Source organism: Typopeltis vanoorti, chromosome 13 (assembly GCF_054136105.1).
Source record: "Typopeltis vanoorti isolate ZY-2024b chromosome 13, IOZ_Tvanoo_1.0, whole genome shotgun sequence".
Taxonomy (NCBI): Eukaryota; Metazoa; Arthropoda; class Arachnida; order Uropygi; family Thelyphonidae; genus Typopeltis; species Typopeltis vanoorti.
Genome location: NC_143561.1, coordinates 28,968,747 through 29,029,694, shown reverse-complemented (window position 1 = coordinate 29,029,694; position 60,948 = coordinate 28,968,747). Strand labels below are relative to the sequence as shown.

Below are 60,948 nucleotides of genomic sequence, written 5' to 3'. Positions count from 1 at the left end.
AAAATTGTAAAAAGATCTTTCACATTAGAAAGAGAAGTGAGAGTTATTTTATTATATTTCTTTTTCTATTTTTAAGATTTATCCCAAATTTCCCACATCATTGATCTCTCCAGTCCTCTTTCCAACTACGCAATATATTGATATATAAATGTTTTCATCATTTTGTTCCATCCACTTATTTGGTTGTAATTGTTTCAGATATTACTGTCAATGAACCAGACTCGCCTTCTTTAGTTCTGCATCTAGTTCTTCTTTGTGCCGAATATTCCAGGTAGCAATTCAGGTTTTTACATTTATTTGTTTTAACCAGTATCCGATCCTGGCTGTTTATACAAAAGGACTATGCGATAAGGCGAGTCTGGTGGTGGGATTGCCAATTTGGGCAGATCAGCACCATGAATGATAAATCCCCCATTCCAGATGTCATACTTATAACGCCAATGCTTTGGTCTTCAGAACCCCAGATGGTCCAAGCTGAATCACTTGGAATGGGGATGACAAATGGTTTTAAATGTCTATGTGTTGTGCGATACCAACACATTATTAATCCCCATTGTATATTTCTATATATAAAAACAGAATATATGAAATGGAATTAATTTCTTTCTAATTTAAAAGGCTAAAATTGTCGCAAAAGCCAGAAATTAATAAAAACGCTAAACGAAGACGCACTATTGGGTTTTACAAAATTGCTACCACTAAATAAAGCTTTTACGTGACGTAAATTGTCACAGACATCGTAACAGTTCTTGCAAATAAAAAAAAAAATATCGATGTAATGAAAAATTTCACACGGAGTAGTGGCTCTGCGAAAGGTGCGAAAACAATTATAAGAAGCAGCTAATTGTAAATCTGGTGACAATTTTAATGAAAAAATTGCTAAAATTGGTTCAATATTCAATTTTTATTATTTTATTTTATTTATTTTTTTTTTTCAAGAAGCTCGGATTTTTCATCTCGTGTCTAGACAAATCGGCCGAGAAAACACAAGCAATTTCTAGATAAAAATGCTGCTGGTAGACGGTAGATGGCGATACGTGTAGGTGATGGATAGTGTTTCCCAAAGTGAATAACTGTTCCGTGAAAAATTATCAAAATTAATACCAATATGAACCTGGGATGGAGTTTTTTTGGCGACTCTAACCAAAGTGTTCCGTTAAAAATTTCAAGATTTGTGAAGTGTTCCGTCGTAGAAAAAATTTGGGAAATGCTGGTGTAAATGGAGAGGATCATGTTGGAATGTCCCCTTACGACGAATCCTTGATCTTTTTTGGGATATCATATAATAATAATAATTTCCTTGCGTATGGTTGGATAGATAAAATTCTGACCAACCAGAGTCCAGAAATAACTTGCATTTTGTGAATGGCCTAAAAACGAATTTAGTTCTTATTTAGACATCCTTGATTATTATTATTTATTTATCGTGCATTTCTTATTTAGAATAATATTGAATATAAAAAAATTTGGTAATTATAATAAATTATGCAAGTAAATTAAATGTAGACTTTTTCTTTAATTTACAAGATTTAATTAAGATAACAAATAATACACCATTAATTTTTTTAAAAAATATTTAATAAGTGGTATCACAGGAAGTTGAAAATGAATTGAGGAAAAAATGGCGTTTTGCCTAGTGCTCATACATTTGATTCGCGATTCTGATTCTGATATTTGATATAAAATGTGATTTAATGAATTCAACAAATATTTTTACTGACAGTGAATAGTCCTACTGGTATAGTCAACCGGTTTGGTTCTTGAATAGGCTCATAAAAACTAATTCAGTAGGTAAGTTAACCTTTTTTCGAAGCAACGGCGATACGCTAGGCTTACTGCCATCAGCATCGCCATTGTTTCATTGCATCAGTTATTATTTTAGAAACTACCTATTATCACAATACTGTAGATAGAAATGGAAAGCCTGTCCTGTTCTGAAGAACAAAACGTGGATCCAACCACAAACCTGCCGTACGAGGAACTCACCTTCAAACAGCTCCTGGTTATTTTCAAGCATATTGGAAATCTGCTACACACAAAATGGCCAGGTAAGGTAGTAGTTCATGAAATCCAAGAGGTTGATACGGACGACGTTCAACTTCTTGAACTACTCCAAGACAACGCTACTGAAAAACCCACAACGGCTGAAGATCATTCCCGTACTCACCACACTGATTTTCAGGAGGTTCGCGCAAGCAAAAAGCGCAAAACTGCGACCTCCGAAACACCAATTATAGATGTCATGGAAGAAGATGGCTCTGCCCCAGACTCACCTACCTCCGCAAGGGAAAAGATCCCCCCGATTATCCTGCGTGAGAAGAACAAATGAATGACTCTAAAGGGCATAATGAACAACCTAAAGATCTCATATAACAATGCAAAGAATATCACAGATGGTGTAAAAATTCACCCTAAAACTGTCACAGACTATCGTAGGTTAACAGCAGAACTAAATTCCAGAGGAATTCAGTACCATACTTTCTCACTCGGTTCGGAAAAAAATCTCAAGGTTGTGATTAGAGGCGTGCCTGAGGATGTCTCCACCGATGAAATCATCACAGACCTGCACTCGAGTGATTTACCACCAATCAAGGTCAGCAGGATGACCAGGAGGGACAAAACTCCAATGCCATTAGTGCTGATCAAGATCAGTCAAACCTATAAACAAATATATGACTTTACAACCATCTGTAGATTGAAAATCTCGGTAGAACCGTTAAGGAAGACAGCTTCTACTGGGCAATGCCATAGATGTCAAAAGTTTGGGCATGCCCAGAAAATGTGTAGGGCCGAATTTAATGTTTGAAGTGTGGGGTTGGTCACCCAACCAACACCTGTTCTAAATCAAAATCTACCCCGGCTAAATGTGCCAATTGTGGCGGTCCTCACACATCCAACTACAGAGGATGTTTGTACAATCCAGGTAACAGGAAATCTGAAGAGGGACCATTCTCTCCTTCCATCAGCTCGCCTACATCTGCGGCTACTTCACAGCGTCCTAAAGTACAGAGTAAAAACTCAGAAGCCCATCTGTTGAAAACTGAGGTCCCTCCAAAAACGACTCTAAGCTGGCAGTCCAGGACATATGCGGATGTAACCCGCCCTAAACAGACATACCTAGAACAGTCAACATCACGCCCAAATTTGACAGCTATCATTACCGCGTCCCTGGCAAATATGCTATTAGATTTCAGCAGATCTAATCCTTCACAAAGTTCTACTAACAGATTTCTAAAAGATACTCAAGTCATCATTTCAGCGCTCACTAATGAACGGTAAAAAATTAAAACCAGAAGCCCTAGAGATAATAGCCTGGAATGCAAACGGCTTAAGAAATAAGATCCTAGAACTCCAAAAATTTTGCCCTCAGACATCGGCCAGATCTTCTACTAATAAATGAAACGTATCTAAGACCAGCAGACAATCCCAAAATCTATGGATATCAGTCGTATAGAACTGACAGATCAACCCACAGAGGTGGAGGCACGGCAATTTTCATCAAAAATTTTATCTCTCATCACTCCATAAACATTCCTACTACCTCCAATCTTGAGATCACTGGCATCGAGATTCTCACGAGCTTAGTAGGCAAATTAAAACTTTTTACAGCATACCATCCACTACAAAAAGCACTACTACCTTCTGATTTGAACGCCATATTTGACACTGGAGAGCCTACCATTGTGGCAGGTGATTTAAATGCCAAGCATGCTACCTGGAATAGCCACTCCACTAATAAAAATGGACAGATACTACAGAACTATGCTGATTTCAACAACCTTCACGTAATAGGCCCTGCTGATCCCACCCATTACAACACCTATGGTAGGGCCGATGTATTGGACATAGCCATACTGCAGCACATCAGACTCCAATACAATTTAATAACAATCAATGATTTATCATCAGATCATAATCCAATACGGTTAAAATTAGGAAATCTTGAAAAATTATCCCCACGCCCTCACTCATTTATTCCTTGGGAAAGGCTCTCCAAGATGCTTCCGAAATATATTGGACCTGTTCCCATCATTAAATCAAAAGAGGAAATTGACATAGCTGTCAAAAATCTAACAGAACAGATTACAGCAGTTACTACCCCTGCAACCACCCACAAGTCCAATCACCTGCCTGAAGATACTATGAATCTGATTATGGAAAAAAATAAGGCTAGAAAAAGATACCATAACACTAGGGTGCCACAAGATAAACGAATCTTAAATAGGTTAAATTCTGCAGTGAGAGATGCACTCGCAGCTCATGGAACTCAACTCTGGGAAGAAAAACTGACCTCCATCTCCGCTGACAGCCACTCTGTATGGAATCTTATCCGAAAGATCAAGAACAAAAATAAACCTCTTCCCCCTCTGCAAACAGATTCAGGTCTCATCCACACCGATGCTGATAAAGCTGAGGCAATAGCGAATCATCTTGAAAATCAATGCAAACCCGCATACGGTCACCTTGACATTAGTCTTATCTACAAGATACACCGTAATGTCAGATATTCACTCAAGTCTACTCCCACACATTCTACTCAAATCACACCCACCTCACCTGCTGAAATATATGCTATTATTCAGAAATTCAAAAATAAAAAGGCTCCTGGACCCGACGGCATCTCCAACAAAGTTATAAACTTCTACCTCGCAAAGCTATTGTTCATTTGGCAAACATAATCAACTCCATACTTCACTACAAGTATTTCCCTTCCTACTGGAAATTGGCGCACATTGTTCCAATTCATAAACCTGGAAAGGATCCCACTCTGCCACAGAATTACAGACCAATCAGTCTTATCTCTAATCTCGGAAAAATAGCTGAGAAGGTAATTCTTACTAGGCTTCAAGATTCTGTACTCCGGTTAAACATCCTGCCTGAGGAGCAGTTTGGTTTCAGACAGTTGGATAGTACCACACAACAAATACACAGATTGGTGGAACATATCATCACAGGTTTTAACTGGCGCCAATGCACTGGGGCTGTTTTCCTAGACTTAGACAGTGCATTTGACAAGGTTTGGCATTACGGTTTACTATACAAGCTTATATCATCCGGTATCCCAATCGGAATCATTCAACTCATCAAGACGTACCTCTGCGATAGGCGCATGCAAGTGAGACTAAGTGAAGTAGTGTCCTCACAGAAACACATCTTGGCTGGAGTTCTACAAGGGTCCTTACTAGCACCAATCCTATTCTCCTTATACCTGCATGATATACCACACAACCCATTATCTTCAATTAAAGCTCTTTACGCTGATGACACTGCGATATTGGCCAGATCATTAAAGCCTCACTTAGCCATCAAGAAACTGCAAGAAAACCAACTGCAAATAGAGCAATATTTTGCCAAATGGCGTCTCCAAGTGAATCCTCAGAAGAGCGTAGCCGTCTTATTCTCTAGAAGATCAGTGCTTCCCAAAGCAGATATTCTCCTCTTTAACACAAAAATTCAGTGGAAAACAGAGATCAAGTACCTTGGTGTAGTAATGGACAGTAAACTGATTTTCAACTCCCATATCAAGACTCTCTGTGCAAACACATCCAAAACCATAGCCCAGCTCTATCCGCTAATAAACAGAAACAGCAAACTGAGCACCAGAATCAAACTTCTCATTTACAAACTGATGGTTCGTCCAATACTCACCTATGCCTCACCGGCCTGGAGCCATACTTCAAACTCAAATATCATTAAATTACAACGCATTCAGAACAAGTCTTAGAATGATCCTGGGCGCTCCATGGTTCATCCGAACTGTCCAACTGCACCGCGACACGGAGGTCCTCTATATTTACACCTTCATGCGGACTATAGCAACCAAATTCTTTTCAAAGGCAACTGTGCATCCTAACAGACTGATCCAACTGGCCGCTGACTATGATGCAACGGACTATTCTAAGCACAAAAGACCTAAAGCCATCCTAAACCCCCTCACTGAGGATTAATCTCCTAGACCAATCAGGGCGAACAATATAGCTCATAAACTCTTTCTACTCGCAGTCTCTGTTAAGATAGCCGGGAATATGAAAAGCTTTTGCTTCACCCGTTAAGCCAGTAATGTTACTAGTTACTAGTGAAAATGAATTAAAGAGAGGGCGCTGGTGCGTAATGGCGGTTGCCTCACTGTAACCACGACAGATAGCGGGGAATATGAAAAGCATTTTGCTTCACCCTTAAAGAATAAATGTCAATTGTCAATTCTAATGGCGGTTGCCAAGTGTTTATATATGTGATCAGTGATTTAAATAGTTGTTATGATGAGAAACTTTGGTTTTGTAGTTTACCTGCTAGATTAACTAGCTGAGACGTGATTAAAATCATTAAATTTCGGATTATACTGTATTCAAGAACATCAGCAAAGGTACGTGGACGGTAATTGCAACGAGGGCGATTCGTTAGGCCTAACAGCCGATAGAATTGCCGTTGTTAGCATATCTATTCCAGATACATTTACTTGCGTTTATACGCAAACTGTCAATAATGAATGTGTCAGATTTGGACGCCCTCACAGATTCGCTGGATGAAGAGCCAGCGCTCATACTTGTAAATAAACTTCAAAGGAAATTTAAGCTCAAATGGCCATCAAACTTGATAGATCCTGATACAATTATAGACTCTCTAGATAAAGGATTGGCTTTCAGCTTCATAAAGAAACTCCTTAAGAAGTTCGAGCGTGAATGGCCCGGTTTCCTGAATCTTTACTCCTCACCTGAGACTGACGATGATCAAAATAAAGACACTCCTCAAATGGAGGAAAATTTAAATCCAGTCACCTCTGACTCTACTCATTCAGATCAAGGAGAGAGGCACGTGCGTAAAAAACGCAAAACTCTCGCCTCGGAGTCAGCAAACAAAAATGGCATGGATGAAGATGCCCCCAACATAGATTCCTCTGCCTCCACCAATGAAAAGGTGCCTCCAGTCATTCTTAGGGAAAAACAGAGATGGACAGCTCTAAGAACCACCATGGCCAACCTGCAAATAAATTACTCCACTGCCAAGAATACAGAGGAGGGCATCAAAATTCAGCCCACTACAGTGTCTGGCTATAGAAATCTAACCAAGGAGTTGGACACAAGAGGTATACAATACCATACCTTCACACTTACCTCTGAGAAAAGTCTTAAAGTGGTACTCCGAGGAGTATTTGAAGACATTGAAACAGCTGAAATAGCTGCTGACCTCAACATGAAAGATCTGCCTCCCATCAAAGTCAGTAGAATGTACAGATCTAACAAGACCCCTATGCCTCTAGTATTGGTAGAAATACACAACATCTATAAAGATATTTACAATTTGAAGACAATCTGTGGGCTTAAGATCTCACCAGAGCCACTTAGGAAGAGGGCCTCTTCCGGGCAATGCCATAGATGCCAAAAATTTGATCATGCCCAGAAGTTGTGCAAAGCCCAATAAGGATGTCTGAAATGTGGTGACACCCACCTCACATATACCTGCTCCAAGCCAAAAACCACCCCGGCTAAGTGTACTAATTGTGGTGGCCCCCACCCTGCAAATTACAGAGGGTGCATATGCCACCCAAAAAACAGACAAACTGAGTTAATCAGTCAGTCTACCTCACTGTCAGAAACGAAAGCCCCAGAAGCTCAAGTTAATCAGGCTCCTATCAGCTTGAACAAGATGACAGGTGTTCACCCACCATCGACTGACCCCCCTAAGAAAATAAATCTTCAACACCAAACAAGAACATATGCTGATGTGGCCTGCCCCCAAAAAGCAGTCCATGACCAGAATATGGCAAATCCACATTCAAATATAACAGCCATCATCACTTCTTCTCTTGTAAATATGTTACAGGATTTCAGTAATGCCAATCCATCACTGAGCACTACAAAAAGTTTCTTGCAGCAAACACAGCTCCTTTTATCTGCACTCTCCAAAGCATAGGAAAAAATTTACCCCAGATTCTCTAATGATTATCTCATGGAATGCCAACGGCCTTATAAATAAAATACTAGAAGTCCAAGAATTCAATGACAGATATAATCCGGATATATTATTAATTAATGAGACGTATCTAAGACCTGCTGACAGTCCTAAATTCAAAGGATATCAACTCTACAGGAATGACAGACTGGATTACAGAGGTGGTGGCACAGCCATCCTCATCAAACATCACATCAATCATCATGCTGTAGCCATTCCTACAACCACCAATCTCGAACTTACAGGTATCAATGTCATCACAAACTCTATCGGAAACATAAAAATATATTCTGCTTATAACCCACCATCAAAAACATTGCTGACCACAGATCTGGATGCTATCCTCGGCATTAAACTGCCGGTTATTATTGCTGGCGATTTTAACGTAAAACATCACGCCTGGAGCAGTAGATCTATAAATAGGAATGGCGCATCCTCTATAACTACACAGGCTCAAATTGTGCAATTGTGGCTGGTCCCTCAGTGCCAACTCACCACGGTCCTACTGGCTCATCTAACGTTTTGGATATAGCTGTCCTTCAGCATGTTAACCTACAGTACTCCCTGGAATCATTGAATGAATTATCTTCAGACCACAATCCTATTCTGCTCCAACTGGGTTATCAGAGGGATTTTCCCCATTCGCCTCACACCTTCATTCCCTGGTAAAAACTATCCAAAATGCTTCCAAACTACATTGATCCCATCCCTCATATTAATTCCAAGGAAGAAATTGATTCTGCAGTCAATAAACTTACTGATCAAATCAACACAGCCATAGCATCTATCACCTCAAATTCAGCTGCATTCAAGCCTAAACGATTACCAGATAACATAATGAACTTAATCAGCGAAAAAAATAAAGCAAGGAAAAGATGCCACAACACCAGAGCACCCCAAGACAAAAAATATCTCAACAACATGAACAGTGCAGTGAGAGAAGCACTCAAAGCCCATAGAAACAAACTATGGGAAGACAATTTAGCCTCCATATCACCTGGTGATCAATCCGTTTGGAAGTTCCTGAGAAACATCAAAAACAAAAACAAATCTCTTCCTCCTCTCAAATCTGACCTGAACATTGTTTACACAGATGCTGAAAAAGCCGAAGCTATAGCAAAAAATTTAGAAAAACAGTGTAGCCCTTCGTACAAAAATCTAAATTTCAATCATATTTACAAAGTCCACCGCCACGTCAGACACGTGTTAAAACGGCCTGATACCTGTACCAGCCAACTCACACCTACTTCCCCAGCTGAAATTTACGACATCATAAAGAATTTAAAGAATAAAAAAGCTCCAGGGCCTGACGGCATCTCCAACAAAGTTATTAAACTGCTACCCCAAAAGGCCATCGTATATCTCACAACAATAATAAATGCTATGTTGAGGTTTAAGTACTTCCCCTCTGCATGGAAGTTGGTAGACGTAGTTCCTATATACAAGCCGGGAAAGGATCCTCAGCAACCTCAAAGTTATCATCCCATAAGTCTGATTTCTAATTTGGGCAAAATAGCAGAAAAAGTTATCCTTTCCAGAATTCAACTTTCAGTAAAAAAATTAAACATCCTTCCTTCAGAACAGTTTGGTTTTCGCCAATTTCACAGCACCACCCAACAAATTCATAGACTAATAGAATTCATTATCACAAGTTATAATTGGCATCAATACACCTGAGCAGTTTTTCTTGATTTAGAGAAGGCGTTTGACAAGTTATGGCACTTTGGACTACTATACAAGTTGATTTTAGCTGGCATTCCATTAGATCTAGTTCAAATTATAAAGTCCTTTCTTAGTGACAGAAGAATGCAAGTCAAACTAAATGATATATTATCTACCCAACGACGCATCTTGGCAGGAGTTCCTCAAGGGTCCTTTCTGGCACCGATACTTTTCACGATTTACATGGCGGACATTCCGCACAATCCAATGTCATCCATCATTGCCCTATACGCAGACGATACAGCTATTCTAGCCAGATCTATTAAACCGCACCTTGTCACCAAGAAACTGCAAGAAAACCTGCAGAGATTAGAGCACTGGTTCTCGGAATGGAGACTGCAAGTAAACCCTTAGAAGAGTATTGCCATGCTCTTCACTAAAAACTCAATATTCCCCAAAGATGATATCTTCCTATTTAATACCAAGATTCCCTGGAAAGCAGAAGCCAAATATCTGGGTGTACTGCTGGACAGAAAACTAACCTTCAGTTCACATATAAAAGCCTCGTGTTCAAAAGCATCAAGAGTCATTGCACAACTTTACCGTCTTATCAGTAGGAATAGCAAGCTGGATACCAAAATAAAACTGCTCCTTTATCAACTGTTGATTCGACCCATTATTACTTACGCATCCCCAGCCTGGAGTCACACCTCAAGTACAAATATCCTCAAACTACAGAAAGTGCAAAACAAATGTCTCCGCATGATATTAAACGCACCATGGTACGTCAGAAATGTCCAACTTCACCGGGATACAAATATCCCCTACATCTACTCTCAGTGTCCTCTTCACATCCAAATGAATTAGTGCAACAAGCAGCCAATTATGATGAAACAGACTTCTCAAAATATAGGAGACCGAAGGCCATCCTACTTCCAAATGAAGATCTCTGAATCGCACCCACTCAGGCAGAGCTCTTAGCTCATAAACATTTCCTCACACAGTAATCCTTATCAGATAGCAGGGAATAAAAAAGCATTTTGCTTCGCCCTTATAGTCAGCAACGTCTTGCGTTCTTGCGAAAATGAATTAAAAATTTTGTTATTAAACCAATTTCAACAATATAAATATTAAATCACATTTATTTCGTAATAAGTATCTGTAATATAGAGTAAATACGTGGGCATTACTGTAGAGATCCTGATTGTGGAAGTCACGTTCGACTAGACGATCTTCTACCATCTTTAGATCAGTTGGAGGTCCTTCAGATTTTTTCATTCACATTGACACCGTCCACAAAACATAACATAAAGATAGTAGCACTGCACTGACTCTTCTAATAGAACAGCTTCGTTTCCAGTAGTCGGAATCGATACCTCTTAGCCCTGCAGGTACAATCTATAAATCCCAACCAGTATTTGATGAGTCATTAGTTTTTATAGATGTGCTCTAATTGCTATTGCTGCTGCTGTTGAGTTAACCTTTCAATAAAATCTAACAGTTTCTCGTTTATAAGAGCCTGAGAATGGCTTCCCAACAACTCAATCATATCCCCAGGCTGAACATTGTCAAGCTGTATCACCTGAGAAGCAGGAAATTTCATTTGCACTACCTCAAATCTCCAAAAATCATACACAATCTCAGGCCACACGTTACGCAACACTCACTCACTCATATAAGTTGGTATGTATGGCCTCTTTTTAAGTATCGATGTTGTTAGTGTTGTCTTTCAGGATTTTTATAGGACTCTCAACATTCTTTGAGAGTTGTCCATTTCCCGTAACATCTCCCAAATGTCTCCAGAAGGTAAAATGCTTTAAAATTTTCTATAACGCCCTAGTCCACCGGTTGCCAAAGGAAGATGGTATGTGGCGGAAGAAGATCCAATGATTGCCCACCCTACTTTTACATTCATTGGCATCCTTAATCTCTTCATATTTGCTGAATATCCTGAAGCGCTGTCCAACAACAGTATCAAGCTTTTTTGCTAATTGTTTTCATCACAGTAGCGATTTGCCGCAATTAAAAAATGATCTGTACACCAAACTTATGAATACATTTTGAGTTACCCTCCGTATTTTAAGTCATTTTAATGTCCCTTTCATCACCTTCAGTGTTTCAGAGTGACGGACGGCTTCAATTTTATCATTTCTGAAGTATTTCGGCAAAGAATGGGCTAAATGGTCCTTGGCTCAAGATCAATATTCTTGAGGCCATTGTTTTTTTTTAATAAAGACTAGTCTCGTCCATACTGACCACAAGACCGTTAAGGGAGGGGGGGGTCATCTTCCTCTACGAGTCAGTGCCCTCAGGGTAGATCCTTGCTGCTTCCCCATCAGAACTGGCATCTTCACTGATTATTTTAATATTAAATTCGAGTTCGAGCTTGGAATTAGCAAACGAGCCTTTGCTTATTAGGAAAGTTTTGTCTCCACATTCTTTTTCTTTTATCTCCTCAAATAAGTTCTTTGATTTATCACAAATAACATGGTGAGAGGGATATTTCTTTCTTTGAACTGGTCAATGGACAATGAGAATAATTTTCCCATTTTTAATCATAGAAACACGTGAGTATCTAGAGTTGTACCAGTTTTCCTTCTTGCAGTTTCCATTGTCGTTTTAATTTTATCAGCAAATTTTCCTGATCGTTGTTTAAGGGACGAAGGAAATTTTCAGCTCTCTACAAAGAATACAGAATAAGCCTTTATAATGAAACCGAACTATTATAAACGTTCAAGTTCACAATATGAGTTTTTAAAATAATTCAGTTAAGTAACAAGCCTCCAACAACATAGTAATCCGAACACATTCAGGCAATACTCCGCAAGGTAGCGCTGCGTAGTAGCTTTATTTAAAAATAACGCATAACCCTACTGATTCCAAGGTTGGAGCTAATGCTTTTCGTATTCCCCGCAATCTGATAGTGATAGAGTGAGGGAAGAAATTTATGAGCTGTTTGCTCGCCCTGAAGGGAAATGGAGATTATGCATCATTACTGAATAGTAATATGGTTTTTGGTCTTTTGTGCTTCAATAGATCCATTTCGTCGTAGTTTACTGAACCAGTTCATTGGGGTGTGTAGACGTTTTTAGGAAGAACTTTGTAGCTTTCGCGTTCCTCGAGATAATCTGCAGAGAAACAGGAGTGAATTTAGTTCTGTTCATTGATGAGTGCAGTGAAGATGGATCGAGTTTCGTGTAGGAATATTTTTTGTTGATGCCAATGAAGGGTTGAATTTGTTTAAATCTTGTAGCATATTTGCCAGAGAGGCAGTGATGATAGATGCTAAATTTGAATGTGCTGATTCTGCACATGTGGTGTCTTCTTTGAGCGTGGCAAGTCAGCAATGTCCTTGTCTCTTGATGAGAATTTAAACTCTTGGAAGTCTCAGGCTGTGGTAGATGACCATCTGCAGCTCTATACTGAATAATGGAGGGCTGTGGAGTCAGAGCTTCTGGGGATCTCATTCTAAATAAAGGGGTAGATTCTTTGCTTGGCTCAGCACGTCTATTCTTTGGGTGATGAGTGCATCCTCTATAGTTGGCAGGGTGCACGCCACCGCAGTTAGCATACCTGGGGGGAGGGGGCTTGGTGCAGGTGTTGGTGGGGTGGCTCTCACCGAATTGTAGCCATTTGTACTCCGCTCTACATAACTTCTGAGCGTGACCAAACCTCTGGCAACTGTGGCAGCATTGTCGAGCTGAGGTCCTTTTTCTCAGAGGTTCTGGAGTAACCCGGAGCCCACAGACTGATTTTAACTGCTTTTGTAAGCATTGTGGATCTCCACTAGGACTAGTGGCATCGGGCTCTTTTCAGCTTTAATCATTCTGCTGACCTTAATACGTGGCAGATCCTGGTAGCAGCGATCAGCAGTTATTTCATCTGTAGTTATATCCTCTGAAACCTCGGAGAACTACTTTCGGATTCTTCTTCGAGCTGAGGGAGAAGGTGTGGTATTGCATACGGGAGTCTAACGGTTTTGTCAATTTTCTGTAATCCATAACGGTGGAGGGCTGGATCTTAACTCCATCGTCAACATTCTTTGCTGAAGTGTATTGTATTTAAAATTTAGCCATGGCGGACCTTAAAGATGTTCATCCTTGTTTCTCAGGGAGAACGGTCGGGGGCACATTCTCTTTTGGGGGAAGGCAGAGGAATCGAAGATGGAGCTGTCTTCTTCCATTCCAATGTCTTTGGGTGACTCTGTATCAGTAATTTTGCGCTTCTTGCGCACGTGAATCTCTCTGCTGACAGGGGAGCGGAGACCATCAAATTTAGTTTCTCTTCCATTTGGGCAGTGTCTTCGCCCGCGTCTTTGATCTCGGGACAGAGAGTATATATTGAGGAAACTTGAGCTCAAACTTTTTAGAAGCTTTTTTAAATAATAAGCACCAGTCCTTTGTTGAGTGACTCTATGAAGGCATCTGGATCAACCTCGCTCATGGGGATAGCGCAATTAGTCGCAAGTGAAATCCCGCAGGTTCGGGGACCTACCAGCACAATCCTGTAGACTGGGTAAGTCTACTAGCAGAAATCAAGAAGTGTTGTAGTGTGTTTGTGTGTGGATGGGGGGGGGGTTGTCGTGACCTTACTTGGCTCAGCACAAATTACCTTCCTATGATTACTGATCCATGTTATTAATTTTTATTGAAATTAAAAATGATTCATTTTAATTTTAATAATAATTAAATAAAACCATGAATAATTTCGATGAAATTTAATAAGAAATTATTAAATATAATTCAATAAAAAAATTTGTAATAATTAATACATTAAAATATATTATTAATAAGTGCTGACAAATGGATTTTGTTTATTTTTCTGAAACAAACATTTATTTGGAAAACTTGTGATTCCAATAACTTTTGGCATTGATATGCTGTATTTGGACTTCATATTCTATTTAATCAACTGAAATTTGCATATTTTACCAACAGACTGATTCATCTCTTAAAGCAATCGTTTTTAATTACTAACTCTGTTTCTAAATAACTAAAACTTTGGAATTTGCTATTCATATACAGATTTCCTAGTTATGGTCAATATTTTTTTTATTTTGATATTTCCATAAATTCTTTTAATTCTGTCTTTGAATCTGCAATTAGAATCAAATCAGTTGCATATTTTAAGTTATTTATATTTACTCCGATGATTTTTTTTTTCAGTTTTATATCGGTTTTATGACCGGTTCCCGTGTTAGTCGATCTTTGATAAAACAAGTGAGTTTTTTCTCCCTGAAACTCGGATGTTTCGTCCCGTAGACTTATGAAATCGACCTAGAATCTACACTAGTTTCAAACAGTAAACATATTGTTAGGATTAGGGACAACGAGATGGTGCCACTTGTCAGCGTCCTCTCTTAAACATATGTATTGATACTCATCATGTATACTCATCATATACTCATCATGTATTGATCAATAACCATAATTATTGATAGTCTTGAGCCAGATATCTCTAATTGGCTACCGGTGAAGATGTAAGTTCTTCCTCCAATCTCCAAAAGTTAGATAGGGCGAAAATGGTCTCGCTTGCTCCTCCTAATAAGGGAATAAAGGCGTTAGCTGATGATTTCAATTTATTTTATGTTTGTTACAGTGTTTTCAAATACTATACTAAAAAGTCCTTTATTTTTTCATCTGTCAATAAGATCTGTATCCTCGAGTCTATTATTTGTCAATTTACAAAATCAAATGTCCGTTCATAATACATAAAACAATAGTATTATATTCTTTTACACAGTTGCAGGGGCGGCTGATGCATATGCACTGCAGAACTGTAGGACCCCCAATTTTTCTCGTTATACATATATATTTATTAATTTATTCATAATTACTTGTAATATTTAATTTTATAGTCAACAATTCTCTTATTTTGTATAAAAAATAATAAAAATCCATCTTGTAGCACTTAGTAGGGCAAAGGACGCTAGCAGCACTGTGTTTACCACAGTGTCATATGGCTTCGCGCGCAAGCATATGCACGCCATAGTGAGATGCGAGCTATTAGCGTAATGCGGCACTGTCTGTCGCGCAGTTCCACTGTTGTTTATATGCAGTATGCACTAGTAGTAGAGTGTCCGCAGTGCTTATCGTATTTACTCCGTCTCTTTAAATATTTGGACATTACAATTAAAGACATAACATTTGTTATAGATTTCATTTTAGAACATTATTGGTGTTATGATAATGGATTTTATTTTTAAGTAATTTTGAATTATACCAAACTGTATAATTTTTTCGATAATAAACAATATTTTTTCATGTTTAATTTTTTTTTAAAGTTTTATCATAATTTTGATATTTTATCCAAGCACATATACACTGTACTTACAGCGTGTATGCATATTTCGAAATTTGCAGCACCCCTACGATTTCAAGCCACGAGCTTCCACTGCACAGTTGTATTCTTCCTTCATCCCGTTTAACTCTGTGCTTCGGAATAACCTCTCCCATGCTGATTTCCTCAAAGAATTATAATCCCCCGATATTCAAGAAACACGCTAAGTTCTTCTTAACGTGTTGTTCATACATAGAATAAAAATAAAAGCAAATCCATCTCTTGAACAGAACTAATTCTTTTAAAGCTGAAAATGAGATCCGCTCTAGCCTGGCCTGTTCTGAATACCAAAAGGTAGTTTACGTGAATAATTCATATATATATATATATATATATATATATATATATATATATATATATATATATATATATATATATATATATATGAATGTCCGTTCATAACATATAAAACTATAAAACATTTATATTTTTAGCAATATTAATAGCCAACCCTCTTATCGCTTGGAAACAAGAAATGCATGGCGCCATCTATCGTTAGATAAATGAGACATTATTAATGTACTTTTCAATTAAACTTAAAAATAGTTATTATTATTATTATGCGATACCTTCAAGGAGTCCAAAGACTCATCGAGGGATTGTGTGCCAACAGCATCGAATGATTGAACCCCTTCGAACTACTAACCGTACTCAAATTTGCTTAACTTTTTGCGTGAGCCATTAGTAGTAGAGGCTCTACCAAGCGACGAACCTTTGCTTGTCGATTAACATTAAGTAATGAATATTGCTATTTTATTATATATTAATTAGTTATTAGTAATTAATAATAACTGATAACTTTTGGACAGAAACATCCAGGATGTTTCACTTATGCAAAAACGATAGATAGCGCTATTCATTTCCTGTTTTAGTTTATTAGAATATAGTATTTGAATGGTGTTATGGAATCATAACAGTAATGGGTAATGTTTTTTTTTTTCAATTTTTTTTCTGGACGTTCTTAATGTAAAGTTATGATAATCTAAAACGAATGAAAAACGGGAAACGACATTATTTTCTGTTTGCCTCGTGTAGTTTCATCTTTCTCATTAACAACAATTCGCTTTATACTGATCGGAATTTTTACAGTTCGTCATAAATCAGTTGTTATACAAATTAGAATGTCCTAACGGACTGGAACAGCTTGTAATAGTAGTACATAGACTAGTGATTATGTTGAAAAAAGAATGGCAAAACATATCCGATTCGTATTATCACAAACTCATGGAGAGTGTGCAATACCTCAATAGCACATAGCTAAAGGATTTCCCATACGTCATTGAAATGTATACAATTCAAGATTCGTTGAAATACAGTACTCTTTCAATAATAATTTCACCGAATGTATTTCTGGTTACTGCATAAAAGGAACAGACTAATTTACCAACAATCGGTACTATTACGATCATAATTTAAACCTTGAAACTTTTAAAGGTTCTTTTTTTGTGGCCGACAAAGTGAAAAACTGACAGATATGTTTTATAGTGATTTAAAAAAAAAAAAAAAAAAAAAAGTTTCTTCGAATACAAATTTAAATTTTGCACAGCAGATGGCGCCACACTTCCTTCAGTATCAGAATCGGGAAAAGGGATGTTCCCACACGGCTTGAAATTAAGTACCCTAGAAGAATTTAATCTAGTTCAAAATATCGTTCACTGCTGCCATAATTCATTTTGCATCGATATTTCTAAGAATGTATTTTACTTTATGCAGTCAATTTGTTCATTGGCCAATATGAAAGACAATAATACAATATTTCAGAGTTGCGTAGCTTTTATTTCTTTAATAATAAATAATTAACATTTACTATTAAAAAGATTTTATATTTAATAAGCAATCATTTATTTAATAATAAATAAAAAAATACCATTATCAATTACGTTACTGTGCTGATGCCATCGGTTTCAGAAACAGAAAGAAAGATTATGTGTGTATGTGAACAACAGAATCCGTACGTTTTATTTTTTATTTTTCAAAATTATAATTTTATTCTATTTGAAACATATTTGGATAAAATAACATTAAGACTATCGTTTTTCAAAAGATACTCATTAGAATACTATCGCTTGTTATAATAATAATAATAATAAATTATAATTCAGGAAGACATTATAATATAAATATTTAAAATTTTTAAATACAATATTAAATAGTAAAATTTTTAAAATGCTATTGAACAGACTTGGATGGAACTGATACAGAAGTTTATTTTCTTTAAAAATAGTTGTTTTCGTTTTTTCATTGTATCAAAAATTAAGTGCAAATAAAAACGTTTTAGATTGTCAAGAACCACTTAATAAGAGAATAAAATACTGAGCTGATATCAAATCAATGTTCTTAAAGTTCTTAAAAGAACCGGGCGATGGACTGAGTCCTTGACTCTTTATCCCGTCATCTGAATGAAGTAAATCTGTATGGATGGAGTGTTGTTGAGCTAAAAAGCTCTAGTCATGTCATGGCTGGGTAATGGCAATAGCCGAGCCTCAGTTAAAACTTCATTGGCTACAGCATTGCCATTTGTTACCCTGGAAGTCCTAAAAAGGACTATTCTCCTATACGTTCATCCAAATCAATGTTTTTGCTATATGAATCTATTATATAATATTACTACATTTAAATTTTTACTTTATGATTCAGTTATAAAATACTTTTAAATTTGAAAGCAATTTACTAAGTTTTTTTTTTATTTAATTGGATATAAAAGTTACGTCAACTTTTAATAGAAAATAATTCATAAGCGAAAGCTAAAAAAAATGGAAATAAAATTATAAACTGTTGGCGATGTTAAGCCTAATTCAACATAATCTCGCATTACAAAATTAGTCCGGAAAACACAACGAAACGGCAATTGCATGAAAAACTGAAATCGTAGTTTGATTCTAGGAATACAGATATTATATTTACATTTGAAAGTTGTTATCTGTCAGTTTAGGAATACTAATTGCCCTTTGTGGACATTGATTTTTTAAATTGGCAAAACTTACTTTTCAGAAGTTTTAAGAAAAAGCTAAAAAATCAAAACAAAACTTTGTTGTAGACCTTTTATGATAACAAATATCATTCAAGAAAAGACATGACAGAACAGAAACGAGACGTAAAAAATCTTCGATCTTTAAATATTCAACACGCACACATAAATAAAATAAAGAAAGAAAGAAAGAAAGGTAGGAAAGAAGAAAGAGTCCTCGCATTTATGTATAAATAAACAATGCGCGTGTGCCTGCGCAAAGAGAACAAGAGAGCGTATCGTCTGCTAATGTGTTTCAATGAAGGACGTGTATTAAGCCGCGCTTGGTCGTCTAATATCACCTTTTAAACTACTAGGTGTTGGAATTTATACATATGATTTTAACAATATCTCATGCGACGAATAATATCTCTTTCTACCTTATTTGTTACATTACAAAGCCCTAAAAAAGTCTAGTTAATCTGATTTTATAATGATTTAAGTTAAGGTACTGGAACTCAACACCTCATTTTATTATATAATATATTGTATATTATTATGATACCATGACACCTACATAGAGTCCGAGGACATATTGAAGGGGCCACCCTACATTCAGACGAACGACAATCAAACTACAAAAATCATTTCTTAAATTAGAATTGGCTTCTAATATAAGAAATTGAATAACATCGTAATTTACGATGTTTACGATGTTATTCAATGCAAATAATAGAAAAAAAAACTATAAATAAATTTGTTTACCATTTAATTTAATTTTACATGCGCAGCATATATAATGTGAAGTAAATATGGCGTGAACAAAATAATCTTCCATTTTTTAACGTATTTCATCTTTGTTATTGTTTCTTTCTGTAACTCGTTATCATTCACCTGTTTATAATTTAATCAAATTTTTTTATCTATAAAGCGCCATATACATGTCATGTCACCCTGCCATCAGAAAAAAGAAAAGAAAAAAAAAAAAAAAAAACGGAGCTTATTTCATTCTATGCTGAAACGCAATTTTTTTTTTATTTTTAAAAACCACTTTATTATGTCTTGCATACATATAATAATTACATTATAAAATTACAGAAATTACAAAATTTTAAAAATTACATACATATAATAATAATAATAGTATTTTTTTTAATTCAATGATTTTTTATTATTAAAATTCTGATTATATATATGTAATTTATAGTTGCAGGTGAATAAGATTATATGTTTAACAGTATTTATAGTATAACAATAAGTTATATATATATATATATTACAATTTTTGCTTTTAATGTATTTAAGCGCTGTAACTACAATAATGTAATAAATGGATTTTTTTTCTTTCTTTCTATCGATCTCGGTCGAGATGTAATGTCTCAGCTTGCATCCTCGAAGCTTTTTAGTAAGCTTACCTGAGGATGACACCAGTTAGTTATTGTTTATTAATTAAGTAATTAATTAATTAATAATAATAATAATAATAATAATAATAATAATAATAATAATAATAATAATAATAACATTTGTCAGCAAATCTAACCCTGGCTTCATAAAGTCCAATACAGAAAACCCCTCCTGTCAGGAGGTAAGTCATGCCTTAACTACCAATAACTATCAGCTCAACCCTCTTCAAAATAATGAGAAATTCATCAACAGTCATCTTCTCCACTACCTAGAGGCCCATGAGTTAATCAGCAACCATCTATGCCACCAATGTGGCATTGATCCACGGTGGACATTTTGTTTACATCACCCACCAATGCATATTTTTTTTAGTTATCTTACATTAGCTACTTAGGTGGAGCTATTTAAAATTGTCTGTTGATGTTCAATTGCCTTTATGTGTTCTTACACATTACTTAGGCGAAAATTCTACGTTAATAAAATATAGTACGTGAGTTTTCGTCTGATGTTATTATTATTATTATTTGTTTATTATATAAATCGCTCTGTTTTTATAATTAAGAATGGTTTGATTTCGTTTTTATAAAATTGACAAGAGTTTTAATGTAATTTTAACTCCATTCTCTTCAAAATGAAAATAGTTTTAAATGATACCGCCATATCGATATTTAAAAAAAAATAAAAATAAATAAAAAAATCGAAACAAACATGTCAGCAGCATGCGTATGACCTGGTAACACAGCTACATGATGAAACAGAAAGATAATATCATCGTCATTATTATTTGAGAACACGTCCTCTGGCGTCTAAAACTCATCTTATGAAACACTATTATAATTACCACACGCTGAAGATTTGCTTATTAAATGTATATTACAAATTTCATGGTGACAGTTCAAAATATTAGAATATTTCAGGTTATCGAACTTCATATTTCCTCTCATCGGTAACATTACTAATTTTGATAAGAGTGCAAAAAGACAATGACCAGTTAATGTGCTGTGTTGTAGTAGACAGGTCAAAGCAACAAACAAAAACGTAATTTCAACACAGAAAACTGACAACACTGACTACTAACATAAATACCAGAGTCCAATGAACTTTTTTAAAACATTTATTTTAAAATTATACTAAAGTTAAAACCGGAAATGTTTTCATAACCAGAAGTTTCACGTAATTTGACCTGATACGGCAGAAGCCGTATCAGGTCAAAAGCCCACATGCCAAACTATCTCAACAGCATATGCTCGAATTGGAGGTAGTTCTCTGCCATATTTAGATGTTCTGATTTGGCTATTCTGGAGATTAACTGGCTAGAAAAAGGCACATACAACAGTAATAACTATGATCTACGACCGTCTTTCTTGTGGCAGCTTTCTCAATGGCATTATCAGCACAGTAAGAAGAATTGTAACTCTCGCTCGCAGTTTGCCACTTTTTTTTTTATTAGATTTATTTTGTCTTAATAATTTTCACACTCGTTCCTGAAGAAAATAATCACACATTAATGTAACTAACTAGAATATCAAGAAATAATATTAATGTGTTCATAGACGAATTCCAACCACAGAAATCTCCGTTCAAAATTCTTTCTTATCATGATCACATGATACAAACTTCGCATTTGGTAGATACTTCGCACATCAACAATATTATGATTATCATAATGATACTGATATCTCCATGGAGTCAAAAGACTTATCATTATTATTATTATTTGACACCTCCAGGGAGTCCAAAGACTCATCGAGGGAGAGTGTGCCAACAGCATCGAACGATTCATTCCCTTCCAACTACTAAACGCGCTAAAACTTGCTTAACTTTTTGCGTGAGCCATTAGTAGCAGAGGCTCTACCAATCGACCAACCCTTAAACTACGGTAATTCGCTAATGAAGCACCCACAATCACCTCTGGCAACTCATTCACCACCCTCCAAGCAAAAAATCTACTCCTAACCCCCTTGCTAACCACACTAACCAAATCAAAATATTTCACCACGACCGTACCACGAACATTTCTCCCATGAAGTGATCTTACGCAGCAAATTTCGGTCTTTCAACATCTTATCATAAAACTCCTCGCATTTCATGATACAATTTTGTTTTACAACTAACACAGCGCTCACTGTCTCAGCACTTAATCTAGCTTTCTCCTTTGACCACATTCTGTTCATAACAGAAAATATTCTCTGAACAGGTGCTCTACTTCCTGGAAGACAAACTCTACCATAAAAAGTCTTAAAAATCTAGGCGTTTTTAGCTCATTTCAGAAAAAAAAAATATATAAAAAAATCTGTACTTTTGTTCCATCACTTGTTACACAGCTTGTCCAGTTAAATAAATTTGAATTCTTTCTGGAGATCCTCATTAAAAATGCAATTTAGCCTCTTTGAATTGCAAGGATAGACTCAAAGTTTTTAAAAAATAGGAAATTTAAACCACCAGCTTTGAATAACAAAGCCACCGATTAGCATACAGGCAAAACAAAAAAACTAACAAATTACTGGTATCCATGATATTGATATATAGAATTATAAGTTATGAATAATAAATTTATGATTGACCAATATTAAAGTATATTTATAGTTTTTATTAAAAACGGGACAAAATTGACATTTTTATTAAAACAACGGGACGACCGGGAAATACGAAAAAAAAAAAAAAAAAAAACGGTACTGACCCGTTCAAAACGGTACGTATGGTCAGCCTACTTTTAGTTGAAAAACTAGATGAAGACTGACTTTAATTACATCTGCTATTCATAATCTCCACTAAATGAACTGAATCTTTTCAGTTTTGATTTAGACACGAAAAAAAAAAAAAATTCTAAATAAAATAAAAAATAAAAAAATCTAAAAAAAATAATAATAATAATTCTAAATTACTTAATTTCTCGTATATGCCATAACAAAATGATTGAATAGAGAAAAGAAGATTGTAATTGCCATTTCAATCACAGCAGAATTCAGTTTGTAAATATTTGGAATCTTTTGTGAAATTCCTTTTAATAAAGCACAGTGTTTATCTAAAAGTTCTCTCATTCTCCAAGTGTGATCTATTTATGCAGTATTCATTATACAGTCTTTCAAGTAGGAGATTTTCATCGCCACCTGAGAACCACCATCCCGCTTACTGAAAACCTGAAAGTCTTGAAATATTCTGTTAGGTCTCTACAGTATAGTAAGGTTTCCGTATAACGTAAAATTAAAATTTAAAAAATTTAAAAATTAAAAATTAAAAAATAATAAAATAAATCCGCACGATGTCAGTGACAATAAAAGATCGAATATTAATTGCATATTGGAAGAAATACTGTTCACAGTGTTTAAAAATTATGGTTTAAAGAATGCACTTAATGAAATAAAAACGACTTTTTTCATTGTCTCTATTTCATTGTTTGGTCTCTCTCTATAGTAAGGTTTCCGTATTATGTAAAATTGAATAAAAATATTTTTTTAAAAAATTAAAAAACAATAAAATAAATCATTAGTCCACCCACTTTACTAAAGTACTATATGTACAATCTTTCGTGGATGGGAGTGACAATAAATATCGAAATATTACATATTAGAAGAAATACTGCTTTCAGTGTTTACAAAGTTATGGTTCGTTCAAAGAACGCACTTTATGAAATAAAAGCGACTTCATTGTTAATGAACTGTTTTTAGTTTTGTGATGAACTCTATGCCCTATTATTTACAATATTATAAATAAAATGCGTTTTTGTGACAAGTTCAATTTAGATATAAAACGGTCGAGTCGCATAAATGAGTCATTTGAATTTTAATACACCGTAAATATGCATTCTGTTATCAGACATTAACATAAATTACTAAGACAATTTGTCAATGATTAGTAAATATTTTGAATTTTCTTGATACTAGATGGCAGTTGCAGCAGCACTGCGGTATCATGTCACATGACTCTTGTTCTGTTTAATGGCATAGCTGGCAGGAAACGAGGGTATTTTCATTCAAGTGTATTGGAGTAAGGCGGTTACTTTGCGTCTGTTGTGCAGCGTCCGCGTAATAGTAGTACAGAAACATATTGGTGTTCATGTACTTAGTTATGTGCCATTAGTTATGGTAGTGTAATACGAAAAGTGTTCGACACTTCGAAATTAAACCAAAATGTCTAACCATACTCGTGAAGATCCTGAAGTCACAGCTATCGTAAATGACTTCATGTGTTACCAGCTGCGCCAGAACGGTTATCAATGGCAGTGTTCGCCGCCATTGAGACCTGCCAGCAAAGTATTTCTGACTCTGAGGTCCTTAGGAGATGAGTTTAAGGCACACTATAGAGAAAATTTACTCGAAATGTGTGAATCATTAGACATTTCTCCTTCTTCCCTCTATGCGACTTTTGTAGGTGTGGCAAATGAACTTTTTAATGAGGGTATTAAATGGGCAAGGATAGTGGCCCTTTTTGTTTTCGCAAGTGAACTGGCGATACATTGTAAGGACCGAGAATGGCCACAACTTATTGATGAAGTTGCACATGCATTAATATCTTATATAACAACTTCGGAACTATTAGTGTGGATAAATGATCACGGAGGCTGGGTAGGTAGTATTAAAATCTTAGATGCTTAATAACGCCCACCTATTCCATCTTTATGTATATATACCTATTTCTATGGCAATTGGTAATTAATTTTTAAAATTGATAGTATAAGATGCTTGTAGAAGACTGTTTTTTGTTTTTTCATGGTGCAACGCCCGAATTGCATGTCTACTTATGGATGTGGTCAGTCCCCTTTGGCATTGAAGGGCGATCTCGTTACAATAATACTGTTTGGATTGAAATAAACTGAGGCACTTTGTAGCAAGTGGTTAAAATTAATAATTCAGAATACTTATATTACTAAAATGTAGTTTCGTATTTTAACCAGCGATTCGAATTATCCAAGAAATTTGTATTTATGTGTAGGTTACTTTACTTCGTGGTGGGGAAAAAAAAAAGGTTAGAAGATACTTCCGACCGGTGCTGTCAATTGAATTTAATCTCGTTCGCTACTGACGTGGTAGTTTTCCCCCCCCTCAAAATTATTGTACTTTACATACACAGAGTTCTGATATTAACCGTAAGCAGATTCTTTCCAAAACACTCACATGATACTTCATAACCATAATAGACAGGTTCGTCACTCTGTTAGGATCCTTACTTGGTGGAGGCTTGAAGTGGCTGGGAAAAGTTTTCAGCGTTCGGTCTATACAGCAAGGTTTTCGGATTAGTCTACTCACGGTACTGATGTATTATAGGCTTGTGAGGCTTTACACCTATAATATAATGTAATTAGTGTTTTAACGAATTATATTATTTTCTGTTATAGATGTACAGCCTATAATTTGTTTTTGTTTTAACTAGAAAGTAAACTCTGACTACAAAGAACAATTTTTAAAAGTCGATCTCAGCGTCTTATTAGAAATTAATAAGCCTCTGCAAAATCAAACTACATCGAGGAGCGTTGAACAAAATTGGCCTCTTTCTAGCGCAGTTTTTATGTATATAAAATTCTCGATTAGTTGCTCTCATTCATACATTCTGCCACCCTAGCACTTTAGTATTAGGGCATGTTGAACTCCTCTCGACCCAAGGCCGGAGAGATCTACATCTCCACCCTAAATTTTGCATTTCCTTTATTAAGCAAATCCACCATGTATTCGAATTTATTAGATTTGAGCGCGTGTATAAAAATAAGTTTCTTTAATCTCGAAAGACTTTGTATTTCAAAATAGCTTCCAGGATTGTGAGATAGGAAAATAAAAACGCACAAAGTATTGCAACTTTTTAAATGGCCTATCGAAAGTTCCACGAATCTTTAATGGACTTTTTATAGTGCTTATTAAATTCACTTCTGATTTTTAAAGTATGCATTGATATTAACTGTTTAGTATTACTGAAGAATTTCATAAAAACTCATTTTTAACGGATAAATTAAGCCTAATTATGATTCTTGTAAAATTGGCCTATTTCTGCTTGACTGAGCTAGCGTTTTCATGTAGCTGTAATGTTTATAGACATTTAATGTATTTGGCAATTTTCTGAAAAACGGTACTACAAGTAGTTGAATCACTTAAAAAAAAAAAAAAAAAGCTCATTTTTCAATTAACAAACTAGCGCCTGTAGCATTTAGACCCATAACCTGCTTCACAGTGATAATTCTTCCGGTGGAAAGAATTCCGCGCCTTCTTAACGAATAACGACAGAATATCCTTCGACTGGAAAAGACCCATGTTCCATTCTCGTGACGACAGGAATCTTTATATAGACTGTTCGTTGAAGGGATCTAGCCGATCTCGTGCGGAGGTAACTCAGGTTTTTCATCCCGCATGCAGGCAAATCGGCCAGAGAAGACATTTATGAAATGTTAATCGCCAGTTAATATCGCCGTGGGTAGTTGGTGGTGTTGTATGTGGGTAAAGGATTAAGGTACCTTCCCATGATTGAGTCCTTGGTATCACATAATCGATTTTGCTTTTTTTTTTTTAAATATAAAATATTAGGGTTGTTTTTTATGCTAATGGATTTGTCATATAAGCATTGTATGTTGAAGTTTAAGACATCATATTATTACGTGATATCGGAAACTTCCAGCATTCATGAGCATTGTTCTCCCTTGTCAAGTATACAGTATTGTCTGCTAATTGCATGTCTTCTCTGGCTCACTTGCCTGTTTTGTGGAAGTATGAAATTTAACTTGCCTTCAATTAAAAAAATAAATAAATAATAATATTTTCACCTAGAGTAGATTAGGAGATGAATTCTGTTATCATTCCATCTGCACTGTTGAGGCACCATATGTGGAACACAGACTGCTATATCTGTTTTCAAAATCCATAAATTTTGTTATAGGTATAATTAAAAAAAAAAAAAAAAATCAAGGTGTTGCTTTTGAATTCCAAAAAATGTCCTTTGGCTATGAAGTTCTTATGAAAAGGATGCTGTAGTTTGAGTTTAGTTCATGGAGGGGAGGGGGATAACTGTTGAAATTCTGCAAAATTTTTTCTCATGAATGTTCTACACACATAATCAACAAAACTTAGATTGCATCGTTTTTATTCATACTTTTTAATTAATAGAGTGAAAATTAATTATATAACTAATTAAAGTATGGATACAACTCATCTTATGTAAGCCTCCACAGTACATCCACCTTATTTGTAATCTGAATTATTTAACCAAATTATTGAAATACTAATCAAGGTGAATATATGGATTTCCCAGAACCTAAGTGCTATGCAGTGCCAATGCAAGTTATGACAAAAAAAAAAAAAAATAGTCTATAAGTTATTGATTACTTTGAACAAGTTCATACTAAATTTGATTGTAATTAGTATACTTATTTTAGTATAAAATAGAGATTTTATCTCTTTGGAATTATTTTCTAGAAATATATCAACAGCTTAATGGACCATTTAGGTCTAATGCTGCTGTCTTGCAGTCTACTACTACTCTAGATGTAGCCTATGATAGGCTGCATCTAGAGTAGTGTTCATCCAGTTGTCTTAGGTCTTTCATTCCACATCCATCTTGATCATTTTCCTGCAAGTGTTTTCTTGTCACTTATTCATAAGGCACTCATTTGATCAACTAGTCATGTCCTCCAAACATTGCCTGCTCTGAGGTTATTTTAATGAATATATTTAATTAGTTGCTGAAATTATATCCAGCATCTTCAGATCATGGGCTGTTACAATATATAAACAGAAACATTTAGTTAACAGTGGGAACCGTTTAAAACAGTGGTTGCCAAAGGACTCGATATCGACCCCCTGGGTTCGATATGACATTGTTAGGGGTCGATTGGGGGTCAACAGAAAAATGTAAGACATCATTGTATGGGTAATATTTAATTCGATTAACTTGGATTACCTCCATGACAAAAGACATGGAGGTAATGACAATGCAATTAAGAGTGAATCGTGGGATCAGTACCTCCATCTTACAGGTCCTATTCATGGACCTGTAAGATGGAGTAAGGTCATGAAAATAGTTACTGAGGCCAATCAAGTAGGCCAAAATTACGTATTTACCAATGGTGGTTCCTGCCGGCCAGCCCAGTGGGAGCGAGATTGCAACACATGCGTGGTTCTTTTTACTGATACTTACAAGTATTCGATCCCAGTCTCATTTTTGCGCATCGACATATAAATGAGCTTAATGTTCTAAAATTCATCAACATACATATTATAATTCAATCGTTATTCATTCATGAACTAAACTTCTCTATGTTGAAGAGTTGAGCAGCACTGGTAGTAATACCAGTGATATTACTAGTGATAGCAGTAGTAATATAATAATAATATATACTATATTATACTTACAATAAACACTAACTATAAAATAAATAATCTAAAAACTCGCATAACCGTCTTTTTTTGCTTGTCCTATTATAATTACGTAATAGTAAAATATAGGGGGGTCGATAACAAGTCAAGAAACTCTTGAAGGGGTCGATGGGCAAATAACTTTGGCGACCCGTGGTTTAAAATTTGTAACAGACAACACAAAGCTAATTGGTGCCATCTATTGTTGGATAAATGCTAACAGTATTAATTTGAACTTCAAATGACCTTTTCAGATTTTTGATAAATTAATACAACCAGACTTGTTGAGGTCTGGGGTATTTCTTTTAAGCTGCTGGTGATTCCAAAAACAGTCTGACTTGTAATGATTTCAGTGTAGCACTTTGGTTTTTTTCCCCATATGATTCTGTGTGAAGGAGTGTCCAAGATGTGGTCTTCTATTCCTGACTTGGCATAAGTGCCTAATGTATTTGTCCTCCAAGGAGGACTTGAACAGATCCTCCTGTCTGTCCATAGTAAGCTGGGTCATACAGGGTACTCCATATGCTCCTAGATGTGGTAGAGAATGTCATTAGGTGAATGGATGATGGTTGCTAGTTTGGCATATGGTTTAAATGTGGAGTAGAGCTTATTTATCAAGTACTCAGGATGTATTTTCAAGTCTATCCTGAATAGATATGGGACAATATCAGTCTTGTGTATTAGGAAAAGTAGGTGTTTGAAAAGTGTTTATTTTCTTTTGTTGTGGGGATTGGCTGAAGTGTAAAAGTGAGCTCAGTGATAACAGCAGATCATTTGAACAGATTGCTCTGTTAGTAGGATACCATACACTCTGTCTAAATGAATATGATAATTTGTACAAATGTATTTTTAATGTGTTGGTTTTCTATAGAGGGGAAAAAAAATGAACCATTTGTGAAAGGCATGTAATTAATGTCTCTAGGAAAGAGAAACATTTATTTAGTTTTGTGAAGTGGATTTTAGGATTCAAGCTATTAAAATGTACCAAAAATGTATATCTGGGACTAAATAGCAAACATGTATCTATTTAGTGGAGCTGAACTAGTGGTTAGAGTGCTTGGTTCTCTTTACATAGAAATTGGTTATCGGGGTGAACTCACAGCTATCCTATCTAGTTGTTTGTATATTTTTTGTTCCATGTGACATAACCTGCATGCAATGTAAATTTGAATAATGACCTCTCTTATCAGGAAGCTTGTATAGCTGTGTGGAAATGGTATTGCATCCATAGCACTAGGCTGTTCAAAGTTTTGATTCTGGCTGTCAACTAGACCTTTTTGAAATCTTTCTCCAAGTTAGTCGACCTCTAGCAAGTAAGTTTTTTTTTTTTTTTCTGCAGAAACCAAGGTGTGTGTACTCCCATCCATGATAGATAGTGAACCTATCTCTAGTTAGTACTTAGGATGGGCTGTGAGAGTCAGGCAATCCAGTTTTTCTGCTCTAGACTTAGTGTGGTTCTTTTCTTTTCTTCAGAGCAATGAATCATGTAGCAATTCATAAACATCCATTCCACAGAAGTTTGAAGCTGTTTGTCAGAGAACAGACTTCATTCAGCCAGCATTCCTGTAACATGAGGATCATTGAAGGACAATAGCTATAAGCTAGTGTTTTGTTTCAGACCACTCACTAAGGAATCAAGTACACACTTTTTATCAGGTTAATGTGCACTTTGCCAAAATTTAATCTTTAGCCTGATCCAGAAATAAGACTAGGAATAATATCTTTGTTATAAAAGCAGAGTTCTTAGGATCCATTTTTTTGAACAAGCTTGTGTTTCTTGCACATGTTCATCTTATAGAAAAATGAACATCTTACTTTTTTTTTCAAAATGGGTGTCAATTGATCTGTTTTTACCATCATCTCATCATGCTTTTCAAGGATTTAGGCCTAGAATGGCCTGTTCCAGCCTTAGAAGTCATTGTTGAATCTCTTAAGAGGATGCCCTGGCTTTCTTTTTCCTAATGGTTTGTAATTTAAGGCTTGTTTTGGTAATCTTTGTTTTCATTCTTTCAGTGTGTTCCATCCATTTATGTTTATTTTTTTTTAATTTTTTCTATTACTGATTCCTGGTTTAATTCTTTCATAATTTCTTCTGTGATTGAACAGAGTATACTTTGCAGTTTTTTCTCATAAACGTCATTTCAGCTGTTATTAATCTGTCTGTTGTTTTATTGTCCAGATTTCATTTCCATACAATAGGACTGGTTGGGCTAATGTATTGTATACTTTTAGTTTGGTTTGTTTTTGAACTAGGTTAGGTTTAAATATAGAGTTAATTACACAGTTATTTTTAAATATTTTGCAATTTTTAGGTTTATATCTTTTTCATATGTAATCATACATCTTAGGTAGTAAATGAATTCACCTGTTCTAAGATCTTGTTATCTATTACTATTTTAGTTCTTAATGGATCTTGTCCTTTAAAGGCCATTGTTTTTGATTTTTTGTTGATATTGTCATTCCATAATCTTTGGCCATCTCATTTAAATTTAAAATATCTTTCTGTAAGTTATCTTCAGAATTTTTAATTTTTATTTGGCCATCAGCAAAAAAAGTGTTTAAGTTCACAGTAGGAGAAAGTTTAATACCTTGATGGAAATTTTTATTCCATTTTATTATTTCATTTAGATCTGTTTTTACCAAGCACTAGATTATAGGTCAAAGGTGTGTGCTTCAGGAAAGGTGAGTACCCTTCATTGGCAGAATCCCATCTGACATTGAGGAATAAGATTATCAGGAGGTGCATTTTGCCAATTATTGCTTATTTCCACTCACACACTGATTTCATGCCACAATATTGGATTTGGTGTTGTTTTTTTCCCAATTGTATTGTTTCCATCCAGATCCTAACAATGCAGTAACTATTCTGGTGAAGCTGTATACTGTGTAGCTTTTACCAGAATATGTAAAAGAAATGCTACTAATGTATGTGCTATATGTTCTCTTGTTTGCAATGTGAATCTGATTTTTTTTTTTTTTTCTATTACAACAATTATTCTATTAAAGTAGCTTTTAGACATCTCTTGTCAGATCTTAGGCTTCAAGGGAAATGATGTCACTGACATCTAGCAAATGAGCCAGGTCATCTGGGTTCTTTTCATGTTACTGTTTAAACCCTTATACAATGAGTCACAGATATATTCATACTCGTTCAGAAATGAACTTAATCCTAAATGAATGGTAATCGTGGGAGGATAGCAGAGATGACAAATAAGATAAAGCCTAAACTTTTTAGGTCTGTCATCTTATGCATTCTTTCTTACTGAAGGCTGATGTCTTGCCTTTAACTTCATGTTCTAGTGGAATATCTCGTACTGCCTTTGTGTTATCCTCAGTGGTCCATCATGGCCATGATGGACCACAGATTATTGATAGGGATTGCGTATACCCTATCAGAATCTGATATATATGCAAATCTTGTTCAGAGAATGTAATTACACAGCCAAATTTGTTTTTGTTGTATATACTGAATGTTTTTTTTTTTCATTCATCTTTGTTGCTAAATATTTTAAATTTGTACATTCATTTGACCTTATTACTGCTTTAACTTTGAGGCCTCAAATCTATCAGTGGATCAAACCAGTACGAATTGTATTGTTAAATTGATTACTTTTAACCCTTAGTCTTTGATTTAAACAATGGCATGCTTGTCTTGCAGTCTTGGCGAAATTTGTTTTGAAATGTTAGTTCTAGGCAGGCCAACTAAAGTTACATATCAAAAGGATACTGTTCCTAAGATTATATAAAGAATTAAAATTTTATTGATGTCCTTTTTTTTAATAGAGGGTGGTAAATTGTTAACCTAATAATGAAAAACATGTTTCTTTATCCATTTTATTTAATGGATTCATCTGAATTCATTTTCAAGGTGTTAAATTTTTTTGTGCATTATTTTGAAGAACAAAATATTGCTGTAGATTGAAATTTTGTAAAGTAAGATGGATATTCTGGGAAACTTCTATAAATCTATCAGAAAGACAGAACAGCTGTGAAACTTTTGTTGGTAAACTTGGTATTTGAGCTGATTGTATTTGGGTGTAAAAGAAAGCATGTTAGAGCCATGTGATCAAAGATCTCTTGAGTGAAAGTTTAATCTGTGTGTTGCTGGCTTTTCTTTTTTAAACTTTATGTAGTTATCTTGATGAAGGTGCATGAACCTGTATAATGCAATATATTTATTTCCTTTAGTGCAATTTCGATCCAATAGATATTAAACAGTTGATTAAATACAGTGATTTCTAAATCACACTAAAACACTAACATCTTAACACAACTTGAATATTTGAATCGTATCTTGAAGCCATAACTGATGGGAAAGAAAACCATTGTAGTAATCTTTAATAACCAAATCTACTTTTCAGTTGGTTTATGTTGTAGTGGATTACCTTTTGAAATGCATATCTGACATATAGTGGTATGGTTTCTATATTTGTTTGTTTTAATTACTAAAATCATTTCACAATGTCATTGTTTCAAAGAATTACAGAAGTTCTATATAACTCCAGGGAGTCAGTGACTTAAGGGAGAGGCCCCTTTGAAAGGGCTAACACCTTTGAAAGTGTTATTTCTTAGTTCCTATCATACTTCTCTTTAAACATTCACTGAAGGTTCACTGTCAGCTTATTCCATTCATTTGCCACATACCATGAAAAGAATCTAGACATTACATGCTTCCTGATCACATCCTTACTCAGCATCCAGGGATGATTTAGTTCATTCCTCCCCTGTATACCTACCATAAGCTGAAAAAATTCCCTCTGTACTATGATTCTTTTACTAGCTTTATATGATATGTAATGATTTTCAAAGCATTTGGACTAGGCTCCAAGTGCTTTGAATATCATAACCATCTTAACAGCAATGCCTCCAAGTTTAACTTGCTGTTCACTGTTATTCCCAGGTCTGTTTCATTAACCACTTGTAGCAAATTCTCATTAATACTGTCTGCATTATATTAAGTTCAAAATGCATATCTTGCACTTAGCAACATTAAACTAACAATCATTAGTATTTGTTAATAGAATCAGTCTCTTCAAGTTAGCCTTAAAGAATATTTTTAATATAGAATCCTTTTATCACCTGACCAGCAGACATCTTATTTATAGATATTCAGTATTATTAAGAAATCTAAACCTGTTTTGAACATAATTTAAACCGATACATAGCTAAATTTTATTTCTAATGTTGATTTTCTTGTAGTAACTACTGTATTTACATTATTAATTTTGAAATTTAAAGACTGATTTTTGTTTTACACATTTTTATAGCTTTATTTTCTAGAAAATATAACTTTCTTTAGTTCTTTCAGTTTCAAAATGACTAAAGGGTTTAGTCTATTAAACTTTCCAAGAAGTTATATTTTTGCTTTATCCAATTGTAAATAAACAAAGTTTGCATGTGAAGTATCTTCACAACTAAGCTTCTTGTATATAGACTGACTGCACATCAATTGCCTTAGTATCCTGTAATGCAAAGCACACTCTTTCAGACATGTATAATGCTATGCATTGTGGAAAGGGTCACTACTCAGACTGATTTTGACCCATCGGTGGGAGTCATACACAGAAGAGACCACGGTTGAATTAAAGCAAAAGTCTCATATTTCCAATATACAAGTATGTCAATAAGGTATACCACCTTATTAAAATTCATTGGATAAAAATAATCTAAAGTGGTATACCTTTTTTGACACACTTGTATATGGAAAATATGAATTTTGTATTAATTCAACTAGGTCTCTTCTGGGTCTGGCTCCCCCTGATGAGACTTCAGTAAAGGTTGAAACTGGTCTGGGTAGTGACCCTTCCCATAATGAATGATATTATGCATATCCAAAAGGGCATATTCTTTGCATTATAGAATCCAAGGCAATTGATACGATGTCATCACTATATACAAGTAGCTTAGTTGTGAAAATACTTCACATGCAAACTTTGTTTGCTTGGCTAAAGGAAAAAACAAGAACATAATTCCTTCCTTGACAAGTTTAATTTAATTTACAACCTAATGGGGGGGGGGGGGTGATTTCTACAATGGTTTGTTTACAAATTTGATTTTCCTGGACTAATATCACTTTTTTAATCAGTTCTCAGGCTCTTTAAGAAAAAGAGAACCTTTCAATTTTCTGTTATGGCTGGATAATTCAGGGATTACTGCTTACTAGTTCACTTTTAAATGGAAGTCCATCCAGAGGTGAATAGTTGTGGATAGCAGTTGAACCGGGGGATTCTTATTTGAGGCCAAAAGTGTGGTAGTGACATTACAAGATACATGTGGGTTATTACGTAACATCTCTAAGGAGTCCAAGGGCTCATCACAGGAGTGCATTCTACTCCACTACACACATCTAACCATCTCTCCTACTGCTTAATTCTCCTATTACACACAACTATCAATCAGCAGCATCTACTGCTCCCTCACCACCACCAGTATTTTTTGTCTGTAAATTGCATGTTCTGAAAGTCAATATGCCTGTATGTGGAATGAAAAACCAAGTTTCCAGGAGGGAAAAACTCTGCTACTTCTGTATGAGATTGGTTAACTTGCCTTCAAATGAAAGAGCCGATATAAAGATTGCTCTTATAGCAACAAGAATCAAACTTGGGCCTTTTCCAATTGAAGGGTGCAATATACTGTCATTCCAATTGTGCTACAGGTGCTTATAAATTCTGCATTTATTTGCTATTACTCACTCTTTGCATAGTTTTATTTACCTGAATATCAAAGGAATTTCATAGTTTTTATTTATTATTGGATATCTCTATGGAGTCCAAAGACTTGTCGTGAGAGGTCCAGAAACATCGTTCACAATATTTCTATTTAAAATCAGGTATAAGATAATGGTACATGCTGTTATTACCTATATAGATTCAGTGAAGAAAATTGGATTACACCTAATACCAAAATTGGAGATGCTAATCTCAGATCCTTACTTTATGTGTAGATGTTATTCTTAAATAAATCCAATACTACGTGGAATTCCTTAACTGAACTGAATAATGAAAATCAACAATAAAAAGACCACTAAATTGTTTAATGCATAATTAAGATGCCAAATTTAACTTGGAAGTAATAAAATAAGCTAGTATGATGGTGGAGCCAGTTAGGTGGTGTCCAAACGAATTTTAATATATAGATCTGACAGTAGGAAATAATTTGATCAGACTAGACTACAGATATGAATTTGGAGAAATCTTACGAAGTGAACAAATGGCATCAACAGCAGAATCATTAAAAAAAAAAAAATGAAGGTATTAGGTACTCATTATAATTCAGGAATGTGTAAGCAGAGCTAATCGAAGGTGGTTTGGTCATAGTGGGAGAAGAAAGATTAACAAAACAGTCGATATAAGTATTGGGGGGGGCTCCAGACTAAATCCAATCTATGTGGATTGATGCAGTTAAAAGTGCCTTAGAAAAATAACATTTGAAAATCAATGAAAATAATTACAACCAAAAGTTGTGAAATGAATGAATCGCTATGAAGAATATCATATGAACTTTCTTTAATATAATCTCCGTATTATGGCATAATGTCAGTGTCTAATTGCTGTGTGTTTCAAATGCATCATAGTTCTAAAACAGCTTTGCAAGTGTTCCTAAATAAAATGGGTCAAACTGTTCTGGCAATATTTTTTCCCTCTCTGAACTGGTTTTAAACCAGTTATAAAAAGTGATTCTTTTCATGATTTTTTTTTTATGTAAAGTGTACTAAAAAAACTTGTTTGTTCACTATTTTAAGTTTGAGAATTGGAATTGATCATGTAATGTTCAGAGTAAGTATTTGAAATTATTTCAACTCGTTATCTAGAAAAAATAACATTGACTAAATTTTGTATAATTCCTAACAAGTCTTCATTTGAGTGCATATCCTCAATATCTAAAATTACTGCTGCCAAGAACTCATCTACCATCCTCCATGGTAGATGAGTTGAGAAAGGTGATCAAAATCACAAGCAGTACAAAGCACAGGCAAGAAAATTGAGCAGCACATGACAAGGAAGGCAAAAGAAGATAAGAAATTAGACAAGCAGGCCAAAGAAAATCAGTTCTTTTGCTATGTGGTAATTTAAAGACTAGAAGGATAACCAAGTGCTGATGGTAATGAGTCAGTGGAAGTAGCAGAGAATAGTTGTTACTGAGTAACCACTTTGCAAGAGTATCATCTGAGTGAAGATATTGCTGTGACAGTAACTGATGGTGAGAACAAAGGTTTGATGAATTGGAAGTACTTACGATATTGCAGAATATCAATGCAAATATGGCATGGAATCAAGATATCAGCTTGAATGTTATGAGAATGTGCAAAGGAATTGGTCTCAGCTCCAGCAAACTTCTAAGGAAATGGAAAAAGGGGAAAAATATGTTTCTTTCATAAGAGGCTGCAAGACTATGGTAGCAAATTATAATTTCTTGGCAGCTCTGAGTGATGATAAAGGTATTTGAAAAATTGGTCAGTGAAGTCATGTTGGGGAGATGGGAAAGCATGGCATTGAAGAATAGGTAATTTACTCACTTTATTTTTATAATAGTGATAGATGAGTTGGATAAAAGGAACTGGCCACACTGATGCTACTGGATTTTGCAAAGGTGTTTGACAGGATACCATAGAACTTAAGCAAACTGGAACAAATGAAGGCTGGTGACATATACCAAAGAGTAAGAGTATAAGGATGAGCAGAGGAGAAAGCAGGTGACTAGCAGTGTAGTGCATGGCTCTGTTTGAACCACTACTGTTTAATTTGTAAATAATAAAATAATGATTTGAAGGAAGATATTCAGTTATTTGCTGATGTAAAATTGGGTAGGTAGTAATTGATCAAGGTGGTGTAGAGAGATTGTGTGCCAGTTTAATGTGGAAAAGTAATTTATATATTTTGGTAAGAAAAGATTACAAACTACCATATTGATGGAACTGAAGCTAGGAATTATGGGGTGTTTTTAATCCTGTTTCTATTTGCTGAGGCCTTCATTTTTATTATTGCAGCTAATACATGAACAAGCTACCTATCTGCTTATAACAGTGGATATAATAAGACAAGTTGCCATCTCTGTTTGAAGCCCTTTAAAACATTAATGAAAGGGATCAAAAATGGTATCACTAAACTTCAGTATAAGCAAAAGTGGATTGCATCAGCAATACTGGAATGAAGTGTGAAATGGATTTATGATGTAGATCATAGTTTGATTTGCATGTAATTTTTTTAAGATTCCTCTACAGTCTACATGATGCAAATTAGTATTATTATTTTTTTTTGGATTAGGTTAGTCATGAAGTATAATTGACTGCTGTTTTTGATACTTTTAATTGGGGAGGAAGGAAATATACAGATTTTTTTTTTGACAAGGATGTAGGAAAAATCAAATGAGGTAAAGAGGATAAAACTGCATCCAGGTGATGTGGCCACAGAATCAATGGGTGTTTTCCACTATAGATAAAAGCTAGGTAGGCAAGGACCTTTAATAGATATGACTAATTGGGTTAGGAAGGATTATCATATGTTATACAATTTTTTTTTCATTGTAATTAATTTCTGCACAAAATGGAATAGTTAATCTTAAAAATGCACCACTATAACTGATTTAATTTGGATCCAACTTGTAGAGATAGTCTAATTCAAAATATGAATTTTGCAATTATAAAGTTGGAAATCCGCCAATGAATTGTAAAATTACTTTATATTTAATGAGGCATGACCTAAATTAGAGGCAAGCATACAAGAATCTTGTAATGACAGTCTGGGTTTTTTTTTTTAAATAGTATCAATTTAGTCTTCTGAAATTTCAGAAAAGGTGTAAACATTTTCATTAAGAAAATGTTTTGCCATATCTGAACGAATGATGGATAAATGTTGGAATATAGTAAATGGTTACTGTTCTTGATAGTTTGTCTACACCACTGTGATGTAAATGATTTCAATCTATAATCTTATTTATATTCATCTTAATGATTTGATCTTGCTTAAAGTGCAGTGAAACACAGGAAACAAGATATTAAAGTAGCACTTTTGATTTTTGTTTAAAGAATAAAAATAACTCGATTGTAAATTTATTTTTGTATTTAAACTTATGGCTGCAGTATTTCTATAATGAACATTTAAAAAAAAAAAAAGAGCAAATTGATACTAAAAGTTAGACTCTTAATAACACTAAAGGGTAGCCATTTTGAAAATGAATAAATCCTTTTTCGTATGAGGTAACTTCGTTTTTCCTGGTAGTAAGGAAAGGAGTGTCATTCATATGAATGCTGGATTAATTATCTATGTTGAAAGGGTAGATTGTCTCTTCTGTTCTTAACCACTCAAGCCTACTTCCTTTTTTTTTTTTTGTTGTTGTTGAATAAGTTTTATTACTCTTACTATAGGTTATTCTGGATAGAAAAAAAACTGGTAATTTGAGCAGTCACCTGCAACATTATTTCTTGTTCGTTTTAATGAACTGTATACTTAAATTAGACTTTAGATGATATGATATGATGGGATACATGCGTGACCCATTTCTCACGTTGTTAGTATACGCGTCGAATACTACTCCTAGTGTAAGGAGAATGAAACTACTCATCCGTGTAATATCTGAATAAAAGCCCATGCTAAGAAAAACTTTTTTTTTTGCCCACAGGGTTTTTTGAATGGTCTAGCAAGGTGCTATTGTTCCTCTAATCATTGAGAGAAGTTTATAAATGGCATCTATTCAGGATTTTGCTAAATGAGATTTTTGGGGATAATAACACCGTTCGTACATGCTGCTGTTAGCCTAGATCCTCAAAGGCTTCCATACTGTTACATGCATATATCCTTTGGAGATGGCAACGATTGTAGGGCATGTATTGTGTAATTTATTTATTTTTTTAAATGTTGATTTATCGGAAATATTTTCTAAAAATGAATATAAATAGCCAGTATTCAAGTACTTGTATATCTTTCATTTCTTATTTACAATAAGAAAATTATTAAAACACAAATTTATATACTGTTTTTTGTATCTTGAAATGTCTCATCATCCTATTTTCTCTCATCTCTGTTCCTCTGTTTTAGCAGGTGTTCAACTTCTCTCTTCCTTTAACTTTACTATGAGTTAATTAATTCTATATAACTTTTAGCAGTGTTGTTGCCCCTCCCCCCCCCCCCAAAAAAAACGATTTTCTGTTAATTTCCGGTCTTCTAGTTCTATGTCAGTGTCATTTTGAATTTTTCATCTTGGATGAAAAATTCAAAATCCTCCCCCACAAGTTTGACTTGTGAATTTTTTCAGTCAAGTACTGAAATACAGATCAATTTTAATTTAATACTTTAAACTGGCTCTCAAAAGCATTTTAAAGTTTGGTAAAATTTTGTATATCGAATAATAATGCATTGATATTTAGATGTTAAATATTCCGGTAATAACCCTATCATATTACGCCCATTAATTTGAATATATTTTCTAGGGACAGCATCTCGCTATTATGCCTACAAAACCTCTTTCAGTCTCATTTGCAGAGTCCACGTTTAAGTGCTAATCTTTCATGAACATCGTTTCTCTAAAAAGACCATATCACCATTCCTTCTTTGTCTCGATATGAAGCTAGCTAAGATTGTGTTTATTTCTTAAAACTCCAGAAATATTTCGTTCCTTTAGCTTAATTGAGTTTAATTTCTGAATTGAAAGCTAAACAGGTGATACTATTTAGATGAATGGTGTGCATACTTTGACATTTGCCACCTGTAATCAAACATCGCTTTCAAATTATTTTTGAAAGGTGTATTTATATGGATGAATATCAAAGATATTCTTATACACAATATTCTTTGCATTCTACCTCAAGTGTCGATCTACTCTAGATTGTAATCTCCTTCGATTCATAATAGTGCTTCACGGAAGGTAGAAACAAAGAGAGAGAGATGGGGGAGGATACGTTAAGCTGATATTTTGCTGGATTTTTACCGAGCATCGTCAGCGCTGAACTGAATAACTGTTAACATCTGCCGTAAACACAAAAATTACATCTTTAATCATCTGTACGGCAAGTCGGGAGTAGCAGACCATGCTCTGGATATTCCTTCACATAGGATTAGATGGAGGGAAAGCATCTATTACATAGAAGTGGTTATAGATCTGAATTATAGATTTTTAGAATCGGCATCAACTATGAAGCACTCAAGTTTGGTTACATTAATTTACTAAAGATCTGGGAAAACTGTCGTATTGAGACCTAATGGCCTGACTTCCTCAAATTAACTATGATTAACTAGCGCCATAGAGAGTGTAAAGACATTATTTCAGTTTCAGTTACAATTTGAATTCCCCACACACACACATTTATTTTTACCGAGCATCAGCGCGCAATTTATAACTTGTCAGTTAGTTGATGCTGAGAAAAGAACTAGCAAAATATTAAGTCTAATAAATGTATTTTTCTCCTTCCTTCTCTTGGCGGTGGTTATACTGTGAAGCACTTATGAATAACCAACAACACCTAAGCCTTTACATACGTAATTTCCTTGAGTATTTTCTACCACTTCTGTAACATTGTCTGTTTTCTTTTCAAAGTAATTAGATATTTTGGATGTCTTCATATCTTTCTTTAATATTTAGATCACCTTTATCATCTGATTCCTTTTACAGTAGTGTCCTTATTTTTTTTTTTTTTTTCAACAACATCCAGAACATTGTGATATTTATCTTCTATCCCATTATTTAGGAATTTTGATACATTTTCATCACTGTAATTTGACATTTTATGAAGAAATACAAATACATTTAATGATTATGTGAAAGATATCTGACAAATCCTTGTGTGGTGGAATATTTTGGATTTTTCATCCCCGACACGAAGAATCACGTAAATTGGAGTTACAACTGCTGAACAACATAGATTCCACGGAACACTAACCCTTTCTTCTCAGTGGTGTAACTTAGTGATTTTATAATATAGTAGGTATACCAGTGTGTGCTGATTTTGATTTTACTTCCCCAACAGGAGTTGCTTATCCATAGGACCCATTTATATTGGAATTTCCACATTCTGGCATTTCTTTATAAACACTTGGAGTCACTTGGTGAGAATATATTTCGCTCAAATCAGTTGATTTGTGGCTGAAATTTGGATATATTGTCCTATTTCCAACATTGTAGTAAAAGTTATTAAATCTACTTAATATGAAGAATTAAGTAGCGTTTGAAATCGAAATGATCATTAAATTCTTTCCTAGAACTGTAGTGATTGCCGGCATCCTTTTTCCAGTTAATTTGTAGAACGGTTTACTTTCTGCTTAAAGAAGTTGTTGGCAACTGCATTTTTTTTTCTTGCATGCACTATAATACTAGCGACCTAGGACATCTGTAAAAGTGGTGCTTTTCTCGCACAAACATGGATTTTGTTTGAAGGAATGGCTTGCGCTACTCATCTAGTTTTGCTGTTATCAGGAATATATTTTACGATCAAAATTTTAATAAGATCTAATGGCATGCTCATGTAATATAAACTTTTGACATTTTAAACTTCCAGTTATCGTTGATGTGTACATCCCCTCCCCCTTCCCCTCGCCTTATCTTACAAACCTCGCCCCATTTGTCTGCGGCCCCTGTCTGTAATCGAGACAGAATCCCTGCGATAACCGTAAAGAAGAATGGTGTAATATAATCCCTTCCACTATTTCTTGTTAGCTTGGTAAGGCTGGGAATGACTTGGAAATATTGCTATATACAGGTAACTCCAAGAGTTCCAAGATAGCAAAGGCGGCCAACCAGTGCATGGTTACAGAAATGGAGCGTTCAGGTCTGTGACCTGGGTTAATGCCTTTAAGTTGCCTAGGAAACAACTGATGAGTGCATGCAAAGCAAGAGAAGAAAATAGCGGCTGCTAAGATTTTGTTCTGCTGCCTGATTACCTTCTTAGACAGACGCTAGGTGTTGCCAACCTGTCGTTGAACTCTTGTTCTCAAGTTATTTCCTCCCTCTTTAAAATACCCCACCTTCCGTGTGTTTTTTATAGAAAATATACTTAACACATAAGCTAGACATTCGTTGGCATTTTATTAATTTCTCATTTGATTTTAAATGTAGAGATGTTCGCAATATTTGCCCTACCCAGTCAGGCAGGGCTCTGTTAATTACAGCACGTTTATTTTTATAAATTTAAATAGTTTAATTCCTATTCATTAAAAGCTCATTACTATGTTAACCTCAAACCAGACGTTGACAACTTCCATTTGCAACTGTCGAAATAGTATCTAATTGGTGGGGGGGGGCTCAGAAGGAACGTCATAATTTCTATAAAACCAAAAGCATGCATCCTCTATCATTAAAGCTATGAAATTAAACGAAAAAGACGATAAAATAAAACTAGCGATAAAATCACTTACCCACTGCTCATAAACAATAGCGTATTTTCCTAATATTCGTAATGATGCGCATACCATTTGATATGCAATCATTTCTTATCAAGAAAACATTTTCATTGGCTGACATTTTGGTAAACATAAATGCTCCGGTGTTTTGTCGTTTGCTATATCAGTTTAATACTGCAGCAATATGCAGCATTCCTTTTTTTTTTCGTTAGTCTTAATCGGAAGAAATTGCTTGAATCAAATAGCAGATTCCATTCGCAGTATTTTTCTGTGTTCTTTCTCAGTGCAAAGTACATTTTTATAACTACATTTTGTTTTACAGACCAACGAATCGCAGTATTTACGTGCCAAGAGATTGAAATATGACTTCGCCCTTGTCGACTTTATAAATACTAGCAACTTTCCTCATTATTATTCTCCTTCGTTACTCCATGAAAGAACAGGAAATGCTTTGCTCAAGTTTCCTCTGAATTGCCCTTTGAAGTTCTCGTGTGACGCGGCTTGTGAATGTTCTTCTTGGTTGGTAGCCCTGAGAAGTCGTCCCGCGGCACAGACCTCCTTTAAGTCCTCCTCCCACCTTACTTGTTCCCGCTTCCCCAGTATAGCTTGTTTCCTAGCGTGAAATGAATCGACAGTATTTTTTTTTTTTTTTAAGGGTGGAGTTTATACCAGTCTAGTCTTAAGTTTATTTATGGAAATATCGGATTGCTGACTTTTTAATAGAAAAGTGAATTCTTCTGGGTAAAAATAAAAAATCTCGCTACCAGTAACGCATGTGGAGGTGTAGTTGAAATTTCTATGGAATATAAATATCCGTTCGTCCCTCTTACACTGTATTTTTTTAACCTCTTCCCTTCTCGAAAAATAAATTACTTTTTCATAGCTGCTCGAAGGACAACAATGCGAATTAGGCGCTGGACCAAAATTCCTTGATTAAGCATTTATTGGTCGCCATTTTGTGCATCGTTGAATATTAAATACATGGCTCGTCAAATAACCCGCTTTGGATGTGAGTTACGTATTCTCTGAGGGACAAAATAAAAAAAAAAACCTACTTTGTAAAACTAGTTATTATCAGCAGTTATGTTTTTAGTTTGGTATAGCGGCTTCCATTCTAACGTATAAACTCGAATTCAATTTCGGTTCACATTATAAATTTATTCTGTCGTTTTTCAACTGGCCAATGTTATATTAATCTGTTGGCTTCTTATTCGTTTGCACCTTTTGGGGATGGAGTTTCGCGATGTGCTGTCCCATTTTCTTTTTTTAATATATAATTCGACAATATCTTTGCAAGTATATGATTAACATGAACAGTGTTTAGTCTGAATTGTCATACATAGTATTTGAACCTTTTGAATTAAGTGAATAAAAACGTCTTTGAAAAGGTCTTCGCATTATATTAGCGCCCTGAACTTAAGCAAAATTGCTTATTTTGGATTAAGTTGCAAGTTTTTTTGTAAAACAGTCTCCTCCTCCCCTTTTTTTTTTCCGCTTTCCGTATTCGCGTGTGTAGTCTCGCGTAGCGTATACATCCGCTTCTTATGATCCTACTCCAAAAGACAATAGCAAGACGTCTTTGTGATTTGCGAAATTCCAGTCGCAGTTTAGCATTTTTTTTTTTTTTTTTTAATGCGTGTTAAAGTTAAATTGCAAACTTTTGCATCGTTTGAAGGTCTCTCTAAAAACCTTGCATTGTCTAACTGCTAGTGGCCAAGCAGGTTCACGACATGCACCTGTTGTTTGGTTGCTTATCCCCCGTGTTTCGTTCCCCCAATCTGAAGAATGCGAATACAGCTTGCGCGAAGCAGTCTGACCGGTGTTCATCTGAGCTTAAGCGAGAAGTGGTATGTGTCTGTAAACGCAGTTTTGTGCACTCTTTGAAAGAGGGTTGCTACGGATCGCGGTTTAAGGAAATCGTTCCTTTGAACTTTATAACAGCTTGATTAGACCGTTTGATAATAGTTGTCTTATGCACATTGAGTTGTCGAGAAGAAATACATCGTGATTTGGTTGAGGAATGGAAATTGGTATTCAAGAGTATCAGATATTGTTATAGGCAACTCAATAGTTCGACTTTTTTTCAAATTAATCTTTTGTCTGGTATCTGAGCATACATTGATCTCTTTTTCTGTTAATCTTTGGTTTCGTGTCGATTTTTTTTTTAAAGTTAACCTTTTTAGCTTCTTGCGTTTAATTAGTTGCTATTGGATAAATTTCTGGACCGTTTACAAAGCTACTGGTTTCTAGTTTGGTGAATGCCTTCATACCATTCCAAACTCCACATTCAATGCTCCCCTCGATATCAGAATTACATTCTTCTAGGATACCCAGTCTTTAGTCGCGATAGCATTTCTCATTCGTTTTTGAAGATTCCGTGCTCCACGGTTGACTCCTGTCTTGTTTATACCCTTGCAATAGTGTTTATTTCATGTCCAAACTTTAAAGATGACATCTTTATCGTGCTACCTGGGAACTTCTCGACTAAAACGATCGCCACTGGATTTGCTTGCGTTTCAGTGGACTAAAAACCAAATGTATACATGCAATATACAGAGTGAGATAGTCAAGTAATTCAAATAACGTTAATGTTCAAAGGATCACAAAAACCAGGAAACTAATATTTTGTAAAATAATAAAAATACTATTTTTGATTACTTTTCTGTCCGTGTCTCATGGATTTAATAAAATTTGGATCAACTTAAGAATTTATAGAAGGAAACCCTTTTAAGTAGTCCAAACGACGCTGCCACACAAGTCACAAATGGTTCTGGATGTAATTGTCGCGAAGAAAATCACTATTTGATCCTTCCTGGATTCTAGGATTATTTCTATACTCGTTTACTGATGCTACATCCATATAAGAAAAATGTGTGCATATTATTTAACATCACTATTTGAACCGACTTTTTTAAATCTTGGACGCAGCAGGATTTTTTAACAGCTTTTTCATATTTAAATTGTTCGTACATCGGTGGTTAACAGTTCGTTGGAATTTTCCTCAATTTCGAACATCCTAGACACCGCCATTAGGATGGTCAGCCTCTTTCTTCCAGGTACACCTTAAACCCGGTGCAGGAGTCCACATTCCAGATGACAGGCGTGAACCGTATCGTTAAAAGGATGGCTGGTTTTGTGTTGCATACCATCGCCGCCTTACAACCAATTGCTGTTGTCGAAGCAGGCTGGTTAGAGGCTATCCTGTGAACCGAGTCTCCCGTGCGCGAGGCTGCATAACTTCCAGTCACGCACGGAGCTACGGGGTCGGGCCAGCCAGCGGCCGCGGGCCACCCAAACAGAATGGGGAAGTGGCCGCCGCTGCATTCCCACGTCCTCGGCCGTCTAAACAAGGGGGGGTCTGAATGGCGTCGACAGTGCTATCTACGGTGCCTTTGTTGGGACGCTGCGTGCCACACATACTATCCCGTGGGAGATGAATGAAATAATCCCGCACAGAGGGTTTGTGGGAAAAAAGCTCGTGCACAAACTGTCGTCGGGGTAGACTTGTATCGTCTCCGCCCTAGCGGAGTTCCTAATTTGAGACTTTAAAGCAACCATGTTTAATCAACTCGTTTATCGCTGCACCAATTTCCCCCCCATCATTATTATTATTATAGCAAGCTTTTATTCTCTTCAGTATATTTTGATAATGGAATAAAATTAAAAATTAAAAAAAAAATGTTCTTCAAAATCGGGTTTAAATTTAGTCTCATCGGTGACCTACATTCTGAGTGTCCTTATTTCGGTTTGAGAACTCCCGTGAAATACGTCTTTATACGTTCGAAAGTGCTCTTTCGAATGACTGTTTAAATGGGGGGGGGGGGCTCAATTGTTTCATATTAAATAAATCCAAAGCAATGACCGTAGATAAACCATTTCCTAGTTAATAGTTTTCCTTTTTGATATTGTTGATAACTGGCGAGATTTCGTGTCTGATTCCAGTTTCACCTCGATCTTTGTTTATATTATTTTTCAGGATCACGTGATATCCACTTTTTTTTTATTGCTTCGTGCCGTTCGATTTATAAGCCGAACTTGACCTCTCTGTTCTCCACGTCCCAACTTCAGATCTGCTGCATTGAAGTTCTTGAATCTGACCCTGAAATAGTAGACCGTACGAGTTTATACGCACGTGCACCCGTCAGAAATGCCTCTTTAAACTGGTTTCGCCATTCCCAAGCTCCTTTTACAAACTGGCTACAGCCTGTTTATTTTGTTTAAATTTAGTTTTTTTTTTCCCCTTCTGAGAAGTGATTACAAATAGTAATTTATACGTTCCCACCTTTCATTTTGTTATAAACATTCCATCTCATTACAGGAAAAATCGAAAAAGATTGAATAATAATAAAAAAAAATGTTATCATACATTTATTTTTGTCATTTTTTTTCCGTGGGTGTCGCAGGCTGGGTAAAGAAATGGATGAGACGGATTTCAAATCTTGAAAAATTATCTTAAATTCATTCCCATTTTTTTAAAAACTTTTTTTTTTTTTTTTGCTTAACCTCTTACCTTTTGAAATTGCTAATTCGGTATTTAACTGGATCCACGGAAATAAAATTCTCACCTGTGTTGTGCATAGAAAAGTTCAGTATTTTGTTCGTGAAATGTTTTTCCTGTTGTCTACGAACACTTTTGCTGTCTCAACTTTGTTGGTTTGAACGTTCGGTGAAGTGTAACCGACACAACAGGAAGGGCCTCCCATCTTGAACCTCCGATAAAATATAGTCCGTTACAGGAAGTAACTGTTAATTTCTATCGACACGTGTACCGTCTAAACAAAACTGATTCATTTCTGGTAAAAGGAAAATCAGACGAGTGATTTTTTTTTTAAATAATTTTATTTTTTAATACATTTTTTGTACTTTGCATGTTGTGGCTTATATAGCTCTTCTTTCTTTTTCAGGAAGGTTTAATTGCATTTTCCGATGGAGGAGAGAACCAGTCCACCGAGTCGAAATGGCCAGGATTCAAGAATCTTGTGTGCGGACTGGCTGCAAGTACTCTGGGTGCATTAACACTGGGAGCTTTCCTGACATCAAAATCTTAAGGATGACGTTTTCGCATCTTTCTCTCTAGCACCCATTTCTTCATCCCTTCACTCCTGAAGAGGTCCCATCGCTGCCCTCAGCCTTGAAAGACCAAGTTGGACTGATAGCAGTTGTGTATGTACTCGGAAAGCAAAGGTATCGACATTGCTAGGACTCCTGACAACGATGAGAACTTTCTGGAAATTTGACTTCGAACAATCGTAATTTGTCATGCTATTTGCATATGATTTATTTATAAATGTGTTTGCAGATGACTGTTTCAGATCAAACTCATGAATATGAGGAACTGTGGGAGTGTTTGGATCACTAGTAATACATATCCACATCTATTGGACTTTTAGGATTCTTTTTAAGATCTCAAGAGGGTTTTTTTTTTTCTGTGTGTGCGTGTTTTATTATTATTTTTTTTTTGTTTTACCCACAGCGATGCACAATTAAATAAAGCTTTCTTTTGGATATCGTGGAAATGGTAAGTAACAATATAGTCGATGATTTACTTCTTTTGGAGAACGAAGAAGCGTCGGGGGCCCTCGTTCAAACGTACAAATTGGATCTCGCGTTTCTTTTTGTAACTGTATATAGTTTTACTGTTTTGTAGGGTGGGACTAGAATCGGTGCGCCGTAGGATTTTAATCATTGGCCATGTTTGCTCTTTGGCGTTATGGGCAAGTTCACCCGACAACCATCTGCTGTTACATGCCCACGCAATGCCCTAACGCCCGTCTGTCAGAAAAACGGAGCCTCCTGTGTATGTAAAGCGGTCCACTGTGTAATTACGTAACGGCCACTCATAACCCCCCCCCCCTCCCTTTCCTGATATGGTGGCTGGCATCTGTCTGGCCATCAGACTCGAGTGTCCGATATAACTGAAACCTCATATGGAAAGAATTGGTGTTTTTGTGTACTTTATTAGTCGTTAGCCAAATGTTCGAGGCTCATTATTCCCCCCCCCCCCCCCCTCTTCCTATCCGTTTCATAAGTGTCGGTAGTAAACTGAAGCCTTAATGTCACCTTCACGTATCTTACAAAACAAAGCAACCCTTTACTAGCATTGTGCAACACCAAGGGCGAGTGCTTTGGATCTAGGTACTGGAATAGTAGAACTTATTCCACTATCCTTTTTGTTCCCTCCATCCACCTTTCCTAGTGTGCTACGTTTTTGGGTGCCTTGTCAGATACTTCAAAGAACTCAATCGTGGTTTTTGCTTTATTTTAATAGCGATTTGGAGGGGGGAATTAAGAATCTGCAAGCAAAACACGGTGTTTTATGGGTGACAGAGAAGGTGGAGAAAAAAAAAAAAACGAGTATGTGCAATTCAAGTGACGCTTAATGCCAGGTATATACGGGTTGACATCGGTACAATGTTCAAATGAAATCCGAAGAATATATTTAAAAATATATCAGCTTGCTCGGATTCTGTGAATATGTTTACACCAACCGTGTAATGATAGTATATAACGGAAACCAAAAGTGCAAATTTTTTTTTTTTTTAATTATTATTATTTTTTTTTTTTTAACCAGTTCTCATTCACTTTTAATTTATTGCATCTTGTTACTTTGGCTTCTGTTCTTTTAAAAGTAAGCGGAATTGAATATAGTCAAGGATTAGTTTTCTAAGCTGATTTTGGTTCTTCAAAATGTGTTATGTTACAAATGAAAACAGAACTAAAGTTAATTTGGAAAAAAAATTTCAATACAGTTGGAACCCATGCGTTGATTATGGGAATTTCTTTAGGAAGGAGAGAGAAACCTACTCAATAGCGGCTTTCGGGACAGGTTATTTCAGGTGGTAAATAACGTCATAGAAGTTACAGGACTTTACGAAAATATTTTATATATATACATACCTTGGGGCAAAACCCAGGAGTGCTTATTTAGTGACTTTATTTTGGAAAAATGAAACCACGCTACAGTTTTTTTTTTTTTTTCTTCAATGTAATGCAGTTGTATTGTATATCTTTGATCATATTAAATCAACAGGATTTAATTTTGAGAACCGCCAAGTTCTGTATAATAAAACTAGCTACGACATATCTGGCAGAAACGCGAAATCTTTTTAATCCCCCTCCTCATTCGGGTTGGACTTCAGTGATTAAACTTTGGGTGTAAACTCCAGTAGTACGTTTTTGTCTTCAGGGAAGAGTTTCCCGTTTTCCAGGAAATGGGGACTACCTCATTATGTATAATCTTTGTCTGCCTTTTGGAAGAGCCAGGAATTGTACGTGTAGTTGTATCCTTTCACCACATATCTGCCTTCAGTTCTCTGGTTTAGCCGGAAAACGAGACGTTATTATTGGGTAAAAGAACACACATTGTCGCCCAGGCAAGTATCACATATTATATATTAAGAGATAATATATATGTTAACGTTTTTCCTTGAAGTCATTTCGAGTTTTACTACAGAGGGAACTGTACCTTAGGGGGGTATTCATATGATTTTGATTTAAAATTAAGTGCCTGTTTGATTCTAAATACCATCTCTTCCCCACACATTTGCTTAGTAGTTTTTAACAAAGTCGGAAACTCCGTTGTGAAGAAGGCTGCTTGTTTGACTTGATGAACTTTGGTACAAATATTCGAGGCAAATCCGAGTTACATTAAAATTTTGGCAGCTTTTACTTTTTTTTTTTTTTATTTTGTTCGAAGTCAAACAGCACTCTCTCACAAGCCGACGTATGCTCAACTTGTTAATGTCATGAACGCCACCTAGCGGCCTTAGGATCTCAATAGTTTAAAATGAACCCTCTGTGCCTCATCGGCTCTTGTTCTTAAATAGATAACTTGAAATCATTATTGTAAAACAATTTTGGTCTGTTTTTAAAACCTCAAGCAATGCAAATGATGACCTTAGTAAAGCTTGTTTAACACGTATACATAATAGCAGTCCATGATATTTGAAACTGCTCATGATCTTTTGTAAGCTAAAGGATTCTCCTGAATATTGTAAGATAACTGTTATTGGTATGTGTGGCTCTTTCTTCTCAACTGTACAGCAGTCGACATGCCGAATTACGAGACTTATCGCTACATCTCCAAGGGATTAAACAGCTACAGTAGAAATCCCGCAGTGTGAAGACATTGATTGAAATGAAAACAAGACCATCCTAATTTTCTAATGGCAAATGATATTTGGGGATTGTATTCATTTCAAGACAACGTCAATGGACTTCTTTTTCTATGGCAGGTTCAAAAACTTAATTTGTCTTGACAGTTCAAATGAGATCGGGATGATATCCATATCTGTAGTTTTTAGGTTATATAATTCACAGAAGTTGAAAATGCATGTCTGTGCCAATTATGGTAATATAAAACATATCATTCAGTATCAAAAGTTGCAAATTATTAACAATATTGCATTTCGAAAAATCTGTGCCCCGTTTATAATCGATTTAACACTTGCTCCTGTATGAATGTTGATATTATGCCCGATGTCATTTGAATAATTCAGTGTTAAATATCTTGCCGTACAATTGGCTGCTCTTGCTGTAACTCCTACTACTTTTGACTAACTTGTGTTTTACAACTGCTGTCTTTAATGTAATGCTAACCCTAATGTACAATGTTTTGTATACGAGGTCTTAAGCTGTTGCATTTGTCACCACTCCCAGTTGGGTACTGGGTATTGTATATCAGGTCTTCAATGATAGTATATAGCTAGTATTATTATGCCTGTATATTTAATAGTAATATAATTGTTCAAGTATTGTAATAGATGTGTAAAAATCCATTGCACAGTGAGAAAGAAACAGTAGTTAATGTATTTGTATAATTTTTGAAGCCCAGTTGTCTTTAAGCAGGTAATTGGGAAGTGAAGATAGTATACTTCAGTGTTCAACTTATTTCCCCGTGTAGAAAAAAGAATTGTGTTAATTTTCATTCCTGTTTCTTATTGCCTGCGTAAGAGAAGTGTCCTCGGCGTCAATTATTTAGTGAGACTGTGATTCAAGAAACTTTTACATAGTACTGTGTTGTAATTCTTATCCGTTTGAGGTTGCATGCAACTCGTTCTTGTATGCTAACGCCAACAGTGAGCTCATTTTTCACCTTTTATTTGTACTGCATGCAGCCTCTGTTTTGGGCCGTAATAAAGTTAGTCTACGATAACTGGTAGTTGGCATTTGATGATGTTTTTGCACTAATTGGTATTTGATCATATCGCCACTTTCCCACTGGTGAGACAGGATCCATTTTATTTAGCCCCAGAGAACTATAATTTAGTTTTAACATAGTAAGCCCGAATTTTTGTTTAACTAAGCGATACAAATTACACTTGATGCATTACTAAATTATCACTTGATTTGGCAATCAACTTTACAGAACTAATAATATACAGGGGACAAGGTAAAGAAAAAGTAATTGCTATCTCTGTATGAGATCGGACTACTCCACGAATGTCAAACACTGTTAACAAACTCAGATTAATCACAGATAGATTAAGCTGCACTGCAAGCTTGTAATGTTGATCTTAAAAAAAAAAAAAGAGAGAGAAATTTCGTTCTCGACACTGAAATATTTTCAGATTTGCTCAAATGGTGAGAAACAAATATTTAAAGCGAAAAATAGTTCCACATTTTTAAAGTTCTCTGAGATTCAACATGAGTAAAAAATAAAAAAAAAGTCAACTCAACTAGGAATTGAACCCTTTCCCAAAGCATGAGAGCTCTATTGAAGGGTACTTAAGAGCTTCTCATGAGCAGTTAAGGCTGTCCTGTTTGGCTCAATTTTTTTTTAATAATTTGAAATTAATGAATTACTGCATAATCATCCTACCCTTGTGCTCATTTGTTACTGTTTTCAACTGGTGCATACCATGGTACCTTAATATCTGGCCACACTTGCTCTTAAATTCGATTTTTTTTTTTTTTCATTAACTACAGTGTATTGAAACCATCTAGTTCAAATGTTGCATTACATTCATAAACTATGCAGAATAATCAAAGAAACGTCTTATCTGATCACACTGATATATGGCATAGATGTATTTATTGCGAATGGTTTTTTTTTTTTAGGTTGCCTAGCGCTGTGGATGCAAACCTCATTGCCATAGCCCTATGCTTGATTTATATATAGGTCCGTTGGTCTGAACATGTAATAAGGACTAAAGCTTGCATATAAAGACCAACGGACCTACATCAGTATATCAAGCATAGGGCTATGGCAATGAGGTTTGCATCCCCAGCGCTAGGCCACCTTAAAAAAAAAAAAAAAAAAATTTCATTAAAAGAAAAAGGTGCATTCCCAATCAATACATGTACGCCATATCAGTATGATCAGATAAGACGTTTCTTTGGTTATTCTGCATAGTTTATGAATGTAATGCAACATTTGAACTAGATGGTTTCAATACGCTGTAGTTCATGAAAAAAATCGAATTTAAGAGCAAGTGTGGCCATTATCAAGTAGGGAGGAAACCTTCAAATATTAAATCTGTAATAAAAATGAAACCTTACATAAAACATCGCTTATAAGGTACATACTGGGTGTGTGAGAGAGAGCAAGACTACTATCTCGACTGTTATTTACCACTCCACACAACTGACCATCTTCCCTACTTTACCAACGGCACTGCTACCACAAAACGCAACGCAATCTGCCGTCCACTGCCACTAATAATAATATAATATATATTTTGTCTGTAATTTGTTCTCTTGGCCGATTTGCCTGTATGCGGGATGAAAATCCAGTGTTTCCGTGAGACAAAAACCCTGCTGCAATCTCTATATGAGATTGGCTAACTCGGCTTCAATTGAAAAAACCCAATATACACATACATATATTGTGTGTGTGTATATATATATATATACACACACACACACAAGATTTCTCTCGCGACGACGAGAATCAAACTGGGATCTTTCAAATCGAGGGGCACAGTCCCATTGATCTAGTTCGGGTGAACGCATTGCGATTAATTAATGCACAGTATGGTGAGGAAGACGGCCTGGTTGGCCGAGTGGCTCTCCGGCCAAGAGGCTGCGGGTTCGAATCTCGCCTAGGCATGAATAGTTGCGATTGCCTTTCACTTTCATACATTCATTCATCCAAGTGAATAAGCACTCGCTCAAGCCGGACTGGATCACCATGTGGGAATTAGACCTAACCCTCCTGCAATGGGAGAGGCCTTCACCCTGTAGTGGGTAGAAAACCGGCTGAATATCATTATGGTGAGGAAACTAAACAGACAATATTATCGATCAAATGATTAAGATATAGTTCGCCCACCGTTTGTAGGTCTCTGCTTGGCATCTTCCCAAGAATAGTCGATTCATGCTGAAGGGGAGAAAGAAATGAAGGACGTACGAATTGGTCGCCATCACGCGAAATCACGTGCTTTATAGGTAAAATTTTCCAACTATTATGCAAACAACATAGTTAACTACAATAATCATAAAAGAGAAGTTAATTTTCCGACCCGTAATAATAAACAATCCCACAATACGGACTGATTACCCTATTATCGGAATGGATTCTCCTTTTTCTGACATGCGCAGAAGTGTCGAAGGATCTCTAATCGGTGGGGGAACTATAGCACGAATGTTCAAACATGTTGACATCAAGGTGACCGTTTGGATAGAAATGATATATAACAGATTGAAAGATGGGAAATCACAAGTAGGTATGAGCAGATCTAATTTAAGATCTGTCAATTCACACACAACGGAAGATGAATCAGAAGTGCTTTAAAAGGAAGAAATATACACTATTTGATCACCGTATCAGGACGCCCCCTCTGAAAATCGTAAATTTCCACGAGCTGTGTGTTCAGTGATAAGAGGTATGAGCAGAATGGATAAGTGCAGGGAACTCAGTGACTTCGAACGTGGACTAGTTATTGGTTGTCACATCAGTAAGAAATCTGTCAGAGACATTTCAACACTTTAAGTTGCCCAAGTCAACAATTGGTGACGTGATTGTGAAGTGAAACGAGAAAGCACAACAAAGCCACGGTCGTGTAGGCCGCGTTGAAGGTGGTTCATGGATATCAACTGAAATAATCACCCGAAAGTTCCGCAGTGCTACTAACTGTCCAGCAAGCACCATGAGTGTGCGTTGAGAGTTAAGAGCTGCTCTAACCAAACATTTCTCTTTTGAACGCTAAGCGACGACAGTCGACAACTGGAAACGCGCGATTTGGAGCGATGAATCACGCTTTACCGTGTGGCAGTTCAATGGGGAGGGTGTGGCGAATGCCTGGAGAAAGATTCCTGCAAGTGTGTGCAGTAACATAGTGAAATTTGGAGGAAGTGGCGTTACAGTGTGAGAGTGGTTTTCATGGAATGGACTTGGCCCTCTCGTAACACTATATGGATATCTAAATGTGTAAGGGTAGAAGGACATTTTGACCCATTGCATACTGTCTACGGTAGAAGAACAAATCGATGATTGCTGTTGTCTGTATCAGCATGGCAATGCCACCTGTCATAAAGCAAGGTCTGTGACTGTGAGGGAATGGTTTTTGCACAGTAACGCTAGAAATGGACTCGCTGGCCCAGAGTCCTCACTTGAATCCCATAGAACACCTTTGGGATCAATTAGAACGCTGACTTTGCTCAAGACCTCCGACTACTCACACAGAACTGTTCTGGCTACAGCTCTTCAGGAAGAATGGGCTGCCATTCCTCAAGTTAGGGATATTACAGAAGATCCAAATGTTTGGGATCAGATCTGACGTCAAATTTAAACACTTGTTAAAAGTTATGTCGCATTCGATAACTCTGCTTTACAGTACACGTTACACCAATATTTGGGAGCAGAGTGTATGTAAACAATAACCATTTACTAGATATTAGAATTAAATTTATTGAACTGCTCCAGATCTTTGGAACTGATAACAGGCATTTGCCCATACCACCAAAATATACTGATAACCAGTAGGATCAAAGATTTTTCATTGATTTTGATGGGTTTAATCATTGTATTGATTTTATTGGTTGTGTGAAATAGATACAAAAATATGGGGGTGTAAAACTTATCTCCCACCGAAGGAAAATGTCACGTAATCTCTCTCGTTAAGGAATTTTAAACATCTTATCTCAGGAAAAGATGGCCATAAATGAAACTTCACCAATTTTACTTAAACAAATCAATCTGGTGATAGGTTTTTGGAAGAAAATGATGGAAAAATGACATAAAGAATTCAGACTAAAACATGGTACAGAACTGAAAAATAATCATTCTATTTTCAGGTTTCCTCTGCTGCTAAAAGGAATCTTTCGTGGCCATTTTGTCAGGGATTTGTGAGGAAATTTATCTTTGTATACACTTGCGTTTAAAGTACGTTCAGATGGAGCAAGGCTTTCGTATGGCCCAGGCATCATTTGATTCCGCAATTCTTGATAACGTAGATTACGAAGTTAATTTTCATTGCGAACCTGAAACTCCTCTAGCGTTTATTTTGTCACAGGAATGGCTGTTCCTGTCACAAAATTCCTACCTTGCCACGATTACTGACAAAAATTCCACATTTTCCCTTGTATTAAATTGTGAATCGAATAGTTTGTGCAGACATCACAACAGCAGATTCCTATTTACCATCTTTGTTATGGAACTTGGTCTAACATATCGAGTAGACGAATATCGGCCTGTCGTCTTTCCATGTCCACTGACAGCATTTCTTTTTTTAGAGCCCGTGCCGTTGAAGTCAACACGGAAGTATTTCCCGTGAAACGGGTAATTTCCCCTTAGATAACTTTGCTTTTTCTATCTTTAGAAATGATTATGAGATGGGACTTTCAGTGCTGCTCCTCGGTTACAGAAATTAACCAGCCAGCTGCTGTTTTCTTGTTCTTGTCATTCATGATGAGAGAATGTCTCAGATGAATAATCGCGATATATCTCTACTTTACAATTTGCACTCATCAGATTCTACATACTAGGGTTTTGAATACAATTAGTATTTCATTGAACCATGAGCAAATGAATCTTAAAATTGCAAAATCAAATAATTGACCCTCCATTATTATATTATAAATTAGAAAGTATTGTAACAGCAAACAAATATGAATTTCAGTAAACATGCATCTAAAAGTATACTCCTAGAAACAGAGCCAGATTCAAGGTGGTGGTTGCCCCTAAGATATAATTTAAGAGCCTTCTACCTCTGCTGAGTAACTTTTAAGTTACTTATACTAAGGCGCAGACCCACTTGTAATGGGATACCCCTAAGCTGTAGTTTGTGTGGCTCGTGCGTAAATGTGGTCCTATCTATAACTTAACTGGTGATTATTTTTAGGTAAACAAATTCTTACACGTTAGTTCCCAGTGGTGAACGACTCGTTAGTTCTATAACCATTTCATAAATCGAATTCTGGAGAAATGGATTGACAATGATAAAAGAAAAATTACCTTAAGAAGAAAGATCTGAATGTATAGGTAAGATGAAAGTAAATTAATTTGGATAATGCACAGAAATATAGAAAACAATTTCGCAGCAAGAATGAAATTGATTGTTGCAAGTCTTCTTTCAATTCACGAAAGATTATGCCAAAACAGCGAAATTTAACTTGATGTATATAACGATGAATTGGCTAAGAGTAATATTAGCAGAACTTATCTGAGATTATAGAAGATTGGTTCCGTATTGCCATTTACAGTGCTTGGAAAGAAATCAACGGACACCCATGTGGGCAAAGTGCATCGTGCAATGTAACTAGTCACGTGTTTGCAGCCTATAAATTGGAGGGATATGATGCCCCCAAGTCAGTACAACTGTGTCCGAGTGAAATGGCTGCGACAAGGGAACTGACAGAGTTTGAAAGAGGCATTGTGAGAGGATACCGTATTGCAGGGCTATCTGATCGGCAAATTGTTGACAATCTGGGCCATCCCAGATTAACAATCAGTGATACCATACTGAGATGGAAGCGTGGGGAGTTAACTGTAATTGCTACCCCAGTGGACGACCCAACCATGCTCACTGAACGTAACCGTAGGATGCTACGAAGGATAACATGCAAAAAAACCATGTTGAATGCGAAGTTTCGAGCACTGACTGGAATACGAATCTGCATAAAAACATTTAGAACTGAGGCTCACAACGTGGATGTCCATGGTAGGGTCACAATATGCAAAACCCAAATTCCCCAAACCAACATGCATAGTCTTCGGTGATGCAAAAGGGCATGTGCAGTGGGACATGAAAGCTTGAAAAGCTGTGTTATCGAACAACGAATCATGCTACACCTTCCACCGAGCAGACAGACAGGTATAGACATGACACGTCCGGTGAATCTCTTATCAGAGTAAGTAACCTCCAACTATGAAATTCGGAGGTGTCGGCGTGGTGGTATGATCCTATTTTGGCCTCTGACCTCAATTTGTGATACCATGAACATTGAACTCCGAGAGGTATTTGAACATTCTGCACAATGCAATGCTTTTTGCTTTGTGGCATTTCTACGAAATTGACCATTGCCTCCTTCAGCAAGACAATTTACTGTGTCATAAGGCTGCTGCAACTGTTTGTCGATATCAAGTCATCACACTTGACTGGTCTCCACAGAGCCTTGATCTCCACCGTATCGAACATCTGTGGAAAGCTCGGCTGAGGTCCAAGGACATATGCCCCACAACAGTCCAGGACCTCATCACCTGCCTACAGAAAGAATGGTTCAAAATTCCCATTCATCACTATCGTATGCTGGAAAGTAAGCTCCGTGGGAGTGTTGCAATGAAAAGGAGGCCCTACATTCTATTATTAAGGTGGACACCATGGCTGTTTGTTCCTCACACCGGTGTCCGTTGACTTCTTTCCAAGCAGTGAATTGACAAGGAACGTAGTTGTTGTTGGTTGGTCTGTGATTAACGTAAGTAATTTGCCAAGAGTTTAGGCTCTCTTCATATCACGGGTTCATACGTAGGGACATCAGCAGAAATCAAAAAGGGAGGAACTATGATGGATATGACATGGTAATAAATTCTCTAATGCCTTTTATTTCTGAAAGGGAGAGTCGAGCAGACTTTGGCCAAATGGGTGGGCAACAGGTTTTCACTCTTCATCCATATTTACCAATAGCTGAGCATGTGGCCATTAATGATACAGAGCCATTAGAGGGAGAATAAGGCAGCCAGCTGCCACTATGTCATGATCCGAAACCTTAACTGGTATTGTAATCTAAAACTGGAAGTTTTATGGTCAATTGTTTTGACTTGTAGGATTAAAAGCCCAAGTTTCCGGAAAACGAATATAAAAAAGCCTACCTGCCTGCTCCAAGACTAAAATGAAACTTATACCTTCAGGCAGTCTAGTATTACGAAATCAGAAACGTTGCTACAAGACGCATCCTTATCCTTGCAGCATTAAATTTAGGAATGCTGATAAGGAAAATGGTTAGTCGAGTGTGTTTCCCTTTTTGTAATAACATATATCGAAATTAAACGAAAAACTGTAAAGAAAAATAAAGCAATACAAAATTCTCTGGCGTAAATTCTGGACCACTTCTATAATATAGTTAAAATGAACGACATACGCTTTTGGATTGAGAAGATGAGTTGGAATCGCGTCAAGGAGAGAAAAATTTTCATCTGGAGTGAGGAGTTAAATGTTAGGTTTGGAAGTTAACTAGCGAAGTAAGCAAACCATAATAACATCAGTTTGGTCACAATGGATATTTCTTCACTTTCCTCTACTCCTGACATTTTCAATATCAAGTTGGGCTTTATGCATAGCATGCTTATTGCTGTTTATGAATTTGAGTAGAAACGGAAAGGAAGTTTGGTATATTGATGCAAATCGGTTGTAATATGCATTTTTTTTTTATTTGAAACCTCCACCTATTTACCAAAAAGCCATGAAAAGTAAAATATGACGGTAGATTAATGAAAACCTTATTTGGTATGTTATATATTTGAATACGAACTTTACGGATGAATGAAGTTGGCATTGAAATGACAAAAGATTTGAAGAAGAAAGAAAGAATAAATCAATACCAGGTATGTGCTCATGTGCTCTAGTAGGAAGGTTGATAATTGGTATTTAGTTATTAGCAGCTTTATTACTGGTTTCGTGATAGAGTTGGAATAATCACACCTGACATTCTGGAACGATGGATTTGAATTAGTTCAGGGATGCGACATTTTCGATGAAGTTGAACTAGTCAGTCAAATCAAATTATTTTTCTCTCAAACTATAGTTTCTTTTCAGCTCCCACAAATAAAAAATAGACTGAATAGTGCACGGAATGAGTCTTGGTATAAACCTAAATAATATTAGTATCCTTATCAGTTATTGGTAGATATAGAGAGAAATGTTTGAAATCTATTCACGCCAAATTGTTGAGTATATATATTTGAAGAAAATTATCAATAAGAAAACCCCCTCGGCCATGCCAGTTTATTGTAGTTTGTAAGGTTTTCTTTACCTTTCCAAGAGATTCACTTCATAACATCGAATTTCGAAATCAATACTCGAGCCATTCGCCTTCGAAGTATATTTTAAGTTTAATTTCAACACACTACACTTTAAAGTTTAAGGTTATAAACTTCAAATGAGATGCAGATTAGACATCATTCATCGTATGTTCTGAAGACATCAGAATGGATCAGAAAAATCCACACTGCGATCTGCAGACCAAATGTGATTTTGGTAATCGTTTGTATAAACAAAGCAATGGTACAGCATTGGGTGAAACAAAGCCCACACAGACACAATTGAACTCCTCTTTTTTTTGACTCATCCTTCTTAGGGTGACCATATCGAAAGACCAAAGAACTCTCGGAAAAGGAAGAAGGTAGGTTTCCAAATAAATCATCCAGATTCTAGATGCTGGGGGAAATCCTGGGAAAGGATTGATGTGGCATACGAAAGGCTATTATAACATACTTCATCCGTAACCAACGAGTGTGAAAAGACTTTCCCCCTAACGGTTTAGACGAGAGGAATCCCCATTTTGTATGTTCAAATGAAAAGGGAAGAAAAACACCGAAATACTTTGT

At 35.8% G+C, this 60,948-nt stretch overlaps 1 protein-coding gene across 1 annotated transcript; it reads left to right on the top strand.

Annotated features, from left to right (window-relative positions):
• The first annotated feature begins 24,295 nt into the window (after positions 1-24,295).
• Positions 24,296-52,119, top strand: LOC150100018 (bcl-2-like protein 2). The gene is made up of 2 exons (XM_090402570.1): positions 24,296-24,870; positions 47,870-52,119. Exons 1-2 carry the CDS (start codon positions 24,436-24,438, stop codon positions 48,011-48,013), a joined length of 579 nt encoding a protein of 192 aa, XP_090258696.1. The 5' UTR covers positions 24,296-24,435; the 3' UTR covers positions 48,014-52,119.
• The last annotated feature ends 8,829 nt before the right edge of the window (positions 52,120-60,948 follow it).

Bases quoted from the DNA above. Each gene is read 5' to 3' on its own strand.
- LOC150100018 (XM_090402570.1), top strand. From the start codon at position 24,436: ATGTCTAACCATACTCGTGAAGATCCTGAAGTCACAGCTATCGTAAAT. The intron at 24,871-47,869 runs GTAGGTAGTATT...TTTCTTTTTCAG, and splicing joins TAAATGATCACGGAGGCTGG to GAAGGTTTAATTGCATTTTC.